Source organism: Choloepus didactylus, chromosome 7 (assembly GCF_015220235.1).
Source record: "Choloepus didactylus isolate mChoDid1 chromosome 7, mChoDid1.pri, whole genome shotgun sequence".
NCBI classification, from domain to species: Eukaryota; Metazoa; Chordata; class Mammalia; order Pilosa; family Megalonychidae; genus Choloepus; species Choloepus didactylus.
In genome coordinates, this window is record NC_051313.1 from 66,717,363 (window position 1) to 66,789,451 (window position 72,089).

Genomic DNA, 72,089 nt, shown 5'->3' on the forward strand with positions numbered 1-72,089 from the left:
CAGGGACACAAAGAAACTGAAAGTGAAAGGATGGAAAAAAATATTTCATGCAAGCTACAGCCAAAAGAAAGCAGGTGTAGCAATATTAATCTCAGATAAAATAGAATTTAAATGCAGGGATGTTTTGAGAGACAAAGAAGGCCACTACATACTAATAAAAGGGGCAATTCAGCAAGAAGAAATAACAATCGTAAATGTCTATGCACCCAATCAAGGTGCCACAAAATACATGAGAGAAACATTGGCAAAACTAAAGGAAGCAATTGATGTTTCCACAATAATTGTGGGAGACTTCAACACATCACTCTCTCCTATAGATAGATCAACCTGACAGAAGACCAATAAGGAAATTGAAAACCTAAACAATCTGATAAATGAATTAGATTTAACAGACATCTACAGGACATTACATCCCAAATCACCAGGATACACATACTTTTCTAGTGCTCACGGAACTTTCTCCAGAATAGATCATATGCTGGGACATAAAACAAGCCTCAATAAATTTAAAAAGATTGAAATTATTCAAAGCACATTCTCTGACCACAATGGAATACAATTAGAAGTCAATAACCATCAGAGACTTAGAAAATTCACAAATACCTGGAGGTTAAACAACACACTCCTAAACAATCAGTGGGTTAAAGAAGAAATAGCAAGAGAAATTGCTAAATATATAGAGACGAATGAAAATGAGAACACAACATACCAAAACCTATGGGATGCAGCAAAAGCAGTGCTAAGGGGGAAATTTATAGCACTAAACGCATATATTAAAAAGGAAGAAAGAGCCAAAATCAAAGAACTAATGGATCAACTGAAGAAGCTAGAAAATGAACAGCAAACCAATCCTAAACCAAGTACAAGAAAAGAAATAACAAGGATTAAAGCAGAAATAAATGACATAGAGAACAAAAAAACAATAGAAAGGATAAATATCACCAAAAGTTGGTTCTTTGAGAAGATCAACAAGATTGACAAGCCCCTAGCTAGACTGACAAAATCAAAAAGAGAGAAGACCCATATAAACAAAATAATGAATGAAAAAGGTGACATAACTGCAGATCCTGAAGAAATTAAAAAAATTATAAGAGGATATTATGAACAACTGTATGGCAACAAACTGGATAATGTAGAAGAAATGGACAATTTCCTGGAAACATATGAACAACCTAGACTGACCAGAGAAGAAACAGAAGACCTCAACCAACCCATCACAAGCAAAGAGATCCAATCAGTCATCAAAAATCTTCCCACAAATAAATGCCCAGGGCCAGATGGCTTCACAGGGGAATTCTACCAAACTTTCCAGAAAGAACTGACACCAATCTTACTCAAACTCTTTCAAAACATTGAAAAAAATGGAACACTACCTAACTCATTTTATGAAGCTAACATCAATCTAATACCAAAACCAGGCAAAGATGCTACAAAAAAGGAAAACTACCAGCCAATCTCCCTAATGAATATAGATGCAAAAATCCTCAACAAAATACTTGCAAATCGAATCCAAAGACACATTAAAAAAATCATACACCATGACCAAGTGGGGTTCATTCCAGGCATGCAAGGCTGGTTCAACATAAGAAAAACAATCAATGTATTACAACACATTAAAAACTCGAAAGGGAAAAATCAATTGATCATCTCAATAGATGCTGAAAAAGCATTTGACAAAATCCAACATCCGTTTTGATAAAACACTTCAAAAGGTAGGAATTGAAGGAAACTTCCTCAACATGATAAAGAGCATATATGAAAAACCCACAGCCAGCATAGTACTCAATGGTGAGAGACTGAAAGCCTTCCCTCTAAGATCAGGAACAAGACAAGGATGCCCGCTGTCACCACTGTTATTCAACATTGTGCTGGAAGTGCTAGCCAGGGCAATCCGGCAAGACAAAGAAATAAAAGGCATCCAAATTGGAAAAGAAGAAGTAAAACTGTCATTGTTTGCAGATGATATGATCTTATATCTAGAAAACCCTGAGAAATCAACGATACACCTACTAGAGCTAATAAACAAATTTAGCAAAGTAGCGGGATACAAGATTAATGCACATAAGTCAGTAATGTTTCTATATGCTAGAAATGAACAAACTGAAGAGACACTCAAGAAAAAGATACCATTTTCAATAGCAACTAAAAAAATCAAGTACCTAGGAATCAACTTAACCAAAGATGTAAAAGACCTATACAAAGAAAACTACATAACTCTACTAAAAGAAATAGAAGGGGACCTTAAAAGATGGAAAAATATTCCATGTTCATGGATAGGAAGGCTAAATGTCATTAAGATGTCAATTCTACCCAAACTCATCTACAGATTCAATGCAATCCCAATCAAAATTCCAACAACCTACTTTGCAGACTTGGAAAAGCTAGTTATCAAATTTATTTGGAAAGGGAAGATGCCTCGAATTGCTAAAGACACTCTAAAAAAGAAAAACGAAGTGGGAGGACTTACACTCCCTGACTTTGAAGCTTATTATAAAGCCACAGTTGCCAAAACAGCATGGTACTGGCACAAGGATAGACATATAGATCAATGGAATCGAATTGAGAATTCAGAGATAGACCCTCAGATCTATGGCCGACTGATCTTTGATAAGGCCCCCAAAGTCACCGAACTGAGCCATAATGGTCTTTTCAACAAATGGGGCTGGGAGAGTTGGATATCCATATCCAAAAGAATGAAAGAGGACCCCTACCTCACCCCCTACACAAAAATTAACTCAAAATGGACCAAAGATCTCAATATAAAAGAAAGTACCATAAAACTCCTAGAAGATAATGTAGGAAAACATCTTCAAGACCTTGTATTAGGAGGCCACTTCCTAGACTTTACACCCAAAGCACAAGCAACAAAAGAGAAAATAGATAAATGGGAACTCCTCAAGCTTAGAAGTTTCTGCACCTCAAAGGAATTTCTCAAAAAGGTAAAGAGGCAGCCAACTCAATGGGAAAAAATTTTTGGAAACCATGTATCTGACAAAAGACTGATATCTTGCATATACAAAGAAATCCTACAACTCAATGACAATAGTACAGACAGCCCAATTATAAAATGGGCAAAAGATATGAAAAGACAGTTCTCTGAAGAGGAAATACAAATGGCCAAGAAACACATGAAAAAATGTTCAGCTTCACTAGCTATTAGAGAGATGCAAATTAAGACCACAATGAGATACCATCTAACACCGGTTAGAATGGCTGCCATTAAACAAACAGGAAACTACAAATGCTGGAGGGGATGTGGAGAAATTGGAACTCTTATTCATTGTTGGTGGGACTGTATAATGGTTCAGCCACTCTGGAAGTCAGTCTGGCAGTTCCTTAGAAAACTAGATATAGAGCTACCATTCGATCCAGCGATTGCACTCCTCGGTATATACCCGGAAGATCGGAAAGCAGTGACACGAACAGATATCTGCACGCCAATGTTCATAGCAGCATTATTCACAATTGCCAAGAGATGGAAACAACCCAAATGTCCTTCAACAGATGAGTGGATAAATAAAATGTGGTATATACACACGATGGAATACTACGCGGCAGTAAGAAGGAACGATCTGGTGAAACATATGACAACATGGATGAACCTTGAAGACATAATGCTGAGCGAAATAAGCCAGGCACAAAAAGAGAAATATTATATGCTACCACTAATGTGAACTTTGAAAAATGTAAAACAAATGGTTTATAATGTAGAATGTAGGGGAACTAGCAGTAGAGAGCAATTAAGGAAGGGGGAACAATAATCCAAGAAGAACAGATAAGCTATTTAACGTTCTGGGGATGCCCAGAAATGACTATGGTCTGTTAATTTCTGATGGATGTAGTAGGAACAAGTTCACTGAAATGTTGCTATATTATGTAACTTTCTTGGGGTAAAGTAGGAACATGTTGGAAGTTAAGCAGTTATCTTAGGTTAGTTGTCTTTTTCTTACTCCCTTGCTATGGTCTCTTTGAAATGTTCTTTTATTGTATGTTTGTTTTCTTTTTAACTTTTTTTTTCATACAGGTGATTTGAAAAAAGAAGGGAAAGTTAAAAAAAAAAAAAAAAAGAAAGAAAAAAGACAAACAAGGGAAAAAAAAAAAAAAAAAATGATGTAGTGCCCCCTTGAGGAGCCTGTGGAGAATGCAGGGGTATTCGCCTACCCCACCTCCATGGTTGCTAACATGACCACAGACATAGGAGACTGGTGGTTTGATGGGTTGAGCCCTCTACCATAAGTTTTACCCTTGGGAAGACGGTTGCTGCAAAGGAGAGGCTAGGCCTCCCTGTATTTGTGCCTAAGAGTCTCCTCCTGAATGCCTCTTTGTTGCTCAGATGTGGCCCTCTCTCTCTGGCTAAGCCAACTTGAAAGGTGAAATCACTGCCCTCCCCCCTACGTGGGATCAGACACCCAGGGAAGTGAATCTCCCTGGCAACGTGGAATATGACTCCCGGGGAGGAATGTAGACCCGGCATCGTGGGATGGAGAACATCTTCTTGACCAAAAGGGGGATGTGAAAGGAAATGAAATAAGCTTCAGTGGCAGAGAGATTCCAAAACGAGCCGAGAGATCACTCTGGTGGGCACTCTTACGCACACTTTAGACAACCTTTTTTAGGTTCTAAAGAATTGGGGTAGCTGGTGGTGGATACCTGAAACTATTAAACTACAACCCAGAACCCATGAATCTCGAAGACAGTTGTATAAAAATGTAGCTTATGAGGGGTGACAGTGGGATTGGGAATGCCATAAGGACCAAACTCCACTTTGTCTAGTTTATGGATGGATCTGTAGAAAAGTAGGGGAAGCAAACAAACAGACAAAGGTACATAGTGTTCTTTTTTACTTCAATTGCTCTTTTTCACTCTAATTATTATTCTTGTTATTTTTGTGTGTGTGCTAATGAAGGTGTCAGGGATTGATTTAGGTGATGAATGTACAACTATGTAATGGTACTGTAAACAATCGAAAGTACAATTTGTTTTGTATGACTGCGTGGTATGTGAATATATCTCAATAAAATGATGATTAAAAAAAAAAAAAAGTTAAATCAACTATCTTAAATATGTACAATGAGCTAAAAGAACACATAAAAAGAATTAAAGGAAATTAAGAAAACATCTGAATAAAATAAAGAGATAAAAGCATAAAAAAGAACCAAACAGACTTTGGGGAAGATGGTGGATTAGGAGAGACAGGGAAAATTCTCCTCTGTTGAAAACACTAGATAAAGGACAGAAAGTTCTCCAAGACAGCAATTCTAGGGTTCCGCCAGCTGGGCAGGGACTTCTACACCCACAGTGAGTATGTACTTGGAGACGCCAAGAGACTGTGTTAAACACCAGTGAGTGTTCAGCCTGTAATGCCACTGGGGAATAGGTGGTTGGAGCCAGCTGGCATGCATGGAAAGGAGCAGCCTTCCATGCCCTGGGCTCCCTCCTCAGAACTTGACTTGGGTGATACCCCTTTGCAGACCCATGGCCAAGAGCCACCATGCCAGGGACTGATGGTTGGAGCAGGCAGACAAGCACAGAAAGGGATAGCTTTCCATGCCCCATGCAACCATCTTTGCAATTGGCTGGAGAGATGACCCTTCACAGCCCTGCAGCCAACAGCTTCCTTGAGGGAATTCAGTATTCAGTGGGCATGTGATGGCATCCACTCTTCCTCCATGGAAGCCCATGGTGTGCATAGCCTAGAGCCAAGAATGCTGCTCGGAAGTGCCAAGAGCTCTCCCTCAATCCCAAGGACCCACGAACACATGGCAGACAGGGACTATGGGGCATTTGAGCTGGATGTGAGATGTGCAGCTCTGCAGCCCCAGAGTACTCCATCCAGTCCCAGAAATGGCCAGTACCACTGTGTCCTAGAGTAGACTCCCTGCCAAACTGCTCAGGGCATGCTCCCTACCCACAAGGCCGGCAGTCCCCAGCACACACAGAAAATTGGTGTACTGATTGGACTTCCACATGGTTTGGACACACACTCAGTGCAAAGACGAAGTTGGGGAGAACTGGCTTGAGGGTAAGAGGTGGCTCAAGAGCACCACCTGCTGGTAGGTCAGGGAACCTGCACTCCACTAAACTGTATCTCTGCCAAATTATAGATAAATGTTCAAATAATCTTGCATATCCTATAAGAACCCTATCGAGATAAGCAAATGCCAACAGGCCAAAAACAACAGAAAATTATAAAACATATGAAGAAACCAGAAGATATGGATAAAAAAAGTCTGAATTAAAAAGCAGAAGTAGACACAGAACTTGGAAGAATTAAGCAAAGAAGTACACACAAACATCAGTGTCATGGCTCAGGATATAAAGGACATAAAGAAGACCATAGAAGAGCATAAAGAAGAATTTTCAAGAATAAATTTCAAAAATAGTGGATCTAAAAAAAAAAAAATAGTGGCTCTTATGGAAATAAAAGATACTGTTGATCAAATTAAAAATATTCTTGAGACACATAACAGCAAATATGGAGAGGTAGAGGAATGAATTAGCAATCTTGAGGACAGGACAATGGAATGTGAATACACAAAAGAATAAATGGTGAAAAAATTGAAAAATTATAAATGGATCTCAGGGAAATGATGGAAAACATGAAGTGCACAAATATGAGAATTATTGGTGTTCTAGAAGGTGAAGAGAAGAGTAAAGGACTAGGAAGAGTACTCAAGGACATTGTGGAAACTTCCCAACCCTTGTAAACAACATAATTATGCAAATCAAAGATGCCCCATGAACTCCAAATAGAACAAATCTGAATAAACCCACTCCAAGGCATATTCTGATCACATTGTCAAATGCTGAAGAGAAGGAGAAAGTTCTGAAAGCAGCAATGGAGAAGTGATTCACCACATACAAAGAAAACATCATAAGACTAAATACTGACTACCCAGCAGACACCATAGAGGTGAGAAGGCAGTGGTATGATATGTTTAAAATTCTGAAAGAGAAAAATTGCCAGCCAAGGATTCTATATCCACAGACTGTTTATCTGTCTACAGACAAACAAATGCCAAGAGAATTTGTTAACAAGAGACCTATCCTACAAGAAATACTAAAGAGAGATCTACAGCTGAGAAAAACAGCTGAGAAAAAGAGACAGGAGAGAGAGGCCTGGAAGAGGGCACAGAAACTGAAGAGTATTAGTAAGGGTGACATGAAGGAAATAAAGAGAGACAGGGAAAAAATACATCTGACAACTAAAAACCAAAGGATAAGATGGCTGATTCAAGAACTCCCTTCATGGTAATAACATTGAATGTTAATGGATTAAACTCCCCAATTAAAAGATATAGATTGGCAGAATAGATTTTAAAATATGAACCATCAATATGCTGTTTACAAGAGACTCATTTTAGACCCAGCAACACAAAGAGATTGAAAGTGAAAGGATGGAAAAAATATTCAAAGCAAGCTACAGCTGAAATAAAGGAGGGTTAGCAATACTAATTTCAGATAAAATAGACTTTAAATGCAAGAATGTCATAAGAAACAAAGGACACCATATACTAATAAAAGGGAAAATTCACCAAGAAGAAATAACAATCATAAATGTTTATGCACCCAATCAATGTGCCCCAATGTACATAAGACAAACATTGGCAAAACTGAAGGAAGCAATAGATGTTTCCACAATAATCATGAGACACTTCAATACACGAAATTCTCCTATAGATAGATCAATTAGACAAAGGACCAATAAGGAAATTGGGACCTTAAACAATGTGATAAATGAATTAGACTTAACAGACATATACAGAGCATTACATCCCAAATTACCAGGATATAAATTCTTCTCTAGTACTCATGGAACTTTCTCCAGGATAGATCATATGCTGGGCCATAAAACAAGCCTCAATAAGTTTAAAAAGATTGAAATGATTCAAAGCACATCCTCTGACCACAATGGAATGCAACTAGAAGTCAATAACCATCAAAGATCTAAAACATTAACAAATATCTGGAGATTAAACAACACACTCCTAAACAATAAGTGAGTCAAAGAAGAAATTGCAAGAGAAATTGCTAAATATCTAGAGAAGAATGAAAACTAGAACACAGCGTATCAAAATTTACAGGATGCAGTGAAGGCAGTTTTGAGGGGGAAATTTATAGTTCTAAATGCACACATTAAAAAAGAAGAAAGAGGGTGATGTCATCAACATGGCAATGTAAACAGCTACTGAAAACTTCTCTCCAGAGTTTCAATGAAAAAAAATGACTATTCTGAATTGTTTGAAACTTTGGAGGAGGATATAGACTGGAGAAAGATCCTGCAAATGCTGAATTGAAGAAAGAGAAGAAATATCAGGTAGGAATCTTCTGTCCCAGACTAGCTGGGCCTCTTCCCCACCCCCACCTCACTTGGTCTCAGAGGCACAGAATCAGCAGATGGGACCCCTCCCACCAGGGACACAGATTTTAACATCTCTCACAGCAGCAAAAAATACCCTTACTGTTTGAAGACCCAGTAGACAGGGGAGGACATTTCAAGACCCAGATCACTGAGGAACAAAGAGATTGAGAAAACATGGATAGAGAGTGTTTCCAACTCTGGGTTTTAAAGTGCTTGAGAAAAAGCAGCAACCAACAGTAATATGGTATATTCAAGATACTGAGAGAGAAAAACTGCCAACTAAGAATACTACACCCAGCAAAACTGCCCTTAAAAAATGAGGGAGAATTTAAATATTTACAAATAAACAGATGCTGAGAGAGTTCATAAATAGGAGTCTGCCTCTACAAGAAATACTGCAGGGAGTGCTACAGACAGATAGGAAAAGTCAGGAGAGTGAGGTTTGGAGAAGCATGTAGAAATGAAGATATCAGGAGATAGAAAGAGGGTGGAGATTGGGAATCTGATGTTGAAGCAGTATAGAATGTTATGGAGGATTGATTATATAGATCCAGAAGTGAATAGCACAATACTGTGAGATTGTAACACAGTATTGTAAGTACACTGAAAAAAGATGACTGTGAATATGATTGAAAGAGGAAGGTTAGCGATATGCATGTTCCAGTTTGCTAATGCTGCCATTAACAAAAATACCAGAAATGGATTAGTTTTTATAAATGGAGTGTATTTGGTTACAAAGTTACAGTCCTAAGACCATAAAAGTGTCCAACTAAGGCATGAACAGTAGGATAACTTCACTGAAGAATGGCCATTGGCATCCAGAAAACCTCTGTTAGCTAGGAAGACACATGGCTGGCACCTGCTGATCCTGGGCTGTGTTCCAGCTCCTCTCTCAGCTCATGTGCATTCTTTGTTCTTTCTCCCAGGATGTTTCTCTCTAAGTGCTTGGAGGTCCTATCTTAGCATATCCCAGGGCAAACTCCAGGCTTCATCTCTTAGCTAAACGTCCTTCTGTTAGCATCTCCAACCATGTCTAAGCCTCAGCATCAATAACCATCTGGGCCTGTGTGGCTCTTTTTAAAGGATTCCAGTAAATGAATCAAGACTCACACTGAATGGGTGGGGCCACACCTCCATGGAAATAATTCAATCAGATTATCACCTACAGTTTGGTTAGTCACATCTCCATGGAAACAACATAATCCACATATCCCACAAGCTAGGATTAAAAGATCATGACTTCTTCTTGGGGAACATAATATATCTAAACCAGCACAGTATGACACCAGAAGAAAAAACAGAAGATAAAGACTGGGACAGTATAACTTAGTGAAACCTAGAGTGGTCAATGAGTGTGGTTTTTTTTGTTGTTGTTGTTTTTGCCTTTGTTACATTTAATGGAAGCATATTACAATGTTACTGTTGGCCATAGACTCCAGTGAGTGTTTTTAAATGTACAACTGTAAGAGTATTTTTACATGAGGGAGCTGCAAGAAGGAATGAAGTTGTGAGGTATGCAACTAGGTGAATGGACTTTGAGTATAATAGGTTGAGTGAAATAAGCCAGAAATGAAAAGACAAACATTATAACACCTCATTAATATGGACTAATAATAATGGCAAATGCTGAGAATTGAATCTGGGAGCATGGGTTATCAGGGGAAGGCTTATTTAAAGGTTCCTAGATTGTAAGCTCTTACAGCAGTCACATCTATTCATCAGTTGTAACAGTTATTTCTAAATTTTGATATGCTGAGCTGTGTGACATGGACAGTCCCTGAAGATTTGGGCATCTGTGTGGCACTTGGGATTTGGAGCCAGAGTTTGGAAGCTCTGAGTGTCAGCATTTCCCCATGCAGCAACTGTTAAAGAGGCTGAAAAGGATATCTGATTTTGACTGGAGATATGAACGAAATGGACTTGTTTGAGATGGGGGTAGATCACACTAAAGAGTAGAGGATGATATTAACTGTGTTTTAAAACTTTGACTTCTGTGTGAGACCAAAGGAAGAGATGTTTATTTGCTGAAAAATCTATATTTTCTGTAGCACACTATATAATTTAGCTTGTATGATCAGGTTACTCAAATATCATAATTACATGGAACCTTGAAAGGGAGTGAGCTCTTGTTGCTTTGTACAGGTTAGCATGAAGCCTTGATACAACCCAGAGTAACTTGGGCGGAGAATAAAAAATCATTTGCAAGCCCCCTTGAGAGAATGGGGGAAAATGTGGCATTATTACTCTTCCCCACCTGGGGAATTCCTGATATTCTTGCAAGCACTGGGTACTCCCAGCTTAGTAGGCCAAGACCTTGATCTTGGGGCTTGCCCCTACGAAGCTTGTTACTGCAAAGGAGAGGCTGAGCCTATACATAATTGTGCCTGAGAGTCACCCCCAGAGAACTTGTTTTGTTGCTCAGATGCGGCCTCTCTCTCTAACCCAACTCAGCTGGTCAACTCATTGCCCTCCCCTCTATGTGGGACATGACTCCCAGGGTGTAAATCTCCCTGGCAATGTGGGACATGACTCCTGGTGATGAGCCTGGACCCTGTGTCATGTGATTGAGAAAGTCTTCTGGACCCAAAGGGGGAAGAGAAATGAAACAAAATAAAGTTTCAGTAGCTGGGAGAATTCAAATGGAATTCTGGAGGTAACTCTTATGCATTATGTAGAGATCCCTTTTTAGTTTTCAGTTTATTAGACTAGACAGAAGGAAATATCTAAAACTGTTGAATTGCAATCCAGTATCCTTTATTCTTGAAGATGAGCATATAACTATATAGCTTATATGCTGTGACCGTATGATTATGAAAACCTTATGGCTCATACCCAATGTATGAACAAATGAGTAGAAAAATGGGGGCAAAAAGTAAATGAATAATAGGGGGGAGGAGTAGCATGGGATGTTTTGGGTGTTCTTTTTTACTTTTAATTTTATTCATATTTTTATTTTTTGGAGTAATGAAAATGTTCAAAAATTGAGTGTGGTGATGAATGAACAACTATATGATGATACTGTGAAGAATTGTTTTACACTTTACATTATTGTATGGTATTTGAATATATTTCAATAAAATTTAAAAATAAACAAAAAAGGAAGAAACAGCTAAAATCCAAGAACTAATGGAATGACCAAAGAAGCTAGAAAATGATCAGTAAACTAATCCTAAAACAAGTAGAAGAAAAGAAATAACAAAGATTAAAACAGAAATAAATGATAAGGAGAACAAAAACACAATAGAGAGAATAAACAAAACCAAAAGTTGGTTCTTTGAGAATATGAACAACATTGACAAAGCCTTAGCTAGACTGACAAAATCAAAAAGAGAAAAGACCCAAATAAACAAAATAATAAATGAGAGGGGGGACATTACTGTGGATCCCAAAGAAATTTTTAAAATATCATAAGAGGATACTGTGAACAACTGTACACCAACAAACTAGAAAATTTAGAGGAAATGGATTATTTCCTGGAAACACATGAACAACCTAGACTGACCAGAGAAGAAATTAGAAGGCCTCAACAAACCAATCACAAGTAAGGGGATCCAATCAGTCAACAAAAAGCTTCCTACAAATAAAAGCCCAGGGCTACATGGATTCACAGGAGAATTCTACCAAACTTTCCTAAAATAACTGACACCATTCCTACTCAAAATCTTTTTTAAAAATTTGAAGAATATTGATCACTACCTAACTGATTTTATGAAACCAACATTTCTCTAATGCCAAATCCAGATAAAGATGCAAAGAGAAAGGAAAACTATAGGCCAATCTCCTTAATGAATATCAATGAAAAATTCTCAACAAAATACTTGCAAATGAAATCCAAAGATTCATTAAAAAAATCATGCACCATGACCAAATGGGGTTTATCCCAGGCATGAAAAGATGGTTCAACATAAGAAAATCAATGTAATACAATACATTAACAAATCAAAAGGTAAAAATCAAATCGTCATCTCAATAGATGCTGAAAAAGCATTCAACAAAGTTCAGCATCCTTTTTTGATGAAAATACTTCAAAAGGTAGAAATTGAAGGAAACTTCCTCAATATGATAAAGGGCATATATGAGAAACCCACAGCCTGCCTAATGCTCAATGGTGAGAGACTGAAAGCCTTCCCTATAAGATCAGGAATGAGACAAGGATGCCCACTGTCACTACTATTATTCAACATTGTGCTAGAAGTACTAGCCAGAGCAATCCAGCAAGGCAAAGAAACAAAATGCATCCAAATTGGAAAGGAAGAAGTAAAACTGTCATTATTTGCAGATGATATGATCTTATATTTGGAAAATCCTGAGAAATTGATGACCCAGCTACATGAGCTAATAAACAAATTCAGCAAATTGGCAGGATACAAGATTAATGCACATAAGTTAGTAATGTTCCTGTACACTAGAAATGACCTAACTGAAGGAGTCACTTAAGAAAAAGATTCCATTCTCAATAGCTTCTAAAAAAAAAAAAAAAAAAAAAAAATCAAGTACCTAGGAATAAACTTAAGCAAGGAAGTAAAAGACCTCTACACAGAAAATTACATAACATTACTAAAGGAAATAAAAGGGGACCTAAAGAGATGGAAAGGTATTCCATGTTCATGGATAGGAAGGCTAAACATCATTAAGATGTCAATCCTACCCAAACTGATCTACAGATTCAAAGCAATTCCAATCAAAATTCCAACAATCTACTTTGCAGACTTGGAAAAGCTAGTTGCCAAATTTATTTGGGAGGGAAAGGGGCCTTGAATTGCTAAAAACATCATAAAACAGAAAAATGAAGTGGGAGCTCTTAGATTTCTGGGCTTTGAAACCTACTATAAAGCACAGTAGTCAAAATAGCATGGTATTGGCACAAAAATATATACATATTCATTAATGGAATAAAATTGAGGTTTTGGAAATAGACCCCCAGATCTATGGTCAACTGATTTTTGATAAGGACCCCAAATCCAATAAACCAGGACAGAACAGTCTCTTCAACAAATGGGGCTGGGAGAACTGGATATTCATATCCAAAAGAATGAAAGAGAACCCCTACATCACACTCTATATGAAAATTAACTCAAAGGGGATCAGAGACCTCAATATAAGAGACAGCACCATAAAACTCCTAGGGGGTAATGTAGGGAAACATCTTCAAGACCTAGTATTAGGTCACTTCTTAGACCTTGTTCTGGTTTGCTAATGCTGCCATTTTGCAAAACACCAGAAATGGATTGGCTTTTATAAAGGGGGTTTATTTGGTTACAATGTTACAGTCTTAAGGCCGTAAAGTGTCCAAGATAAGGCATCAACAATCAGGTACCTCCCTGGAGTATGGCCAATGGCATCCAGAATACCTCTGTTAGCTGGGAATGCATGTGGCTGGTGTCTGCTCCAGAGTTCTGGTTTCACAATGGCTTTCTCCCAGGACATTCCTCTCTAGGCCACAGCTCCTCTTCAGAATGTCACTCTCAGTTGCTCTTGAGAAATTTCTCCTCTCTTAGCTTCTCCAGAGCAAAATGTTGCTTGCAAACGCCATCTCCAAATTGTCTCTGTAAGTTGCAGCTCCTCTCTCAGCTCCTGTGCATTCTTCAAAGTGTCCCTCTTGGCTGTAGTAAGCTCACTTCTGTCTGAGCTTATATAGTGCTCCAGTAAACTAATCAAGGCCCATGCTGAATGGGTGGGGCCACACCTCCATGGAAATTATCTAATCAGAGTTATTACCTACAGTTGGGTGGGTCACATCTCCATGGAAACAAAGAATTACAATCTAATCAACACTAATACATCTGCCCACACAATATTGCATCAAAGATAATGGCATTTTGGGGGACATAATACATTCAAACTGGCACAGACCTTATACCTAAAGCATAAGCAATGAAAGAAAATATAGATAAATGGGTACTTCTCAAAATCAAAAGCTTCCATACTTCAAAGGAATTTGTCAGAAAGGTGAAGAGGCAGCAATGCAATGTGAGAAAATATTTGGAAACCATGTATCTGATAAGAGACTGATATCTTGCATATATAAAGAAATCCTAAAACTCAATGACAATAGTGTAAAAAGTCCAATTATAAAATAGGCAAAAAATATGAAAAGACATTTCTCCACAGAGGAAACACAAATGGCTAAAAAACACATGAAAAAATGTTTATCTTCACTAGCTATTAGGGAGATGCAAATCAAGACCACAAAGAGATATCATCTCCCACCAATAAGAATGGCTGCCATTAAACAAATAGGAAACTACAAATGCTTGAGAGGATGTGGAGAAATTGGAACTCCCATTCATTGCTGGTGGGACTGCATAATGGTATACCCACTCTGGAAGACAGTTTGGCAGTTCCTCAGAAAACTAGATATTGAGTTACCCTATGATACAGCAATTTCACTTCTCAATATATACCCCTTTTCTGGTTTGCTAATGCTGCTATTATGCAAAATACCAGAAATGGATTGGCTTTTATAACTTTGGTTACAAAGTTACAATCTTAAGGCCATAAAGTGTCCAAGGTAAGGCATCAACAACAGGTACCTTCACTGGAGAAAGGCCACTGGCATCCAGAAACCTCTATTAGGTGGGAAGACACATGGCTGGCATCTGCTTGCTCCTATGTTACATTTCAAAATGGTGTTCTCCAAAACATCAATGTCAGCTTTCAACAGCTGTCTTCAAAATGTGTCCCTCAGCTGCAGCTCTGAGGTTCTTCTGTTTGTAAGCCCCTTTGTAAAACTCCAGTGAACTAATCAAGGCCCAGGCTGAATGGGCAGGGCCACACCTCCATGGAAGCATTCAACCAGAGGTCACACCCTAACCAAAGGTGTCACAGTTGTGTGGGTCACATCTCCATGGAAACAATCAGAAGGCTCCAACTTAATCAACACTAATACCTCTGCCCCTATAAGACTGCATTAAAGAATATGGCTTTTTTTCTGGGGGACATAATACGTACAAACCAGCACAACCCCCAAAATCTGAAAGCAGTGACATGAACAGATATTTGCACACTTATGTTCATAGCAGCATTGTTCACAATTGCCATGAGATGGAAACAATCCAAATGTCCTTCAGCAGATGAGAGGATAAACAAAATGTGGTATATACACATGATGGAATACTACACAGCAGTAAGAAGGAATGAGGTCATGAAACATATGACAACATGGATGAACTTTGAAGGCATAATGCTGACACAAAAGGAGAGGTATTACATGTTACTACTAATGTGAATTCCATGGTAAATATAAAATAAGTGTCTTAAAATGTAGAATATAGGGGCCTAGAGATAGACAGAAGCTAGTGAAGTGGGAAAGATAATCTAATATGTACAGATATGATAATGAAGTCTAACTTAATGGTTTTGGAATGGTCACTGTGATTATGGTACGTTAAGGGGATTATAAGTATCAGTGATTCATTGAAGGCAAACATGTTTCTAAAAGATTGTTTAAAGGCATGTAACCCACAGAGTAGCACCACCAACCTAAATAAGTGTTAGCATGATATCCTTATAAGGTATGACACTGTTGCAGAGGGTTAACAACAGAGTGGTATGGAAAAACTACCCATTACATATTATAGACTATATTTAATAGGAATATTTTACCAACACTACACTAATACTAGGGATGAATAGTTAGCAGCTGCTAAGAACTCTGGGGTGTTTAATGTTATGATAATTGTTTAAAGTTGAGAGTGATGATTGTACAACTAAGTGAAGATAATGTAAGGAACTGTTTATCTTGGAATAGAATATATATTAAGTAAGGTTAGGAACCCACTACCTAGTAAATCAAGCCCTCTACTTGAAGCTTATTCTTGTGTAATTTAGGTTTGTAAATGAGAGGCTGAGCCCTCCTATAATTATGACTAAGAGTCACCTCTAGGGAACCTCTTTTGTTCCTCACATGTGGCCTCTCTCTAAGCCTGACTTGACAAATAAATACATTAACCTCCCCACCATGAGACACACAACTCTCCCTTGCAGCATGGGACATGACTCCCAGGAATGAGCCTGGCCCTGGCAGCAAGGGACTGAAAATGCCTACTTAACCAAAAGTAGGAAAGAAAAATATAAACTGAGGTCACAGTGGCTGAGGGATCCCAAATAGAGTTGGGAGGCTATCCTGGGGGTTTCTCTTATGCAAGATCCAGATAAACATCCTAACTGGCCACAGTATGCCATGCCCTTACCAATAGTTGACCCCAAATACCTAAGTCCCTACCTAAGATTCTATAAAGATTCACTCACTAAGTTTTTTTTTTTTTTTTTTTTTTTTTTTTAAAAAAAAAAATGTTTATTGATAATAAAATAGAAGAGCTACCTTTTACAAAGTAAATACAAGTCCTGAACATAGTGGATGTTAAATAAATATTAAATTGACAATTGTATTATCCCATTTAATCCCCCAAACAATTAGATGAAGTAGGAATAATTATTTTGATTTTACAAATTAAAATAATTAGCAACTTGTGCAAGTCCATATAACCATAAAGTTTTTTTTTTTTTTTTTTTTTTTTTTTGACAGTGAATGGTTCTTTGGCTCTTTGCTGCCTTTATTTTTTTTTTTTAATCATCATTTTATTGAGATATATTCACATACCACGCAGTCATACAAAACAAATTGTACTTTCGATTGTTTACAGTACCATTACATAGTTGTACATTCATCACCTAAATCAATCCCTGACACCTTCATTAGCACACACACAAAAATAACAAGAATAATAATTAGAGTGAAAAAGAGCAATTGAAGTAAAAAAGAACACTAGGTACCTTTGTCTGTTTGTTTGCTTCCCCTACTTTTCTACACATCGATCCATAAACTAGACAAAGTGGAGTTTGGTCCTTATGGCATTCCCAATCCCACTGTCACCCCTCATAAGCTACATTTTTATACAACTGTCTTCGAGATTCATGGGTTCTGGGTTGTAGTTTAATAGTTTCAGGTATCTACCACCAGCTACCCCAATTCTTTAGAACCTAAAAAAGGTTGTCTAAAGTGTGCGTAAGAGTGCCCACCAGAGTGATCTCTCGGCTCGTTTTGGAATCTCTCTGCCACTGAAGCTTATTTCATTTCCTTTCACATCCCCCTTTTGGTCAAGAAGATGTTCTCCATCCCACGATGCCGGGTCTACATTCCTCCCCGGGAGTCATATTCCACGTTGCCAGGGAGATTCACTTCCCTGGGTGTCTGATCCCACGTAGGGGGGAGGGCAGTGATTTCACCTTTCAAGTTGGCTTAGCCAGAGAGAGAGGGCCACATCTGAGCAACAAAGAGGCATTCAGGAGGAGACTCTTAGGCACAAATACAGGGAGGCCTAGCCTCTCCTTTGCAGCAACCGTCTTCCCAAGGGTAAAACTTATGGTAGAGGGCTCAACCCATCAAACCACCAGTCCCCTATGTCTGTGGTCATGTTAGCAACCATGGAGGTGGGGTAGGCGAATACCCCTGCATTCTCCACAGGCTCCTCAAGGGGGCACTACATCGTTTTTTTTTTTTTTTTTTTTTTTTTCCTTGTTTGTCTTTTTTTTTTTTTTTTTTTTTAACTTTCCCTTCTTTTTTCAAATCAACTGTATGAATAAAAAAGTTAAAAAGAAAACAAACATACAATAAAAGAACATTTCAAAGAGACCATAGCAAGGGAGTAAGAAAAAGACAACTAACCTAAGATAACTGCTTAACTTCCAACATGTTCCTACTTTACCCCAAGAAAGTTACATACTATAGCAACATTTCAGTGAACTTGTTCCTACTACATCCATCAGAAATTAACAGACCATAGTCATTTCTGGGCATCCCCAGAACGTTAAATAGCTTATCTGTTCTTCTTGGATTATTGTTCCCCCTTCCTTAATTGCTCTCTACTGCTAGTTCCCCTACATTCTACATTATAAACCATTTGTTTTACATTTTTCAAAGTTCACATTAGTGGTAGCATATAATATTTCTCTTTTTGTGCCTGGCTTATTTCGCTCAGCATTATGTCTTCAAGGTTCATCCATGTTGTCATATGTTTCACCAGATCATTCCTTCTTACTGCCGCGTAGTATTCCATCGTGTGTATATACCACATTTTATTTATCCACTCATCTGTTGATGGACATTTGGGTTGTTTCCATCTCTTGGCAATTGTGAATAATGCTGCTATGAACATTGGCGTGCAGATATCTGTTCGTGTCACTGCTTTCCGATCTTCCGGGTATATCCCGAGAAGTGCAATCGCTGGATCGAATGGTAGCTCTATCTCTAGTTTTCTAAGGAACTGCCAGACTGACTTCCAGAGTGGCCGAACCATCACACAGTCCCACCAACAATGAACAAGAGTTCCAACCTCTCCACATCCCCTCCAGCACCCGCAGTTTCCCGCTTGTTTAATGGCAGCCATTCTAACCGGTGTTAGATGGTATCTCATTGTGGTCTTAATTTGCATCTCTCTAATAGCTAGTGAAGCTGAACATTTTTTCATGTGTTTCTTGGCCATTTGTATTTCCTCTTCAGAGAACTGTCTTTTCATATCTTTTGCCCATTTTATAATTGGGCTGTCTGTACTATTGTCATTGAGTTGTAGGATTTCTTTGTATATGCAAGATATCAGTCTTTTGTCAGATACATGGTTTCCAAAAATTTTTTCCCATTGAGTTGGCTGCCTCTTTACCTTTTTGAGAAATTCCTTTGAGGTGCAGAAACTTCTAAGCTTGAGGAGTTCCCATTTATCTATTTTCTCTTTTGTTGCTTGTGCTTTGGGTGTAAAGTCTAGGAAGTGGCCTCCTAATACAAGGTCTTGAAGATGTTTTCCTACATTATCTTCTAGGAGTTTAATGGTACTTTCTTTTATATTGAGATCTTTGGTCCATTTTGAGTTAATTTTTGTGTAGGGGGTGAGGTAGGGGTCCTCTTTCATTCTTTTGGATATGGATATCCAACTCTCCCAGCCCCATTTGTTGAAAAGACCATTATGGCTCAGTTCGGTGACTTTGGGGGCCTTATCAAAGATCAGTCGGCCATAGATCTGAGGGTCTATCTCTGAATTCTCAATTCGATTCCATTGATCTATATGTCTATCTTTGTGCCAGTACCATGCTGTTTTGGCAACTGTGGCTTTATAATAAGCTTCAAAGTCAGGGAGTGTAAGTCCTCCCACTTCGTTTTTCTTTTTTAGAGTGTCTTTAGCAATTCGAGGCATCTTCCCTTTCCAAATAAATTTGATAACTAGCTTTTCCAAGTCTGCAAAGTAGGTTGTTGGAATTTTGATTGGGATTGCATTGAATCTGTAGATGAGTTTGGGTAGAATTGACATCTTAATGACATTTAGCCTTCCTATCCATGAACATGGAATATTTTTCCATCTTTTAAGGTCCCCTTCTATTTCTTTTAGTAGAGTTATGTAGTTTTCTTTGTATAGGTCTTTTACATCTTTGGTTAAGTTTATTCCTAGGTACTTGATTTTTTTAGTTGCTATTGAAAATGGTATCTTTTTCTTGAGTGTCTCTTCAGTTTGTTCATTTCTAGCATATAGAAACATTACTGACTTATGTGCATTAATCTTGTGTCCCGCTACTTTGCTAAATTTGTTTACTAGCTCTAGTAGGTGTATCGTTGATTTCTCAGGGTTTTCTAGATATAAGATCATATCATCTGCAAACAATGACAGTTTTACTTCTTCTTTTCCAATTTGGATGCCTTTTATTTCTTTGTCTTGCCGGATTGCCCTGGCTAGCACTTCCAGCACAATGTTGAATAACAGTGGTGACAGCGGGCATCCTTGTCTTGTTCCTGATCTTAGAGGGAAGGCTTTCAGTCTCTCACCATTGAGTACTATGCTGGCTGTGGGTTTTTCATATATGCTCTTTATCATGTTGAGGAAGTTTCCTTCAATTCCTACCTTTTGAAGTGTTTTTATCAAAAACGGATGTTGGATTTTGTCAAATGCTTTTTCAGCATCTATTGAGATGATCAATTGATTTTTCCCTTTCGAGTTTTTAATGTGTTGTAATACATTGATTGTTTTTCTGATGTTGAACCATCCTTGCATGCCTGGAATGAACCCCACTTGGTCATGGTGTATGATTTTTTTAATGTGTCTTTGGATTCGATTTGCAAGTATTTTGTTGAGGATTTTTGCATCTATATTCATTAGGGAGATTGGCCGGTAGTTTTCCTTTTTTGTAGCATCTTTGCCTGGTTTTGGTATTAGATTGATGTTAGCTTCATAAAATGAATTAGGTAGTGTTCCATTTTTTTCAATGTTTTGAAAGAGTTTGAGTAAGATTGGTGTCAGTTCTTTCTGGAAAGTTTGGTAGAATTCCCCTGTGAAGCCATCTGGCCCTGGGCATTTATTTGTGGGAAGATTTTTGATGACTGATTGGATCTCTTTGCTTGTGATGGGTTGGTTGAGGTCTTCTATTTCTTCTCTGGTCAGTCTAGGTTGTTCATATGTTTCCAGGAAATTGTCCATTTCCTCCACATTATCCAGTTTCTTGCCATACAGTTGTTCATAGTATCCTCTTATAATTTTTTTAATTTCTTCAGGATCTGCAGTTATGTCACCTTTTTCATTCATTATTTTGTTTATATGGGTCTTCTCTCTTTTTGATTTTGTCAGTCTAGCTAGGGGCTTGTCAATCTTGTTGATCCTCTCAAAGAACCAACTTTTGGTGATATTTATCCTTTCTATTGTTTTTTTGTTCTCTATGTCATTTATTTCTGCTTTAATCCTTGTTATTTCTTTTCTTGTACTTGGTTTAGGATTGGTTTGCTGTTCATTTTCTAGCTTCTTCAGTTGATCCATTAGTTCTTTGATTTTGGCTCTTTCTTCCTTTTTAATATATGCGTTTAGTGCTATAAATTTCCCCCTTAGCACTGCTTTTGCTGCATCCCATAGGTTTTGGTATGTTGTGTTCTCATTTTCATTCGTCTCTATATATTTAGCAATTTCTCTTGCTATTTCTTCTTTAACCCACTGATTGTTTAGGAGTGTGTTGTTTAACCTCCAGGTATTTGTGAATTTTCTAAGTCTCTGATGGTTATTGACTTCTAATTGTATTCCATTGTGGTCAGAGAATGTGCTTTGAATAATTTCAATCTTTTTAAATTTATTGAGGCTTGTTTTATGTCCCAGCATATGATCTATTCTGGAGAAAGTTCCGTGAGCACTAGAAAAGTATGTGTATCCTGTTGATTTGGGATGTAATGTCCTGTAGATGTCTGTTAAATCTAATTCATTTATCAGATTGTTTAGGTTTTCAATTTCCTTATTGGTCTTCTGTCTGGTTGATCTATCTATAGGAGAGAGTGATGTGTTGAAGTCTCCCACAATTATTGTGGAAACATCAATTGCTTCCTTTAGTTTTGCCAATGTTTCTCTCATGTATTTTGTGGCACCTTGATTGGGTGCATAGACATTTACGATTGTTATTTCTTCTTGCTGAATTGCCCCTTTTATTAGTATGTAGTGGCCTTCTTTGTCTCTCAAAACATCCCTGCATTTGAAGTCTATTTTATCTGAGATTAATATTGCTACACCTGCTTTCTTTTGGCTGTAGCTTGCATGAAATATTTTTTTCCATCCTTTCACTTTCAGTTTATTTGTGTCCCTGTGTCTAAGATGAGTCTCTTGTATGCAACATATTGATGGTTCATTTTTTTGATCCATTCTGCGAATCTATATCTTTTAATTGGGGAGTTTAATCCATTTACATTCAACGTTAAAACCGTGAAGGCATTTCTTGAATCGGCCATCTTATCCTTTGGATTATGTTTGCCATATTTTTCCCTCTCTCTATTAATATCCTTTATTGTACCCATACCGAATCTCTTTAGTACTGAACCTTTCTCCAAGTCTCTCTGTCCTGTCTTTGTTTCTCTGTCTGTAGGGCTCCCTTTAGTATCTCCAGTAGGGCAGGTCTCTTGTTAGCAAATTCTCTCAGCGTTTCTTTGTCTGTGAAAAATTTAAGCTCTCCCTCAAATTTGAAGGAGAGCTTTGCTGGATAAAGTATTCTTGGCTGGAAATTCCTCTCACTCAGAATTTTAAATATATCGTGCCACTGCCTTCTCGCCTCCATGGTGGCTGCTGAGTAGTCACTACTTAGTCTTATGCTGTTTCCTTTGTATGTGGTGAATTGCTTTTCTCTTGCTGCTTTCAGAACTTGCTCCTTCTCTTCTATGTTTGACAGTGTGATCAGTATATGTCTCGGAGTGGGTTTTTTTGGATTTATTCTATTTGGAGTTCGCTGAGCATTTATGATTTGTGTATTTATGTTGTTTAGAAGATTTGGGAAGTTTTCCCCAACAATTTCTTTGAATACTCTTCCTAGACCTTTACCCTTTTCTTCCCCTTCTGGGACACCAATGAGTCTTATATTCGGACGTTTCATATTATCTATCATATCCCTGAGGTCCATTTCGAGTTTTTCAATTTTTTTCCCCATTCTTTCTTTTATGTTTTCATTTTCCATTCTGTCATCTTCCAGGTCACTGATTCGTTGTTCAACTTCCTCTAGTCTTGTACTATGAGTGTCCAGAATCTTTTTAATTTGGTCAACAGTTTCTTTAATTTCCATAAGATCATCCATTTTTTTATTTAGTCTTGCAATGTCTTCTTTATGCTCTTCTAGGGTCTTCTTGATTTCCTTCATATCCCGTACTAGGGTCTCATTGTTCATCTTTAGTTCTTTGAGTAGCTGCTCTAGGTGTGTCTCTTCTGGTCTTTTGATTTGGGTGCTTGGGCTTGGGTTATCCATATCGTCTGGTTTTTTCATATGCTTTATAATTTTCTGTTGTTTTTGGCCTCGTGGCATTTGCTGACCTTGATAGGGTTCTTTTAGGGTTTGTAGACCAGTTGAAGTCCTTATCTCTAATTTATCAGATCTACAGCTTCGTGGAGTACACTTTCTCTAACTAACCAGCAGGTGGCGTCCACGAGCCACCTGTTCTCCACAAGCCAGATCTCCCCTGCTTAGCCTTTTTGGTGAGTGGGGGAGTGAGTCTTGTGGGGCCCAATTGGTGTCCCAAGCTTGCGTGTGTAGTTGGTGTTGCCTGCCCTGTATGTGGGGCGTGTTTCTGGGCAGTCGGGGAGGGGGGGTGGCCCTAACAATCAAATCTCCCTGATGATCCTAGAGTTTTAAAGCTACTGCAATAGTCTAATCCTTCAGTTCAGTCCTGCCACAGTTTGTCTCTGCCACTGACCCACAAGTCTTTGGTATTGGCGTATGGCTCCTGAGACTTGCAAGTGGGCCCCTCTTCCAGGCTGTGCACCCCGGGTCCTCTGTTGAGGGATGACTGTGCTATGTCGCAGGTGAGTGCCGTCCCCCCAGGGCAGTTCTGGGCTGCTGGGCTGTGTTGGGAGGCTCCCAGTCTGCTCAAATGATGGCTGAATGGGGCTCTGTTAATTCACACTGCTCCCCCTTCCCAGCTCTGGGACATTCAGCTGAGGTTGCAGGGAAGGCTAATGTCCACGCCCAGTTTTGTGGTGTGTGCCTGTTATTTGAAGCACTTCCGTCACACTGGGTTGTCTGGGGCAGCTCTGGGCTATGGGGCTGGCGATGGGCAGGAGTGTTTCCTGTCCACCAGGATGGTGGCTGTGAGCGGACACCCCCCTTTTCTTGGGAAGTTGTGTTGTTTAGTGAATTTTCTCAGCCACTGGATTATTGCCTTTTGTCTCAGAGCTCTCTTAGTTCTGCTCTTGACTTGACGTGCCCAAATTTCAATTCTTTGAAGCTTTCTGTTTTGAGCTTCTTAGAGTAATTGTTTTAGAAAAAGCAAAAAGGATTTAAAAAAAAAAAAAAAAAAAAAACGGCCCTCCTCAGAGATCTAATGGGTTATTGAAATGCTAATAGACAAAGCAACCAGGGCCATTAAGGAAAAGTGCCCAGGGCAGAGAGATCAGCCTTGCTTCGGGATTTGCATATGCGCCTCAAGGCCTGATCTCCGCCCTTCCCCTTTCTGTGTTCACCAGAACTCCAAAAATCCTCTGCTTTTATTTTGGAGTTTTTCGTGTTGTTTTTTTTCTATGCCTGTCTCCTCTCTGCTGGGCTGGCTGCTCTCAGAGTCTCTGGTGTGTGGCCTCAGTCTATCTATGGTTGGAGTTTGAATCAGTAGAATGAGTTTCCGGTAAGAGCAGCCACTGCAATTCTCCCTTCTCCTTCCTGGAGCTGACAGCCCCTCCTCCCCCGGGACTGAGCCTGGCAGGGAGGGGCGCGGGTCCCCTGGCCGCAAAAACTTACAGATTTCGCTGGTCTCAGCAGTTCCACGTTTTCATGAGTGTTGTATGAAGTATGCCCAAAGACAGATTGCTCTGTGGTGTCCAGTCCACGCAGTTCCTGGCTTTTTTTCCACTCACTAAGTTTTATCTTTCAGAAACTTAAATCCACCAGTGTGTTCCTATGCTGGGCAAGTCCTAAAATCTAGAGGCAACAGCCTCTCTAAGAACAACAATCATATGCAGCCCCCTTCCTCTTCCTCATACTGTTGACATCCCCATTCAATATGAAAAAGTTAGGTGGTCACTGCCTGGACATCCCTGAAGATGGAGAAAGAGATTAAGTGAGAGGAAGAAGTAGCGACTGACAAGATAAGATTTAAATAAGGTGATGAATACTGAAACTATAGATAGATAGATAGATAGATAGATAGACAGATAGATAGATAGATAGACAGATAGATGCTGGGGTGTTGGAATAGCTGGAAGGAGGTAAATGATATGGTGGAACTTTAACCTATAGCATTGTTTGAAATTTACTTTACAGTGACTCATTGAATTGTGCTTCGAAAGTCTTCACCTTTCTCTATATACCCTGTATTTCATAATAAGGAAAGAACTGCAGCTGTGGAACTGTAACCAATAACAATTTTTGAAATTACCTATATAACTGCTTGTTCAGCTGTACATCAAAAGTTAACACCTTTCTGTATGTGTGTTATATTTTACAACAATGAAAATAACAGATGTTGTGGAACTGTGACCCATGACATTCTTTGAAATTTTCTAACTACTTGTTAAATTGTAGTCTGATAGTTATCACTGTTATGTATATATGTTAAAGTTCACAATAAGAAATGCATTAAAAAAAGAACCAAACAGAAATGCTGGAACTGAAAGTTACACTACCTGAAATGAAAATGTCACAAGTGTGATGTAACAACAGATTTGAGCAGTCAGAAGAAAAGATTAGAGAACTTGAAGACAAGCCTATTGAAATTATCCATTGTGAGGAGCAGAAAGAAAAAATAATGAAAAAAAATGAACAGAGCCTGAGGGATTCATAGGGTACCATTAACTGTACCAACATATGCATCATTGGAGTCCCAGAAGGACAAGAAGGACAGAGAAAGGGGAAGAAGGAGTATTTAAGGAAATAATGGCCCCAAACTTCCCAATTATGATAAAAGGCATGAATATACACATCCAGGATGCTCAAGAAACTAAAAAAAAAAAAAAAATAGATCCATACTGCACCATGTTGTAATCAAACATCCAAATGACAAAGCTAAAGAGAGAATTCTGAAAGCTGCAAGAGAGAAGCAAAGTGACATGTACAGGGGAACTTCAATAAGATTAGGTGTTGATTTCTCACCAGAAACCATGGGAGTCAAGAAGGCAGTTGGAAGACATACTTAAAGTGCTGAAAACAAAAATTGCCAACCAAGAATTCTGTATCTGGCAAAACTACTTTTCATAAATGAGGGAGGAATTAAGACATTCTCAGATAAATAAAAACTGAGGGTCTCTGTCTCCACTAGACCAGCCCTACAACACATGCTAAAGGGAGTACTGCATGTTGATAGAGGAGAATGCTAGACAATGACTGAAGCCACATAAGAAACAAAGAACTCTAGTAAAGATAATGACAGGGGTAAATAAAGTACAAATACTATTATATTATTTTTATTTGTAACTCTACTTTCTACTTCCTACAGGATCTAAAATGCACATGCAAAAAATATAATGACAAATCAATGGTTCGGGACTAATAATGTATACATATGTAATTTGTGACATGAACTACATGAAGGTGATACCCCATAAAGGGGATACCCCATAAAGGGATGTAGTGTTACAAGAATTTAGTTTATGTATGCTTTTGAAATTAAGTTGGTACCAAAGCAAACAAGATTGTTATATATTTAAGATGTTAAATTTAAGCCCCATATTAACCACAAAGGAAATTTCTGAGAATACGCAAATTCATAGAGCCAGAAAGTAGAGTACAAGTTACCAGGAGTGGAGGAGAGGGGCAATTGGGACTTAATGCAAAATGAATATAGGGTTTCTATTTGGAGTGAAGGGAAAATTCTAGGAATGGATGGTGGTAAGGATACTGAAATATTATGAATGTGATTAATTCCACTTAATGTTATGCTTGGGAGGAGTTGGAATGGGAATATCTTTCTTGTATATATGTTTCCACAATTTAAAAAGAGAGAGAGAAAAAGAGAAATTAAAGAGATAATAACAATGAAATGCAGTGCATGATACCAGAGAGAATCTAAGAATGGCAGGAAAAAGGTTCAAAATTTAATTCCTAGGACATAAAAAAAATGGAATATATAATGTAAACTTTTTATGTGTTAAATTTTTTGAACTTGATATCTGCACTCTGTAGGAAATGTCCATGGAAGTATTATGTGTTCAAGGAGTATGATATGAGCAACCTGCTCTCAAATATTCAGAATATATATATACATATATAGAGAGAGAGCATGATATGGCAAAGGTGGCAAAATTTAAAAATTGGTGGATCTGGATACCTGAGCAGGGTGGGGTATATTGGAGTTTTCTATATGGAGTTTGTATTTTTATTGCAACTGTTCTGTAATTTAGAAATTATTTCAAAATATAAAGTTTTCTTAAAAGACATGATCCAACTATTTGCCGTATATATATGAAATTAGCCTTAAATTCAAAAGACACAAGGAGATTGATGAAAGAATGGAGAAAAATATACCATGCAAACAGTAACCAAAAGAGTTCAGGGATAGCTATACTGATATCAGATAAAATAGACTTTGTCTGAAAAACTGCTACAAGGGACAAAGAAGATCATTATATATAATGATAAAGGGGTCAATTCAACAAGAAGACATAACAATTGTAAATACATATGCACCTAGCAGTAGAGCCTCAAAATATGTAAAACAAATACAGATTTGAAGGGAGAAATAGAAAGTTCTACATTGATAGTAGGAGACTTTGATACACCACTTTCAAAAATGGATAGAATTTCTCACACAAGGTCAATGAGGAAATGGAAGATTGAATGACACTATAAACCAAACAGACCTAATAGACATATATAGAATATTTCATCCAACAACATCAAAATACACATTCTGTGTGGCGCGGCTGCCCCGGAGTCGGGTAGGAACGGTGCCCCCTTCCCCGCTTTGGGGCTGGCCCGCCGGGAGGTGGCGGGGTTGCGCTGTGCCCTGCGCCTGGGCGCGGCGGAGGGGCGGGTGGGCCTCAGGGTGGCGGCGCCTCTGTGACTGGGACGTTGGGGTGGGATAGGTGAGGCGGTCGGTCTGGTGAGCAGGATGCGTGGAGGTCGCATTCGTCCGTGCTTTGCGCTGTTCTACCGTCGGGAGATCAGAGGGTGCAGTGAGGCCCCCGCCCTCGGGCATGTGGACCACAGAATGTCACACCCAGGCTATCCCCCCACTGGCTACCCACCTTTCCCTGGATATCCTCCTGCAGGTCAGGAGTCATCTTTCCCCCCTCCGGGTCAGTATCCTTATCCTAGTGGCTTTCCTCCTCTGGGAGGAGGTGCCTACCCATCAGCACCAAGTAGCAGCTACCCAGGAGCTGGAGGCTACCCTGCCCCTGGAGGTTATCCAGCCCCGGGGAGCTATCATGGTGCTCCACAGCCAGGAGGGGCCCCATCCTATCCTGGAGGCCAGGGATTTGGAGCCCCAGGTGGAGCAGGCTTTTCTGGCTACCCACAGCCACTAGCACAGTCGTACGGCAGTGGCCCGGCACAGATCCCCATACCAGGTGGCTTTCCTGGAGGGCAGATGCCTTCTCAGTATCCTGGAGGACAGGTCTCCTACCCTAATCAGCCTGCTGCAATGATTCAGGGCACTCAAGGAACAATCTGACCAGCTGCTAACTTTGACGCCTTGAAAGATGCAGAAATTCTCCGAAAAGCGATGAAGGGTTTTGGGACAGACGAATAGGCAATTATAGATGTTGTAGCCAACCGTTCCAACGATCAAAGGCAAAAAATTAAAGCAGCTTTTAAGACCATGTATGGCAAGGATTTAATCAAAGATCTCAAATCCGAGTTAAGTGGAAATATGGAAGAACTGATCCTTGCTGTTTATGCCATCTACGTATTATGATGCCTGGAGTTTACGGAATGCAATGAAGGGAGCAGGAACTCAGGAATGTGTCTTGATTGAAATTTTGTGCTCGAGAACAAATCAGGAAATCCGAGAAATTGTTAGGTGTTATCAATCAGAATTCGGACGAGACCTCGAAAAGGACATTAGGTCAGATACATCAGGGCATTTTGAACGTTTACTTGTATCCATGTGCCAGGGAAACCGTGATGAGAACCAGAATGTGAACCATCAGATGGCTCAGGAAGATGCTCAGCGACTCTATCAAGCTGGAGAGGGGAGGCTTGGGATGGATGAATCTTCCTTTAATATGATTCTTGCCACAAGAAGCTTTCCTCAGCTGAGAGCTACTATGGAGGCTTATTCCAGGATGGCTAATCGAGATTTGTTCAGCAGTGTTAGCCGCGAGTTTTCGGGATATGTTGAAAGTGGTTTGAAGGCCATCTTGCAGTGTGCCCTGAACCGCCCTGCCTTCTTTGCTGAGAGACTGTACTACTCCATGAAAGGCGCCGGCACCGACGACTCCACCCTGGTCAGGATTGTGGTCACTCGCAGTGAGATTGATCTTGTACAAATAAAACAGATGTTCTATCAGATGTTTCAGAAGACCCTGGGCACAATGATTGCAAGTGATACCAGTGGAGATTACCGAAGGCTTCTTATGGCCATCGTGGGCCAGTAGAAGGGATTTAAAAAAAAAAAATGGAGCTTTTCATAGCTTATTCTTCAAAGCACTGACTGATCTGCATGCAGCAATATCAACCGTCACCTAACCAAAAAAGCTTCTTACTAAGGACAGTGTCAGGGTAGTGTGTTCAGTTTGCACATATTGTTATTGCCTTAATTCTAAAGTTATTTTTTTCTCTACATACAATCAATGTAAAGCCACATCACAATGATGTAGTAATAATGCAGTGTTTGTAAAGCATAATTCTTAATCAAGATGTCAAATTGAACAAAAATCATGCCAATATCTAATTCTGTGTAATAATATTGAATTGAAGAAAAAAAGGTCACTGAAAGCTCTGCCTTGCATAGTCCTGTTCCGTCTGTTGGACAGTATAGTTGGTAGTGTGCCAAAATTATTATTATTTTTTTAAATTTAACTCTTTTGACCTAGGAGAATACTTTGCATCTCATTTTGCATAAGTTGGTGTTCGGTATTCTTAAATACTTAACTTTCCTTGGAGAAACTAGATTAGTGTTACCTATAGCAACTTTTAAAAAGGGGATTAAAATGTCCTTATATGCATAAAATATGTGGCCTACTTTTATGCCTATTAAAACTCTAAAGGTCTTTTTTGGCCCTTGAGTTTTTAAAATGTGTATTTTTAAATGTATCTTTTAAAATATATATTTTAAATGTGTATTTTTAGACTGTAAAATTAGTCATTTAATCACAATCTAAGGAAGTGAAACTTGATACATAATAGGTGGTGCTCAATTAGTGACAAAGTGATTGAGTATTAAAGCATCTCCCTGGAATAATTGAATGCTGGCTCTTTGGAGGAGTAGTCTAGGAGCCCAGTTAGTGGCAGGTACTGCAGGGGGATTTCTAAACCCATTGGTTTATCTTCAGTGCCGAGGAATTCTTTATTGAGTATTTGGAGCATTACACAGTGTAGTTAGGGGAATTCCAAAGGAAGGAGGTTTGTAATCTAGTGGGGATTCTAAATAAAAATTAGGATACAAAGTTAGATTATAAATTCTGCCAAGGATAGGAATCTTATCTATTGTAGCACAGGGCTTCCTAGCACAAAGCAGATACTTAATAAAAATTTAGCGACTGCTTGTACTAAAAATTGAGGGGAAGATTAGTAAATATCAGTAGTAATTCAGTAAATACTTGTTTTATATAAGTACTGAGGGGTATGTAAAGTGGTATAAGATACAACCTTGTCCTTAGGAAGAGAGAGCTGTAGTGCAAGGCAAAAGCAAGATAAATGAGTAGAAGGAAGATGTGCTAAGGATAGATGCTATAAATTTTTAAAAACTTCCATTGAAAAAGTTAAGCTTTGATCTGTGTTTTGAAAAAGTAAATGATGGGATTTGGTAAAGACGAGAAGAGCGTAAAATACTAAGGGAAAAGGAAAGATGATCATTACATTTTTTAAAAACTATATTTAATTTTTTAAACTTCAAAAAAATTTTTAATTAAGATATTCGTATACCATAAAATTCACCCTTTAAAAAGTACGTAATTCAGTAGTTTTTAGTTTATTCACAAAGCTGTGCCCCACTGTCTAATTCCATAATGTTTTCATCCTCCTAAAAGGAAACCCCATACCCATTAGCAGTTGATCCCTATTTCTCCATGCCCCCAGGCCCTGGCAACTACAAATCTGTGTTCCAGCTCTATGGATTTGCCTATTCTGGACTTGTCATATGAATGGAATCATACAATATGTGGCCCTTGGTATCTGAATTCTTTCAGTTAGCATAAAGTTATGGAGGTTTGTCCATGTCATTGCAGGAATCAGTACTACAGTCCTTTTATTGTAAATTTCACATAGCCTAAAATTCACCATTTTAACCATTTTAAAGTGTAACAATTCAGTGGCATTTAGTACTCTCAAAATGTTGTGTCACCATCACCAGTATCCAGTTCCAGAGCATTTTCATCACCCTAAAAGGAAACCCTGTGCCTTTTAAGAAGGCAATCCCCATTCCCACCTTCCCTCAGCCCTTGACAACTGCTAACTGTGTTATGTATGTCTCTATGGGTTTGCCTCTTCTGTATATTTCATGTAAGTGGAATCATGCAATATGTGGTCTTTTGTATCTGACTTAATTCACTTAACAAAATGTTTTCTAGGTCATCCATGCTGTACCATGTATCAGCACTTCATTCCTTTTTGTGGTTGAATAATCTTCCATTGTATGGCTATACCAAATTTTGCTTATCTGTTCATCATTTAATGGACATCTGGATTGTTTCCACTTTTTAGCTATTGTGAATAATGCCGCTATGTACATTTGTGCACAAAATTTTGCATGGAGATATTTTTAGTTCTCTTTGAAATATAGATGTAGGAGTGGAGTTGCTGGATCATATGGTAACTTGATGTTTCAAGTTTCAAGAAACAGCCAAAGTAGCTGCACCATTTTATAATGCCACCAGCAATGGATGAGGTTTCCATTTTTCCTCATCCTCATCAGCACTTATTATTGTCTGTCTTTGATTAGAGTTATTCTAGTGGACGTGAAACAGCATCTGATTGTGGTATTGATTTGTATTTCTCTAATGACTATTGAAATTGAGCATCTTTTCATGTGCTATTGTCTATTTTCATATTTTCTTTGGATAAAGGTATATTTAAATCCTTTTCCATTTTTTTATTGTTATTTGTTGAGTTGTAAGAGTTCTTTATATATTTTGGATACTAGATCATTATAAGCTATGTAGTTTATAAATAATTTCTCCCATTTTATAGGTTGTCTTTTCACTTTCTTGATGATGTCTTTTGACATGCAAAAGTTTTTAATTTTGATGAAGTCTAATTTATCTATTATTTCTTTGGTTGCTTGTGCTTTTGTTGCTGTATCTAGGAAACCATGGCCTGATATAAACTCATGAAGATTTAGGCCTGTTTTCCTCTCTTTTTTTGTTTTTTTAAGTGCAATTTTATTGAGATATATTTACATACCAGATACAATTAGTGGTTCATAGTATCATCGTATAGTTGTACATTCATCACCACAATCAATTTTTGAACATTGTCATTAATACCCCCAAAATAAAAATAAGAATAAAAATAAAAACAGAACACCTAAAAAAAAAAAAAAAAAATACACATTCTTCACTAGTGTACACAGATCAATCTCCAGAATAGACCATACATTAGGTCACCAACAAATCTCAATAAATTAAAATATTTTTAAATCATACAATGTATTTTCTCCAACCACAATGGAATGAAGCTAGAAGTCAATAATGAGGGAGAAATGAAAAATTCACAAATATGTGGAAATTAAACAACATTCTCTTAAACAACCAATGAGTTAAACACGAAATCAGATGCAAAATTCTTGAGGCAAATGAAAACAAAAATGCAGCATACCAAAACTTATGGGATGTAGGAAAGGCTGCCTGAAAGGGAAATTAATAGCCCTAAATGGTTACATTAAAAAAGAAGAAATATCTCAAATCATAAATTTAACCTCAGAACCAGAGAATCTGGAAAAATGAAAGCAAATTAAACCCAATGTGAGCAGAACGATGGAAATAAAAAAGATTATAGCAGACATAATGAAATTGAGAATGAAAACACAATAAAGAAAATCAACAAAACCAAAAGTTGGTTTTTAAAAAGGATCAATAAAATCAACAAACTTTTAGGTGGAATGACAAGGAAAAAAAAAGAGGACACAAATAACTAAAATCATAAATAAAAGGGGGGACACTACTACCAACCCCACAGAAATAGGAAAGATTGTAAGAGGATGCTATAAAACACAGAACACCAACAAATTAGATAATCCAGATAAAATGGATAAATTTCTTAGAACACACAAACTACTTACACTGACTCAAGAAAAAATAGAGGTCTTAACAGACAAATAACAAGTAAAAGAATTGAATCAGTCATCAAAAAATCTCCCAAAAAAGAAATTGTACAGAGTTCCTATTTGGGATGTGGGAAAGTTTTGGTAATTGATGGTGGTGATGGTAGCACAACATTGTGAATACAATTAACTGCCCAGAACCAGACGGCTTTATTGGTAAACTTTATCAAACATTCCAAGAAGAAATAACACCAATCCTTGCTCAAATTCTTCCAAAAAAATTGAAGAGGAGGAACACTTCATAACTTATTATGCAAGGTGAGCATCACCCTAATACTAAAGCCAGATAAATATACAACAGGAAAAGAAAATTATAGTATCCCTTATGAATATAGATGCAAAAATCCTCAAAAAAAAATTGCTAGCAAACCAAATCCAACAGCAAATTAGAATAATTATACACCATGACCAAGTGGGATTTGCAGGGTGGTTTAATCAATCAATTAATGTAATATACCACTTTAAAAGCATGAAGGAAAAACCATGTGATTATCTTGATTGTTACAGAAAATGCATTTGACAAAATCCAGGACCTCTTCTTGATAAAAACACTTAGAAAACTGGGAACAGAAGGAAACTTCCTCAACATGAGAAAGGTTGTATATGGCTGGTTCACAGCACTGTGAACTGAAAATGGCTGAGGCTTTCTACACTGAGCCAAAAAAGAAACAGAAAGTCCCCTTCAGAGCTAGTCCTAGGTGACCTCCGGCTTTCCAAGAGAAATGATGGCATCAAAACAAAAAGAGAAATCATTTTGAATAGGAAAAAGCAAACAGGCCCAATCCAGGAATATGAGCTGCTTCTTTGGGTGTCCTATAGAGATTCCAATGAGGAAAAGAATTTGAAGAATTTTCTGAATCTCTTGAAGCCTCAATCATTATGGCTGCCTGGGCCAATGAAGATTATCAGAACAAAGGCTACCACATACTGTGGCAGCATGAATGGTGTCCTTCAGTGTGCTTATGAAGACGGCTACACCTAGTTTCCTCCCACATGCCTTGATCCCCAGAAATGCCAGCTTCACACATCAGGATCCTCCCAGAACTGACTGTCAACTCAGCAGCCTCAGCCAGAGTGTCAATTTCCAGGAAAGAACAAAAGTTTGGGGCATTTTCAAAATTAATGAAAAATTTACAAGAGATCTTTTGAATTCATCCTCTGCTATTTACTCCAGATATAAAACCAGAATTGAAATTCACCTTAAAGAAGCATACAAAAGAATTCAAGGTTTTGAGTCAGTTTGAGTCACTCAATTTCAGGTTGGAAGCATCATTGCTGGGTATGAAGTTTTTGGTTCCGGCAGCACATCTGAGCTGCTGTCAGCCATTGATCAGGTGGCTGAGAAGGCTCAGGCAGCCATTCAAAAGTTATTTCTACTAGAAGATGGCTCTTTCAGAATGTTTGCAAAAGCTCAGTGTAACAACATTGTCTTTGGATTTGGGTCCAAGGATGATGAGTACACCTTGCCCTGCAGTAGTGTCTACACTGGAAACATCACAGCCAGGTGCCAGGCCTCTGGGCGGCAGGTTGTCAGAGAGACCTGTGTGCTCTCTCAGATGGAGGAACTGAAGAAGGATATCAGTGCAATCACAGGCAATGCCACAGAAGCATCAGTATCATCCTTGGTGAGAAATCTTTCAGTCAGTGTTTAGCAAAGCCCATCAACAACATCTGGGAATCTGGCTTCAGTAATGTCAATTCTGGAAAATATTTCAACCCTGTTACTGGCAAGCCATTTCACAGTGTCTCATTCAACAATGGAGGATGTCATCAATAAAGCTGACCATGTACTTAATACAGCATCAGTAACCAATTGGACAGTATTACTGCAGGAAGAAAAGCATGTCAGCTCACGGTTACTGGAGACACTGGAAAACATCAGCATTCTGGTACCTCTGAAAGCTCTGCCTCTGAATTTTTCTTGGGAATTTATTAACTGGAAAGGGATTCCAGTGACCAAAAGCCAACTCAAGAAGTGTTACAGCTATCAAATAGAAACGTTCCCAAAAAATACCACTGTTCCCATCAGAGGCCTTGTTGTTAATTGGATCAGACCAATTCCAGAAGTTTCTCCCAGAAACTATTGTTAGCATGGCCTCATTGACCCTGAGGAACATTCTACCCATCAACAAAAATGGAAATGCTCAGATCAATAGGCCTGTGGTATTCGTGGTTATCCAAAACTATTCCATAAATGAAATTTTCCTGATTTTTTCCAATATAGAGTAAACCTGAGCCAACCTCAATGCGTGTTTTGGGATTTCAGTCAATTCCAGTGGAACAATGCTGGCTGCACCTAGTGAATGAAACTCCAGACACAGTGATGTGTCGATGTACTCACCTAACCTTCTCCACGCTGATGTCACTCTTTGTCCCCCGTGAGTTCATCCCCATTGTGAAATGGATCACCTATGTAGGGCTGGGTGTTTCTATTGCAAGTCTCATCTTATGCCTGATTATTGAGGCTCTGTTTTGGAAGCAGATTGAGAAAAACCAAACCTCTCATACATGCCATATTTGCATGGTGAACATAGCCCTGTCCCTTCTGATTGCTGATGTTTGATTTATTGTTGCTTCCACTGTGGACAACACTACAAACCCTTCTGGAGTCTGCATAGCAGCAGTGTTCTTTATGCACTTTTTCTACCTCTCTGTTTTTTTGCATGCTTGTACTTGGAATCCTACTGGCCTATCAGATCATCTTCATGTTCTATCACATGGCCATGACTTTGATGATGGCTGTTGGGTTCTGCCTGGGCTATGGGTGCCCTCTCATTATATCCGTCATCACCATTGCAGTCACACAACCTAGCAATGGCTATAAAGGAAAGATGCATGTTGGTTTAACTGGTCCAATACAAGCAAACCTCTCTTGGCATTCACTGTTCCCATGCTAATTATTGTGGCTATGAATTTGGTTGTGGTGCTGTTAGTACTAACAAAGCGCTGGAGGCCAGCTGTTGGAGAAAGACTGGACCAGGACAACAAGGCCACTGTCATCAGCACAGGGAAGAGCCTGCTTATTCTGACCCCTCTGCTGGGGCTCACTTGGGGGTTTGGCGTGGGAACAATGGTGGACAACCAGAGTCTGGCTTGGCATGTTATTTTTTCTTTATTTAATGCATTTCAGAGGTTTTTTTATCTTATGTTTTGGAATCCTCTTGGATAGTAAGCTGTGACAATTTCTGTCCAACAGTTGTTTCCATTAAGCTCTTGGATGCAACCATCTAAGCAAAACTCATCAGAGTTATCTACCAAACCCAAATTCTCAAAGACTTCCAACCCACTGCAACACAAAAGGCACTTACGTGCTTTCTTATCCTGGAGAATCCTCAAACAACGTCATATTAACTCAGTTTTTATCAAATGAATAAGGCTGGGAACCATAAAATCAAGGAAAATTTTTTGGAACAACTTCATATTTAAAGCCAACTGTTGGTGAAGAAATTATGCTTGGTATTAGATGGGATTTTTCTGATTTAGGAGGCTGAGAATAAAATGGAGAGTTCTCAGAGGCTTATCACTGCCCCCTTTATCTAAATTTAAATGGAGAGAAGATGGATTTTTCATGTGGTTTGATTCAGAGAATTGCTCCATAAATGCAAAAGAGGGTGTTTTGTTGGAGTTTATGTTAATTGCACCTGCCTCTCACTGACACAAAATACAGTGTCCTTTAAAAAAGCATTAGTCATGTAGCATTTCCAATTGTCTGGATTGGAGTGAGAAAACTTCATGAAATAGCCTTAGATAAACCGATGGGCTATTTTCACTTTCTTGTAAAAAAAAAAGTCACTGGTGAAAGTTTCCTGGAGAAAATGTGTTTCCCTCCCAAATTTTCTGGCTGGATTTTATGCTTGTTTTTGTAGTTTGCTTCTGTAATTTAACTTTAAAAGTTCATCAGAAGTAAAATGAAAAATTCCATTTCAAAAAAAAGAAAAGAAAAGAAAAGGTGTATATGAAAAACTTCCAGCTAACATCATACTCAATGGTGAAAGAATGAAAGCTTTCCTTCTATGATCAGGACAAGAAAGGGATGCCCACTGTTACCCTTGGGGTGACATTTAATACTTAAATGTACAGAGTTTCTATTTGGGGTGATGGAAAAGTTTTGGTAATGGATGGTGGTCATGGTAGCACAACACTGTGAAAAAATTAACAGCACTGAATTATGTATTTGCATGTGGTTAAAAGGGGAAATTTTAGGTTGCATATATAAAAAAATAACTTTTGGAGGGGAGGGGGCAAGATGATGGCATAGAGAGGAGTGGAATTTAGTTAGTTCTCTGGAACAACTAATGAACAACCAGGAACAACTAGTAAATAATTTGGAATAACTGCTTGGGAACAACTGTGACTGTCCACACATCATGCACCAACCTGGATTGGGAGGAGTGCCTGAGATCACAGCATGAAGTCTGTAACTAAAAGCTATGGACCCACACTGGGAGCCCTCTACCCCAATGGCAGGCTGACTTGCAGGACCTTGCTGTGGTAGAGAGTAGCACTCTCCCAGCAAGGGAATATAGCTTAACCAAGTTCCTACTGGGGTTTTAATTAAAAAATGTGAACTGCTGAATGCAAGCTGCAAACCCCAAGCAAGCAGACAGAGGCTTTTGGTGATGACTGACCTTAAGGAACCAAAGGACTCATCTGTCCTGGGAGGGGGAGCCCAGAAGACCAGGTGTTGCCTCTGGCCAATTAATGAGACTGGGGGTCCATGTGCTGGCTCTAGAAGGGGGCTTTCTGTCCTTTTTTCTCTCTCTCAACCTGGGGGGCTCAACAATTTTCAGTTCACAGCGCTCTGACCCTGACAGAGGTGGAGATAACAGAGTCAGAGAGACCACAATTCAAATGCAGATGTTAACTCCCTATGGGGTGTAACTTCCCTAAGAGTATGGAAGTGGGGCCCAGCTTTCCCTTCAGAACCAGACCCCAGAGCCTGGGGGAAAGCAGCAAAAACAGAAACTAAGGAGGCCACACCTCCTTACACCAGTCGAAATGACAGGCTGAGAGGTGCTGCCTGCTGGGCAGGTTAGGAAAGGCACAGGAGAGAGACCTCACGGGAAAGTCTGTCAAAATCTAAGACACACCCACGGGGAGATGTGAAACTGAATATAACCCCACTCTGAGATCTGAACCCATTCTGGTCTGGGAAAATCTGCTTACGGTAACCAAGGAAACCAGAAGCCTAGGCAACAGAAAACTACAATCTACACTGGGAAGAACAAAGATATGGCCCAAAGGAACAAACTTACACCCCAATCAAGATACAGTTGTTTACTGTTTCACTTTAATGAAACAATCTATTGAAGATTTTCAAAGAAATATATTAAATCAAATCAAAAACCAAATCAACAAGTTCAGGGAAGATATGGCAAAAGAGATAAAGGCTAAAAAGAAAAAACTGGGAGAACATAAGGTAGAAATCAAAAGTTTGAAAAAACACTGGCAGAAACTATGGAAATGAAAGGCACAACACAAGATATGAAAAACACAATAGAGACATACAACAGCAGATCTCAAGAAGCAGAAGAAAACACTCAGGAACTGGAGAACAAGACACCTGAAATCCTACACCCAAAACAACAAATAGGGAAAAGAATGGAAAAATATGAGCAACATCTCAGGGAATTTAATGACAACAAAGCACTTGAATGTACATGTCATGGGTGTCCCAGAAGCAGAAGAGAAGGGAAAGGGAAAAGAAGGAATAATTGAGGAAATAAGCAATGAAAATTTCCCATCTTTTATGAGGGACATAAAATTACAGATCCAAGAAGTGCAGCACACCCCAAACAGAATAGATATGAATAGGCCTATGCCAAGACACTTAATAATCAGATTGTCAAACATCAAAGACAGAGAGAATCCTGAAAGCATCAAGAGAAAAGTGATCCATCACATAGAGAGGAAGCTTGATAAGACTATGTGCAGATTTTTCAGTAGAAACCACAGAGGTAAGAAAGAAGTGGTGTGATATATTCAAGATACTGAAAGAGAAAAACCACCAAACAAGAATCCTATATCTGGCACAACTGTCCTTCAAATATGAGGGAGAGCTTAAAATATTCTCTGCACTACAAGAAATTTTAAAGGGAACACTACAGGCAAATAGGAAAAGAAGGCATGAGAGGTTTGGAACACAATTTTGAATGATGGTAGCAAAGCAATGTAAGTACACTGAACAAAGATGACTGTGAGGATGGTTGAAAGAGGAAGGTTAGGAGCATGTGGGACACCAGGAGGAAAGGGGAAAGATAAAGACTGGGACTGTATAACTCAGTGAAACCTAGGGTGCTCAACAATTGTGACAAAATGTACAAATATGTTTTTATACAAAGGAGAACAAATGAATGTCAGCCTTTCAAAGTGTCAAAAATAGGGTGGTGGTTCTGGTTTGCTAATGCTGCCAGAATGCAAAACACCAGAGATGGATTGCTTTTATAAAAAGGGGGTTTATTTGGCTACACAGTTACAGTCTTAAGGCCATAACGTGTCCAAGGTAACACATCAGTAATTGGGTACCTTCACTGGAGGATGGCCAATGGTGTCCGGAAGACCTCTGTTAGCTGGGAAGGCACACGGCTGGGGTCTGCTCCAAAGTTCTGGTTTCAAAATGGCTTTCTCCCAGGACATTCCTCTCTAGCAAGCTTGCTCCTCTTCAAAACATCACTCACAGCTGCACTGAGTTCCTTCTGTTACGTCAGCTCATTTATATGGCTCCACTGATCAACTTAGACCCACCCCAAATGGGCAGAGCAACAGCTCCTTGGAAGTTATCCAGAGTCATCACCCACAGCTGGGTGGGGCGCATTACAAAGAAACACTCAAGGAATTACAGTCTAATCAACACTGATAATGTCTGCCCACACAGGATTACATCAAAGATAATGGCATTTGGGGGACACAATATATTCCCACTGGCACGTTCCACCCCCTGGACCCCAAAATGACATTATGTTTCCAAGTACAAAATACACCCATCCCATCACAATATCACAAAAACTTAAATCATTTCAGTAACAATAAGATCCCATCAAAATCAATTATAGGTGTGGTCAGTCCTAAGGCATAATTCTCCTTTAGCTGTGGATCTGTTCACTTAGAACAAGTTATCTGCTTCCAATATACAAAGGAGGGACATTCATAGGATAAACATTCCCATTGACATAAGAAGAAACTGTAAAGAAAACAGGGTTAACAGGACAAAACAGTTCCTAAAACCCGCAGGACAAACTCGATTAGATTTCAGAGTCTGAGAGTCATTTACAGAATGACATTGCATCCTTGGGGCTTGAGAGAGCAGGAGTCTAACCCTTCCTAAGGGCCTCTGCAGCAGTCCTTTCCTCTCCAAACTCTGGGTTGAGTGCACCAACATATCACACATTGGGGAGACCACCTTCTCGGCCCCACCCTCCTCAAACATAGGGGCAGCTCCCGGATTCCCTTCCATCTCCAGGGCACATGCTCAACCCCTTCAGAACAGTGTGGTGGCAGCCAGGCTCTCCCCAATTCCCTGGGAATATGCTCCACCCTCTTTGGGGCTTGGGGTGGCAAAAAATTTCCTGAGCATTGAGGTGGAAGGCCTGCTATCAACCCCCAGGGCAAACTCACCCTTTCCATGCATGTGGGCTGCTCTGCTCTCCCAGCCCAAGACCTCTTGACACCAGACCTCAACCTCTATGGCTCTGTCTTTGAAGAAATTTTTCCTTCAGTTTGTTCCTTGTCTGTCTTCTCCAGTCCAGACTGGCAATGGCTCTGTCTGTAAAGATCTCACAAAAATTCTGTTGGCTTCGCATGAAGCATGCAGGAGTCAAAGCCATCAGACAATAGGACTTTCCACAAATCTTTTCTGGATAATTCCATCTCCAATCTTGGCTTGTACTGAAATGGTGGCTGGGTTCCATGTTTGGTTACATCCTCATGTTGGGCTGTAGCTTCTGGGATTCCACCCCCTGGAAGCTTGTAATTTTCCAAGCCATAAGCTTCTGGTTTCTTTGAACCCAAGAGTTCAGTTCTAAATTTTTCTCTCTCTGCTCGCATTTTACTATAAGCTGCAAGAAGAAGCCAGGGTACATCCTCCACATGTAGTCTGGAGATCTCCTCAGCTAAGTATTCCAGGTTGTCACTTTCAAATCCTTCCTTCCGTCTGACACCAGGACTCAATTTTGCCAAATTCTCTGCCATTGTAAAACAAGGATCGCCTTTCTTCCAGTTTGCAACAACATATTGATCATTTCTGCTCAAGTCCTCATCAGAAGTATCTTTAGAGTCCAAGCTCCTCACAATTCTTCCAGAATCTTCCCCTTATCCATTTAAAAAGCCATTCCAACATGTTTGGCATTTGCAAACTCAGCAGCACCAGCACCCCACTCTTGGTACCAAGTTGTATTAGTTAGGGTTCTCTAGGGAAACAGAATCAATGAGAGGTGTCTCTGATTCTCAAATTGTAAAAGTGACTCACACAACTGTGGGTATGCACAAGTCCAAATTCTGTAGAGCTGTCAACAAACTGTCAACTCCAAGGAAGATGTCCGATGAGCTCCTCAGGAAACGGAACCAGCAACTTTGACGAACTCCTCAGGAAATGAACTGGGATCTTCAACGAATGTGTTCGATGAACTCCTCAGGAAATGAACTGGCAACTTCAACGAACTCCTCAGGAAATGCTTCACTGGGTAGTGGAAGAAGGTCATGATAAATATGAACTATGGCATGTGACCAGTTACAGAAACAAGGACTATGATGACATGAATATTTCCTCCTCGTTTTGTTATGATTATGTTTGTATTTGTCTGTAAAGCAAATATCTTTGCTTTCTTCTCTGTCTTATCCCCTTATCATATGGCATAAGCTGTAATGTTCATTTTGAAGGTATGGTTTTAGGTGATGTGTATAACTGCCAAGTTGACAAGGGGTGGACTCTGATGGTTAGGTTCCTGTGTCAACTTGGCCAGGTGACCCAGCTGTCTGGTAAAGCAAACACTGGCCTAACAATTGCTGTGAGGATGTTTGAGGCTGGTTGATAAACCAACAGGCTGGTTTATTGGATCATCAGTCAATTGACTGCAGCTGTGACTGATGACTCACCAAAGGGCGTGCCTTCCACAATGAGAGAATGCAATTGGCTGGATTTAATCCAATTAATCAGTTGAAGACTTATAAGCAAGGCAGATAGAGGACCTTCACTTCTTCTTTGGCTGCCCAGTGAAGCATTTCCTGAGGAGTTCGTCAAAGTTGCCAGTGAAGCATTTCCTGAGGAGTTCGTCGAAGTTGCCAGTTCATTTCCTGAGGCGTTCATTGGACATCTTCCTTGGAGTTGACAGTTTGTTGACAGCTCTACAGAATTTGGACTCATGCATACCCACAGTTGCGTGAGTCACTTTTACAATTTGATAATCAGAGACACCTCTCATTGATTCTGTTTCCCTAGATAACCCTAACTAATAAAGTGGTATTGGGGAAAAATACAATCAATGCAAACTAGAGACTATAGTTAGCAGAAACATTGCATTATGATTCCTTTAATGTAACAAAGGCAGTATACGAAAGCTAAATGCCTGTAAAAGGGGGACATGAGGGAGAGATACAGGATTCTTGGCATTGGTGATGTTGTCTGACTTTTATTCCACTTTAGTTTAATGCTATCTTTCCTTTTATTGCTTTTTAGCTGGCATGTTTTTTTTTCTTTCTTTTTCTTATGTCTCTCTACCTTTTGACTCTTCCTCTTTCTTTGTGGAAGAAATGAAGATGTCCTTGTATAGATAGTGTTGATGGTGGTGAATACATAAATATATGACTATACAGGGAACCATCAATTGTTTACTTAGGACAGAATTTATGGTGGGTGAACAAAACCATCTTTTAAAAAAATGGATTGATGAAGAAACCTTGAGGGCACTACATTGAGTGAAATAAGTCAGACACACAAGGACAAATATTGCATAGCTTCACTGATATGAACTAATTATAATATGTAAACTCATAGACATGAAATATAAGTTACCAGGATATAGAACAAGGTTAAAAAATGGGGAGCAGTTGCTTATTATGAGCAGAATGTTCAACTAGGTTGAACTAAAATATTTGGAAAGCGACAGAGGTGATGGTAGTAAGCTATTGTGAGAATAACTAACAGTGCTGAATGATATGTGAATGTGGTGGAAAGGGAAAGCTTAGAGTCATGTATGTCACCAGAAGGAAAGTTGTAGGTTAAAAGATGGGAATGTATAAAACAGTGAATCTTGTAATGGACAATCTCTGTGATTAACTGTATAAATATTAGAAATCTCTTTCATGAACTAGAACAAGTGTATGACACTATAACTAGAAGTTAATAATGGAGGGGAATATTGGTAAAAAATATACCTATTGCAAATTATATACTACAGTTAGTAGTGTTTTAATATTCTTTCATCAACAGTAACAAATGTACTATACAAATACTATGAGTCAATAATGAAGTCGGGGTGGTTAGGGGTATGGGAGGATTTGAGTTTTCTTTTTTTGTCTTTATTTCTTTTCTGGAGTAATGAAAATGTTCTAGAAATTGAAAAAAATTGTGGTGATGGATGCATAGCTGTATGATGGTACCATGGGCAATTGATTGTGCACTTTGGATCTTTTGGATAATTGTATGGTATGTGAACAAATCTCAATAAAATTAAATTTAAAAAATAGGTGTTGGAGAGGATGAGGAGAAATAGGAATACTCATTCCTTGTTGGTTGGAATGCAAATGGTGTAGCGACTGTGGAAAACTGTTTGGTATATGACCCAGCAATCCCACTTCTAAGTATGTACCCTAAAGAATTGAAAGCAGAGACATGAACAGATATTTGAACACCAATGTTCATAGCAACACAAGTGTCATTAATCACTGATGGATTAGCAAAATATTATACACACACACACACACACACACAATGGAATATTATTCATTCATTCAGGAATGAAGTTGTGATGCATGCAACAATACGAAGACATCATGTTGAGTACAAGACCACACACAAAAGGACAAATATTGTATGATCTCACTGTTATGAAATAATTGGAATAAGCAAATTCATGAAGTCAGAAACAAAAATATAGGTTACTTGTGACTGGAGTAGGGGTAGGGATTTGGGAGTTAATGCTTAATTGGTACAGAGTTTCTCTTTGAGGTGATGGAAATGTTTTGGTAATATATGGTGGAGATGGTAGTAGAACATATTGAATGTCGTTAACACCACTAATTATATATTTGAATGTGGTTGAAAGGGGAAATTTTTGGTTGTATATATGTTACTAGAGTAAAGAACTTTTTAGAAACCATCAGACTTACAAAAACAGTGAGCCCTAATGTTAGCTATGGACTATAGTTAACAGTTTAACTATAGTAGTATTGTTCCATCAATTCTAACAAAGTTACCACACTTACAAATTGTAAATAAGGAAAACTGTGTTGTGCTCTGTTTTTTTGCTTTTCTGTGAACCTACAACATCTCTAATTAAAAAGTGAAAAAAGAAACTATACTCGATGAAGGTGAAAGCTTTCTCCCCATGATCAGGACCAAGACAAAAATACCCACTGTCAACACTGTTATTCAACATTATTTTGGAAGATGCTTGAGCAGTAAGAGATTGTGAACACTTTTGCTATGCTCACTTTGGGGTATATATTGGCACAGTGAGACAGAAAGCATCATGACTGTGAATCTGAACTTTTTTCTGTTATATTTTATTATTAGGTTTGCTGGTATCTGGGAAAGCTAACGGTGTTAGTAATTGCTTTTTTTATCTGATAACTTTATTGACCTTTCATATTTGTTATAAATGTACACAACCATGTCATCTGTAAATTATGACAAGTTTATTTACTTCTTTCCATAGTTATGCTTCTTATTTGTTTCACATCTTATTTTAATTGCTAGAATTTCCAAAAATATGTTAAATAATGGTGATGAGGGCAGTTTCCCTTTTGTATTCCATACTTTAATGGAAACACTAATATTTTAATATTAAGTATGATATTGCTTGGATTTCATAAAGGTAGTTTTTTTTTATTTTAAGGAAGTTTTATTCAGTTACTACTACCAGTTTTAAAACCCAAAAGTTGATATTTATTTTTATTATTTGCTATTCCAGCATCTAAATAAATTAACACATAATTTTCCCCCTTTGACCTATCATTTTGGTATATTAGACTACTTATTTTGGAAAGAGCTACTTTTTTTAACGAATTGTAGAATTGAATTTATAAGTATTTATTATATTTAGGATTTTTACATTTTTTCGTATATGAAATTTGTCTGATTTTGTTTCCATGTCCTCTGTTTTTTAGGGTTTTTTAAACCATGTTTTTTTAATTAGAGAAGTTTTAGGTTTAAAGAAAAACCAAGTAGAATATACAGAGTTCCCAAATACATGCCCCCTATTATTAACACTATGCATTAGTGCATTAGTGGGGTACATTTTTTACAATGAATGAGACAATATTATTATAATTGTACTATTAATTATAGTCCATAGTTTACTTAGGTTTCACTGTTTGTATCATACAGTCCAATGTTTTTTTTAATTTTTATCCCAGTAATATATATACAGCCTAAATTTTCCTCTTTTAATCAGATTCAAATATATATTCCAGTAGTGTTAATTATATGCACAATGTTGTGCTACCTTCACCACACCTGGCACCATTCATGCCAAAACTTTTCCATCACTCCAAAGAGAAACTATACCAATTAAACATTAACTCCTAAATTCCTACCACCAGCCTGGCCCCTGATAACCTGTATTCTAGTTCCTGACTCTATGACTGTGTTTTTTCTAATTATTTCCTAACAAACAGTGAAATACTACAATATTTGTCCTTTGGTGTCTGGTTTATTTCACTCAACATGATGTCTTGAAGTTCATCCATGTTTTTGCATGTATCCAAACTTCATTCCTTTTTACACCTGAATAATATTCCATTGTATACATATGACACATTTTGTTTATCCATTCATCTGTTGATGCACACTTTTGGTCAAGAAGATGTTCTCAATCCCACAATGCTGGGTCCAGATTCATCTCCGGGAGTCATATCCTGTGTTGCCAGTGAGATTTACACCCCTGGGAGTCAGGTCCCACATAGGTGGGAGGGCAGTGAGTTCACCTACCAAGGTGGCTCAGCTAGAGAGAGAGGGGGCCACATCTAAACAACAAAGGGGTACTCAGGAGGAGACTCTTAGGCACAATTATATACAAATTTAGCCTCTCTTTTGCAGTAAGGAACTTCATAAGGGCAAGTCCCATGATAGAGGGCTCAGTACATCAAACCACCCATCCTAATGTTTGTGACATCAACATCAGTCCAGGTAAGGAAGTCCAACACTTCTGCACTTTCCCCCAACTCCTCAGGGGGCCCCTGTAAATATATTTTTATTCTCTGCCCAAATTACTTTGCAATGTATCACTATTTCACTCTAACCTATACTAACCTACCATATCTCACTTCCTATTCAAAGTTCCATGTAATTGTGGTATTTGAACAAATTGACTGTAGAGTTACGCTATTTAGAAAATAGAGATCCTGCACCAAATAGACATCTTTTCCCTTGGTCTCACATGGAAGTTGAAGTTTTAAAACACAGTCAGTTTCAACCTTTACCCCTTGGCCTGGTTTGCCCTAGTATTAGCCATATCTGCTTCATTCATATTGCTAATTGAAGTCTGGGCTTTTTTTTCACCTTTTTTTTTTTTTAACAGTTGCTGTATGCACTAATACTGACATTCACATCTGCTGAGCTCTAGCTCTGAGTTTCAGGTGTCACAGAGATACCCATTGTTCCAGAGACCAATCAGGTTATACACCAAGGATTCAACATCTCAAAGTTTGGAGATAGCCATTACAATTCAGGAATAGATTTGACTGCTATAAGAGCTTACAATCTAGGGACCATTACAATAATTGTTTCCCTCTTAGACTGTGTTCTAAGATTCAATTCTGAGTTTACACATTGTAGTTAGTCCATATTGGTGAGGACTAATGTTTTCCTTTATTTCTGGCATACTTCACTCAAATGCTGTGTACAGGATCCATTCACCTCATTGCATGTCTCACAGCTTCACTCCTTCTCATAGTTGCTCAATATTCCATTAGATGCATACATCACAGTTCACCATTCTGTTCCTCAGTCTATGAACCCTTAGGCCACCTCCACCCATTGCAAATCATGAATACTGCCTCCATGAACACCAGTGTGCAAATGTCCATTCATGTCTCTGCTCTCAGATCTTCCAATGACATACCCCATAATGAGGTTGCAGGATCTTATGGTCCCCACATACTTAGCTTTTTGTGGAACCACCACACTGGCCTTCAGAAAGGCTACACCATTCTGCCTGCTCATCAACAATAGATAGGTACATCCCTCTCTCCATGTTTTGTCCAACACTTTTACTACCATATATATTTTTTTCCTACAATTTTATGGACTTATATTCACATACCATACATTCATCCACAGTGTATAGTCAGTCAGTCATGGTGTCATCATAAAGTTGTATATTTATCACCACAATCAGCACTTGAACATATTGATTACTACCAAAAAAAACCACACTTTTTTTTAGCAAATAATAAAAAAGATGATAAAAAGAAAAATAACATTATACAATGCAATGTATAGTAAGGACAGAAAACAACACTATTACCAAGAATCCCATATCCCTCCCCTCTATCTCCCTCTCATACACACTTAGCATTGGTGTATTGCCTTTGTTACATTTAATGGAAGAATATTACAATTTTACTGTTGACCATAATGGAAGAATATTACAATTTTACTGTTATTTGTTTTTTTCCCAAATACCATCCCTTTTTCAACACTCTGAATGGTTGACATTCATTTGCTCTCCTGCATGCAAAAACATTTTTATATTTGTATATTTAGTAACAGTCATTGGCCACTCCAGTTTTTGCCAAGTTATACAGTCCCAGTCTTTATCATCTCTCTTTACCTCTGGTGTCATACATTCTCCTATCCCACCTCTTTCAGCTTTACTCACAGACATCTTTGTTCAGTGTACTTACAATACTGTTCTACCATCACACAGTATTATGCTATCTATTTCTGGATCTATACAATCAATACTGTTGAACATTCTGTAGTCCTTCAGCATCAAATGCCTGATCTCTACCGTCTTTCTATCTCCTGGTAGCCTGTGTTATCAGCTTTTAACTCTCAAAGTTTGTTCATTAATGTTGGTTCATATTAGTGAGACAATACAGTATCTGTCCTTTTGTTTCTGGCTAACTTCACTCAACATAATGTCCTCAAGGTTCATCCATCTTATTGTATTATCCATGTCTTTGTTCTGTCTTACAGCTGCATAATATTCCATCATGTGTATACACCACAGTTTGTCTATCCATTTGTCCACTGATGGACATTTGGGCTGTTTCCATCTCCTGACAATAGTGAATAATGCTGCAATAAACCTCGGCTTACAAATGAACATTTGTGTCTTAAGTTTCAGTTCCTCTGAGTATATACCTAGCAATGGAATAACTGGGTCATATGGCAAATCTATACTTAGCTTCCTGAGGAAACTCCACACTGTCTTCCAGAGTGTTTGCACTATTCTACATTCCCACCAACAATGAATAAGTGTGCCTCTTTCTCCACATCCTCTCCAGCACTTGTAATTTTCTATTTTTTTGGATAATGGCCATTCTGGTAGGTGTGAGATGACATCTCATTGTGGTTTTGATTTGCGTTTCCCTAATAGCCAGTGAAGTTGAGCATTTTTTCATGTTTTTGAGCCATTTGTATTTCCTCTTCAGAAAAGTGTCTCTCTATGTCTTTTGCCCATTTTTTAATCCATTTTTTAATTGGATTGTTTGTCTTTCTGTTATTGAGTTGTATGATTCAGGATATGTGGTTTCCAAATACCACCTCCCATTGTGTAGGTTGCCTTTTTACTTTCCTGACAAAGTCCTTTGATGTGCAAAAGTGTTTAATTTTGAGGAGATCCCATTTGTCTATTTGTTCTTTGGTTGCTTGTGTCTTGGGTGTGAGGTTTAGGAAATCACCTCCTATCACAAGATCTTTAAGATATTGCCCTACATTTTCTTCTAAGAGTCTTATAGTCTTGGTGCTAATGTTTAGGTCTTTGATCCATTTGGAGTCAAGTTTTGTATAAGGTGTGAGATAGGCATCCTCCTTCATTCTTTTGGAAATGGATATCCAGTTCTCCAAACAACATTTATTGAAGAGGCTGCTCTGTCCCAGTTGCTACGGCTTAACTGCCTTATCAAAGATCAATTGTCCATAGATGTGAGGGTGACACCTTGGTTTTTAAGGGAGCATTATTTCCATAAATTTGTGAATTTTCCAGTTCTCTCTGTTATTTGTTTCTAGCTTCATTCCATTGTGATCAGAAAAATATACTGTATGATTTCAATGTTTTTTAATTTATTGAGACTTCTTTTGTGACCTAACATATGATCTATACTGGAGAATGATCCATGTGCACTAGAAAGGAATATGTATTCTGCTTCTGTGAGTGGAGTGTTCTATATATGCTGGTGTATTTGGTTTAGAGTATCATGTAAGTCTTCTATTCCTTGTTGATCTTCTGTCTAGATAGTCTATCCATTATTGAAAGTGGTGGAGAGGATCCCAGATGATGGATTAGGAGAGACAGAGCAAAATATTCCTCCATGAAAAACACTAGATAAAAGGCAGAAAATGCTCCAGAATAGCAGTTCCAGTGTTTTATTGGCTGGGCAAGGTCCACTACCTCCACAGTGACTGTGACTTGGTGACACCAAGAGACTATATTTGGAATCAAGTGAGTGTTTAAGACTTCTGGGGAAATGGCAGCTGAGCTTGTCATGGTGGGTAGAAACCTGGGGTCAGTGTTTGGAGGCAGGTTAATTTAAAAATGCAGAAAGCAACTGCAGATCCAACAACAGTTAGAGATGCAAAGTCAAGCATGGTGGGGACTACCTTCCATGCCCCGTGCATACACCACAGTATCTGGCATGAGTGAGTGCCTTCTGCACACCTGCAGCTAATTGTCCTGGATCCAGGAATGGGCCACTGCAGCAGGTGGAGGACCATAGAAGTGGGAATTTACCATGCCCTGTACAGCCGTCTTTTCAGTGGGCTGGGAGATGCCTCTTGGCAGTGCCATGGCTGAGAGCTTCCCTTGTGGATTCCATTCACCTGTGACATTGCACAGTCTTCCTCTGTGTAGGCTCATGGAGTGCACAGCTTAGAGGCAGGGTCCTGCATGGAAGTTCCAAGACCCCTGCACCAATCCCAGGGACTTGTGGGTCCATAGCAGAGAGGGACTGTGGGGAATCTGAGCTCAAGGATTGGACTCAGGCCACAGCCCCAGGGTATTCTAGTCACAGCCCCAGGAATGGCTGTGTGTTCTGAGTCTTAAAGCCATCTTCCCTTCCTAACTGCACAGGATATACCCTCAACACTCAGGGCCAGTGGTCCCAACTGCACATGGAAAATTGATGCACTGATTGAACCGCCACAAGGTTTGGGCCTCCAATCACTGCATAAACAAAGTTGGGGAGAACTGGCTTGAGGGTAATAGGTGGCTCAAGGGCACCATCTGCTGGTAGGTCAGAGAAAATGCACTTCACCAAGCTGTAGCTCTGTCAAATTATAGACAATTGTTCAAATAAGCCTGCATATTCTAAAAGAACCCTATCAAGATAAGCAAATGCCAAGAGGCCAAAAACAACAGAAAATTTTAATCATATGAGGAAACCAGAAGATATGGATAACCCATACATCCAAATTGAAAAACCAGAGGAGCCCAACCCAGAAGTAGCAGTCTTTGGCTCTTTCTCCAATCTCTAGTTTGGCCTGCCTGCCACTTCTTCAGCCTCTACCATGTCCATCAGGGTCACCCAGAAATCCTATAAGGTGTTCTCCTCCAGCCTCCAAACCTTCAGCAGCCGCTCTTACATGAGCAGGCCTGGCACCCGTGTCACCTCCTACTCTCGGGTGGGCAGTGATGGCAGCAGCTTCCAGGGTGTGCCAGTTTGAATGTATTGTGTCCCCCAAATGCCATTATCTTTGATGTAGTCTTGTGGGGCAGACGTTTTGGTGCTGATTAGATTTGCTTGGAATGTGCCCCACCCAACTGTGGGTGATGACTCTGATGAGATATTCCCATGGAGGCATGGCTCCACCCATTCAGGGTGGCCTTGATCAGTGGAACCATATAAATGAGCTTACTCAAAGAGAAGGAACTCAGTGCATCTGTGAGTGATGTTTTGAAGAGGAGTTACAGCCAAGAGAGACACTTGAAGAAAGCACAGGAGCTGCAGATGAGAGACATTTTGCAGATGGCCGTTGAAAGCAGACTCTAGCTCCAGAGAAGCTACAAGAGGACAAATATCCCAAGTGCAACTAAGAGTGACATTTTTGAGGAACTGCAGCCTAAAGAGGAACATCCTGGGAGAAAGCCATTTTGAAACCAGAACTTGGAGCAGATGCCAGCCACATGCCTTCCCAGCTAACAGAGGTTATCCGGACACCATTGGCCATCCTCCAGTGAAGGTACCTGATTGTTGATGTGTTACCTTGGACACTTTATGGCCTTAAGACTGTAACTCTGTAACAAATAAACCCCCTTTATAAAAGCCAATCCATTTCTGGTTTTTCGCATTCCAGCAGCACTAGCAAACTAGAACACAGGGCAACCTGAGCACTGGCATGGGTCTAACTGGGGGCTATGGAGGGGCATGGAGTGCAGGGGGCATCACAGCCATCATGTTGAACCAGAGCCTGCTGAGCTCCCTTAAGCTGGAAGTGGACCCCAACATCCAGGCTATGTAGATGCAGGAGAAGGAGAAGATCAAGAGCCTCAACAACAAGTTTGCTTCCTTCATCAACAAGGTGTGGTTCCTGGAGCAGCAAAACAAGATGCTGGAGACCAAGTGGAGCCTCTTGCAGCAGCAGAAGACTGCTGGGAGCAAAATGGACAACTTGTTTGAGAGCTACATCAACAACCTTCAGCAGCAGCATAAGGCTCTGAGCCAGGAGAAGCTGAAGCTGGAGGAAGAGCTTGGCAGTGTGCAGGGGCTGGTGGAAGACTTTAACAATAAGTACAAGGATGAGATCAATAAGCAAACAGAGATGGAGAATGAATTTGTTCTCATCAAGAAGGATGTGGATGAAGCTTACATGAACAAAGTAGACCTGGAGTCCTGCCTGGAAGGGCTGACCAATGAGATTAGCTTCCTCAGGCAGCTATAAGAAGTGGAGCTCTGTGAGCTGCAGGCCCAGATCTCAGACATGTCCACGGTCCTCTCTATGGACAACAGCCACTCCCTGGACCTGGATGGCATCATCGTCAAGGTCAATGCTCAGTATGAGGAGATCACCAACCACAGCCAGGCCAAGGCTGAGAGCATGTACCAGATCAAATATGAGGAGTTGCAGATGTTGACCAGGAAGCATGGGGATGACCTCCGCCACATGAAGATGAAGATCTCTGAGATGAACTAGACCATCAGCTGGCTCCAGGCTGAGATCGAGGGCCTGAAGGGCCAGAGGACTTCCCTGGAGGCCACCATTGCTGATGCCAAGCAGCATGGGGAGCTGACCATTAAGGACGCCAATGCCAAGTTGGCCCAGCTGGAGGCCACCCTGCACCAGGCCAAGCAGGACATGGTGTGACAGCTGCGTGGGTACCAGGAGCTGATGAACATCAAGCTGGCCCTGGACATCTAGATTGCCACCTACTGCAAGCTGCTGGAGGGCAAGGAGAGCCGGCTGGAATCTGGGATGCAGAACATGAGTATTCATACAAAGACTTCCAGTGGCTACTACTCAGGTCCACTGAGCCCCATCTTCAGGGGCCTCTCAGGCTCTAGCAACAACTAATCCTTCAGCTCCAGTGCGAGCCGCACTAGCTCCACCAAGGCTGTGGTTGTGAAGAAGATTGAGACCCGTGATGGGAAGCTGGTGTCCAAGTCATCTGATGCCCTGACTAAGTGAACTGCCACTGCAGCCCATCCCAGGCCACCCCACTGCTGTGCTGCCCCAGAGCCTGAAGACAAGGAGCTGTGCAGGGGGCATAGGGAATAGGAGACCTGGGGTAATTCTTCTTGCCCATGCCCCCAACTAGAAGCCAGTTTTGTCTTTTCCAAAATAAAGCCTCAGTTGGCTCTGCCAACCAAAAACAAAAACAAAAACAAAAACAAAAAACAAAAAACAGAGGAGACACAGAACTTGGAGCAATTAATCAAAGAAGTAATCACAAACAACATGATCATGGCTTAGGATATAAAGGACAGCAAGAAGACCCTAGAAGAGCATAAAGAAGAAAATTGCAAGAGTAAATTAAAAAAATAGAGGAGCTTATGAAAAAAAGAGAAACTGTTAATCAAATTAAAAAGATCCTGAAAACACATAGCAACAGATTAGATGAACTCAAAGAATGAGTAAGCAAACTCAAAGAAAATGTTTTGAAGAGTGAAAGTACAAAAGAACAAATGGAGAAAAAAATCAGAAAATTTGAAATGGAACTCAGGGATACGATGGACAACATGAAGTGCACAAATATAAGAATCATTGGTGTTCCAGAAGGGGAAGAGAAGGGTAAAGGTCTAGGAAGAGTATTCAAAGAAATTGTTGGGGAAAACTTCCCAACCCTTCTAAATGACATAAATATGCAAATCATAGATGCCTAATGAACTCCAAACAGAATAAACACAAATAAACCCACTCCAAGACATATTCTGACCAGATTGTCAAATGCTGAAGAGAAGCAGCAAGTTCTGAAAGCAGCAAAAGAGAGGCGTTTCATCACATACAAGGGAAACAACATAAGACTAAGTAGTGACTACTCAGTGGCCACCATGGAGGTGAGAAGGCAGTGGTATGACATATTCAAAATTCTGAAAGAGTAAAATTTCCAACCAAGAATTCTTAATCCAGCAAAGCTCTCCTTCAAAATTGAAGGGGAGCTTAAAATCTTCACAGACTAACAAATGCTGAGAGAATTTGCTAACAACAGACCTGCCCTACAAGGACTAAAGGGAGCCCTATCAGCTGAGAAAAAAAGAAAGGAGAGAGAGTTATGGCGAAGGGCTCAGAACTAAAGAGTTCTAGTAAGGGTATTGTTCTTGTTTGCCAATGCTGCCAGGATGCAAAACACTGGAAATGGATTGGCTTTTATAAAGGGGATTTATTTGGTTACACAATTACAGTCTTAAGGCCATGAAATATCCAAGGTAATGCATCAACAAACGGGTACCTTCACGGGAGGATGACCAATGGCATCTGGAAAATCTCTGTTAGCTGGAAAGGCATGTGGCTGGCATCTTCTCCAAGTTCTGATTTCAAAATGGCTTTCTCTCAGGACATTCCTCTCTAGGCCACAGTTCCTCTTCAGAATGTCACTCTCAGTTGCTCTTGGGGTGTTTGTCCTCTCTTAGGTTCTCCGGAGCAAGAGTCTGCTTTCAACAGCCATCTTCAAACCGTTTCTCATCTGCAGCTTCTCTCTCACCTCCTGTGCATTCTTCAACATGTCCCTCTTGGCTGTAGCAAATTTGCTCCTTCTGTCTGGGCTTATATAGTGCTCTAGTATACTAATCAAGGCCCACACTGAATGGGTGGGGCCACACATCCATGGAAATTATCCAATCAGAGTTATCACCTACAGTTGGATGTTTCACATCTCCATGGAAATGCTCAAAGAATTACAGTCTAATCAACACTAAATACCTCTGCCCACACAAGATTACCTCAAAGATAATGACATTTTGGGGGTACATAATACATTCAAACTGGCACATGTATGTTAAAGGAAATAAAGAGAGGGAAAAATATATCCAACAACAACAAAAAAAACCTAAAAGACAGGATGGCTGATTCAAGAAATGCCTTCACAGTAATACCATTGAATGTGAATGGATTAAAACTACCCAATTAAAAGATATAGATTGGCAAATAGATTAAAAAATATGAGCCAGCAATATGTTGCTTACAAGAGACTCATCTTAGACCAAACACACAAAGAAATTGAAAATGAAAAGATGGAAAAGAACATTCCATGCAAGCTACAGCCGAAAGAAAGCAGGAGTAGCATTATTATCTCAGATAAAATAGACTTTAAATGCAAGGATGTTATGAGACAAAAAGAAGGTCACTATATACTAATAAGAGGGACAAGTCAACAAGAAGAAATAACAATCATAAATGTCTATGCACTCAATCAAGGTGCACCAATGTACATGAGACAAACATTAAAACAACTGAAGGAAGAAATAGATGTTTCCACAGTAATTCTGGGAGACTTCAATACATCACTGTCTCCTATAGATAGATCAGCCAGAGGACCAATAAGGAAATTGAAAACCTCAACAATGTGATAAATGAATTTGACTTAACAGACTTATAGAGAACCTTATATTCCAAATCATGAGGATACACATTCTTCTCTAGTGCCCATGGAACATTCTCCAGAATAGATCATATGCTGGGCCATAAAACAAGCCTCAATAAATTTTAAAAGATTGAAATTACTCAAAGTACATTCTCTTATCACAATGGAATACAATTAGAAGTCAATAACAATCAAAGATCTAGAACATTCACAAACATCTGGAGGTTAAACAACATACTCCTAAATAATCAGTGGGTTAAAGGAGAAATAGTATGAGAAATTGCTAAACATCTAGAGAAAAACAAAAATGAGAGCACAACATATCAAAACTTATGGGATTCAGCAAAGTCAGTATTGAGGGGGAAATTTATAGCTTTAAGTGCATACATTAAAAAGGAAGAAAGAGCTAAAATTAAATAACAAATGGAACAACTGAAGGAGCTAGAAAATGAAAATCAAAATAATCCTAAACCAAGTAGAAGAAAAGAAATAACAAGGAATAAAGCAGAAATAAACAACATAGAGAACAACAAAACAATAGAGAGAATAAATAAAACCAAAAGTTGGTTCCTTGAGAAGATCAACAAGATTGACAAGCCCCTAGCTAGACTGACAAAATCACAAAGAGAGAAGATCCAAATAAGCAAAATAATAAATGAGAGAGGCAACATTACTGTGGCTCCCCCCCAAATTTTAAAAATTATGAGAGGATACTATGAATAACTGTATGCAAACAAACTCAATAATGTAGAGGATGGACAATTTCCTGGAAACACATGAACAACCTAGACTAACCAGAGAAGAAATAGAAGACCTCAGCAAACCAATCACAAGCAAAGAGATCCAATCAGTCATCAAAAAGCTTCCCACAAATAAATGCCCAGGGTCAGATGGCTGCACAGGGGAATTCTACCAAACTTTCCAAAAAGAACTGACACCAATCTTACTTAAACTCTTTCAAAACTTAGAAGAAAATGGAGTACTACCTAACTCATTTTATGAAGCTAACATCTCTCTAATACCAAAACCAGGTAAAGATGATACAAGAAAGGAAAACTACTGGCCAATCCCCCTCATGAGTAAAGATGCAAAAATTCTCAACAAAATACTTGCAAATCAAATCCAAAGACACCTTAAAAATAAATAATATACCATGACCAAGTGGGGTTGATTCCAGACATGAAAGAATGGTTCAACATAAGAAAATCAATCAATGTAATACAAAACATTAACAAATCAAAAGGGAAAAATCAAATGATCATCTCAATAGATGCTGAAAAAGCATTTGACAAAATCCAGCATTCTTTTTTGATAAAAACACTTCAAAAGGTAGGACTTGAAGGAAACTTCCTTAATATGATAAAGAGCATATATGAAAAGCCCACAGCCAGCATAGTACTCAATGGCAAGAGACTGAAATCTTTCCAAGATCAGGAATGAGACAGGGATGCCCGCTGTCACCAATGTTATTCAAGATTGTGTCAGAAGTGCTAGCCACAGCAATCCGCCAAGACAAAGAAATAAAAGGCATCCAAATTGGAAAGGAAGAAGTAAAGCTGTCATTATTTACAGATGATATGATCTTATATCTGGAAAACCCTGAGAAATCAATGATACATCTACTTGAGCTAATAAGCAAATTTGGCAAAGTAGCAGGACACAAGATTAATGCACATAATCAGTAATGTTCCTGTACACCAGAAACGACCTTACTGAAGAGATACTCAAGGAAAAGATTCCATTTTCAATAGCAACTAAAAAAAAATCAAGTGCCTAGGAATAAACTTAACCAAGAATGTAAAAGACCTATACATAGAAAACTACATAACTTTACTAAAATAAATAGAAGGGGACCTAAAAAGGTGATCAGTGTTCATGGATAGGAAGGCTAAATGTTGTTAAGTTGTCAATTCTACCCAAACTCATCTAAAGATTCAATGCAATCCCAATCAAAATTCCAACAATCTGCATTGCCAACTTGGAGAAGCTAGTTATCAAACTTATTTGGAAGGGAAAGAGGCCTTGAATTGTTAAAAACATTCTGAAAAAGAAAAATGAAGCTGGAAGACTTACACTCCCTGACTTTGCAGCTTATTATAAAGCCACAGTAGTCAAAACAGCATGGTACTGTCACAAAGATAGACATATTGATCAATGGAATTGAATTGAGAATTTGGAGATAGACCCCCAGATCTACAGTCAACTGATCTTTGATAAGGCCCCCAAATCCACTGAACTAGGACATAACAGTCTATTCAAAAAAACAGACTGGGATAGTTGGATATCCATATCCAAAAGAATGAAAGAGGACCCCTACCTCACAACCTACACAAAAATCAACTCAAAATGCTTTAAAGACCTCAATATAAGAGACAGTACCATAAAACTCCTAGAAGATAATGTAGGCAAACATCTTCAAGACCTTGTATTGGGAGATTACTTCTTAGACCTCACACCCAAAGCACAAGCAACAAAAGAAAAAATAGATAAATGGGAATTCCTCAAAGTTAAAGCTTCTTTACCTCAAAGGAACTTGTCAAAAAGGTGAAGAGGCAGGCAACTCAAAAGGAAAAATCATTTGGAAACCATGTATCTGAGAAAAGACTGATATTTTGCATATATAAAGAAATCCTACAACTTTGTGACAATAGTACAGACAGCCCAATTATAAAATGAGCAAAAGATAGAAAAGACCATTGTGCCGGTTTGAGTGTATTGTGTCCCCCAAATGCCATTATCTTTGTAGTCTTGTGTGGGGCAGAAGTTTTGGTGCTGGTTGGATTTGCTTGGAGTGTGCCCCACCCAGCTGTCGGTGATAATTTTGATGAGATGTTCCCATGGAGGCGTGGCCCCACCCATTCGGGGTGGGCCTTGGTCGGTGGAGCTATATAAATGAGCTGACTCAAAGAGAGGAGAGTGCAGCTGGGAGTGATGTTTTGAAGAGGAGCAAGCTTGCTAGAGAGGAACGTCCTGGGAGAAAGCCGTTTTGAGGCCGGAGCTTTGGAGCAGATGCCAGCTGCCTTCCTAGCTAGCAGAGGTTTTCCGGAGGCCATTGGCCATCCTCCGGTAAGGGTACACGATTGCTGATGTGTTGCCTTGGACGCTTTGTGGCCTTAAGACTGTAACTGTGTAGCGAAATAAATCCCCGTTTTATAAAAGCCAATCCATCTCTGGTGTTTTGCATTCTCCAGCATTAGCAAACTAGGACAGATTTTGGTACCAGAGAAGTGGGGTGCTTTTGCTGCTGAGTTTGCAAATACCAAACATGTTGGAACGGCTTTTTAAATGGATAAGGGGGAATTTCTGGAAGAGTTGTGAGGAGCTTGACAGAAAAGGCCAAAACTGCTTTAAAGAGACTGTTTGTGGAAATATGGACTCTAAAGATACTTCTGATGAGGACTTGAACAGAAATGATGAATGTGTTGTAAACTGGAAGAAAGGCGATCCTTGTTTTAAAGTGGCAGAGAATTTGGCAAAATTGAGTCCTGGTGTCAGATGGAAGGAAGAATCTGGAAACAACAACTTGGAATACTTAGCTGAGGAGATCTCCAGACTACGTGTGGAGGACGTATCCTGGCTTCTCCTTGCAGCTTATAGTAAAATGCGAGCAGAGAGAGAGAAACTTAGAACTGAACTCTTGGGTTCAAAGAAACCAGAAGTTGATGGCTTAGAAAATTACGGGCTTCCAGTGGGTAGAATCCCAGAAGCTACAGCCCAACCTGAGGACAAGCCAAGATTGGATAAGGAGTTAAGCAGAAAGGATTTGTGGAAACTCCTATTGTCTGATGGCTTTGACCCCTGCATGCAGCCAACAGAATTTTTGCGAGATCTTTATAGACGGAGCCATTGCCGGTCTGGACTGGAGGAGACAGACAAGGAAAAAATTAAAGGAAAAATCTCTTCAAAGACAGAGCCATGGAGGTTGAGGTCTGGAGTCAAGAGGTTTAGGGCTGGGAGAGCAGAGCAGCCCACATGCATGGAAAGGGTGAGTTTGCCCTGGAGGTCGAGGGCGGGCTTTCCGCCTCGATGCTCTGGAAGAGTTTTGCCACCTCAGGTCCCAAAGAGGGTGGAGCACATTTCCAGGGAATTGGGGAGAGCCTGGCTGCCACCACACTGTTCTGAAGGGGTTGAGCGTGTGACCCGGAGATGGAAGGGAATCCGGGAGCTGCCCCGATGTTTGAGGAGGGTGGGGCCGAGAAGGTGGTCTCCCCAATGTGTGGAAATGTTGGAGCACTCACCTAAGTGTTTGGAGAGGAAGGGGCTGCAGAAAAGGCCCTTGGGAAGGGTTAGGCTCCCACTCTCTCAAGCCCCAAGGATGCAACATTGTTCTGTAAATGACTCTCGGACTTTGAAATCTAATGGACTTTGTCCTGTGGGTTTTAGGAACTGTTTTGCTCCTGTTAACCCTGTTTTCCTTACTGTTTCTCCTTATGGCAATGGAAATGTTTATCCTATGAATGTCTCTCCTTTATATATTGGAAGCACATAACTTGTTCTAGGTTCACAGATCCACAGCTAAAGGAAAATTATGCCTTAGGACTGACCACGTCTAAATTGATTTTGATGGGATTTTGTACTTAACTTTTGTTACTGAAATGATTTAAGTTTTTGTGATGTTGTGATGAAATGAATGTATATTGTATTTGGAAAGATAATGTCATTTTGGGTTCCAGGGGGTGGAATGTGCCGGTTTGAGTGTATTGTGTCCCCCAAATGCCATTATCTTTGTAGTCTTGTGTGGGGCAGAAGTTTTGGTGCTGGTTGGATTTGCTTGGAGTGTGCCCCACCCAGCTGTCGGTGATAATTTTGATGAGATGTTCCCATGGAGGCGTGGCCCCACCCATTCGGGGTGGGCCTTGGTCGGTGGAGCTATATAAATGAGCTGACTCAAAGAGAGGAGAGTGCAGCTGGGAGTGATGTTTTGAAGAGGAGCAAGCTTGCTAGAGAGGAACGTCCTGGGAGAAAGCCGTTTTGAGGCCGGAGCTTTGGAGCAGATGCCAGCTGCCTTCCTAGCTAGCAGAGGTTTTCCGGAGGCCATTGGCCATCCTCCGGTAAGGGTACACGATTGCTGATGTGTTGCCTTGGACGCTTTGTGGCCTTAAGACTGTAACTGTGTAGCGAAATAAATCCCCGTTTTATAAAAGCCAATCCATCTCTGGTGTTTTGCATTCTCCAGCATTAGCAGACTAGGACAACCATTCTCTGAAGATGAAATACAAATGGCCAAAAGACACATGAAAAAATGTTCCTCTTCACTAGCTTTTAGGGGGATGCAAGTTAACACCACAATGAGAGATCATCTCACACCAATTAGACAAACAGGAAACTACAAATGCTGGAGAGGATGTGGAGAAAGTGGATCTCTTATTCATTGCTGGTGGGACTGTATAATGGTACAGCCAGTCTGGAGACAGTCTGGTGTTTCCTTAGAAAACTAGATATAGAGTTAGTCTTCGATCCAGCAATTTCACTTTTCATTATCTACCCAGAAGATCTGAAAGCAGTGAACATGAACAGATATCTGCACACCAATGTTCATAGCAGCATTATTCACAATTGCCAAGAGATGGAAACAACCCAAATGTCCTTCAACAGATGAGTAGATAAGTAAAATGTGGTATATACACATGATGGAATACTATGTGGCAGTAAGAAGGAATGAGGTTGTGAAACCTATGACAACATGGATGAACCTTGAAGACATAATGCTGAGCAAAATAAGCCAGGCACAAAAAGAGAGATATTGTATGTTACCACTAATGTGAACTCCGTGAAAAATGTAAAATAGATGGTTTGTTAAAAAAAAAGAAAGTGATGCATTGAAGTCTGCTATTCTTAATGTAGAACCATCTATTTGTTTCTTAAAATCTGTCAATTTTAGCTTCATGTATTTTGGGGATCTGCCATTATATATTTATAATTGTTATGTCTTCTTGTTGAATTGATCCCCTTGAAAATACATACTGACCTTCATAGTCCCTCTGAGCAGTTTTTGACTTAAAGCCTATTTTACCTGATATTAGTATAGCTACCCCAGCTCTCTTTTGCTTACTATTTGCATGTTATACTTTTTTCCATCCTTTCACTCAGCCTACTTTTGTCTTTGAATTTAAAATGAATCTCTTCTAAACAACATATGGTTGAGTCATGCTTTTTAATCCATTCTGCCAATTTCTGCCTTTGACTGGAGAATTTAAGCCATCTACATATAAAGTAACTACTGATAACACAGAAATTTCTTCTGCCATTTTGATATTTTTGTCTTTGTAATTCATATACATTTTCTGTCTCTCATTTCTTCTGTTAATGCCTATTTTAATTTTTTAAATTTTTGTATTGTACCATTTTGAGTCCCTTTTCATTTGTTTCTGTATGTTTTCCTTATATTTTCTTTGTAGTTACCATGGGCTTAAATTTAACATCCAAAATATATATCAATCTTAGTTGGTTTGGTATGAACTCAAATTCAATAGCACACCTGTAATGGTTTGAAACTGTATGTATCCCAGAAAAACATGTTATTAAAATTAATCCATGGTGTAAATCCATTGTAAGTAGGAGCTTAACTTCAATTAAGTTGTGACTCACTTCAATCTGGATGGATTTTACTCCTATTACTGGAGTACTTTATAAGAGAATGAAATTCCAATGCAGAGAGAGAAAGCCACAGGAGATAAGAAGCTGAAACCCACAAAACCCATAAGAGAGGCCAGGATATGCCACCACATGCCTTGTCACATGAGAAACTAAGGCTAAAGATTGCTGGCAGCCCATACCAGAATGCCACAGTCTTCAGGAAGAAAGCACTTCCTTGATGAAGTTTTGATTTGGACTTTCTTTTTTTTTTTTTTTAATCTTCATTTTATTGAGATATATTCACATACCACGCAGTCATACAAAACAAATCGTACTTTCGATTGTTTACAGTACCATTACATAGTTGTACATTCATCACCTAAATCAATCCCTGACACCTTCATTAGCACACACACAAAAATAACAAGAATAATAATTAGAGTGAAAAAGAGCAATTGAAGTAAAAAAGAACACTAGGTACCTTTGTCTGTTTGTTTGCTTCCCCTACTTTTCTACACATCCATCCATAAACTAGACAAAGTGGAGTTTGGTCCTTATGGCATTCCCAATCCCACTGTCACCCCTCATAAGCTACATTTTTATACAACTGTCTTCGAGATTCATGGGTTCTGGGTTGTAGTTTAATAGTTTCAGGTATCCACCACCAGCTACCCCAATTCTTTAGAACCTAAAAAGGGTTGTCTAATGTGTGCATAAGAGTGCCCACCAGAGTGACCTCTCGGCTCCTTTTGGAATCTCTCTGCCACTGAAGCTTATTTCATTTCCTTTCACATCCCCCTTTTGGTCAAGAAGATGTTCTCCGGATTTGGACTTTCTTTTAGCCTCAAAAGCATCAGCAAACAAATTCCCATTGCTTAATACAATCCATTGCATTGGTATTTGCTTGAGTAGCCCAGAAAACTAAGACAATGCCCATACATTGTTCCTATATCCCACTGCTTCAACCATAGATTTTTATTACTTTTTATGCATTTACATTTTTAGAACCTATAAGAAGTAAAAAGTGGAGTTATATACCAAAATATACAATACGATAGTGTTGATAATCATAAGTACCTGTATGGTTACCACTATCAGAGATCTTTATTTCTTTAAGCTACTTTAATCCATTGTTCTTTCTTTGCAGTGTGAAGTACTCCCCTTAACATTATTTCTAGATCAGTTGTAGTGGTGATGAGCTCCCTTAACTTTTGTTTATTTGGGAATGTCTTAATCTCCCCATTTTTGAAAGACAGTTTCACCAGGTATAGAATTCTTGGTTGGTCATTGTTTTCTTTCAACACTTTAAATATTTTGTCCCACTTCCTTCTTGCCACCATGGTTTCTGATAACAAATCAATACTTCATCCTGTTGGGACTCCCTTGTATGTAACATATTACTTTTCTGTTGTGGCTTTCAGAACTCTTTCTTTGTCCTTGGAATTCAACAGTTTGTCAACTGTGTACCTGGGTATGTTTCTCTTGGCATTTATCCTGTTTGGTGTTCATTGGACTTCTGGAATGTGTATATTCCTGACTTCCATTAAATTTGATAAGTTTTCTGCCATTATTTCTTCAACTACTCCTTCTTCCCCTTTCTCTCTTTCCTCTCCTTCTGGGACTCCCATAATGCATGTATTGGTACTCTTGATGGTATCCCACAGGTCTCTTGGTTTTGTTCAATTTTTACATGGTTTTGTCTTTCTGCTCCTCAGCCATAATCATTTCATTTGCCTTATCTTTAAGTTTACTGAGTCTTCTGCCAGCTCTGATATTCTGTTGAAACCCAGGGAATTTTTCATTTCAGTTATTGTCATCTTGAACTCCAGTATTTCTGTTTGTTTCATTTTTAAAATTTCTACCTCTTTATTGAAATTCTTATATTGTTCATTCATTTTTTTCCATTATCCCTTAGTTCTTTCTGTCTCTTTTCCTTTATCTCCTTGAGAATAAAAAAAAAAATCTTTATCTGGCATATGCAAAGTGAGTTTTTATTTGCTGATTATTTCTGAATTTTTATCCCATTCCTTAGGTTTTGTCATCATTTCCTGATTCTTTGTTTATACTATAATCTTTTTTGCATTGTACATTTAATGTTTTGCAGTGTTAATTATGAGGATTCATCCTCAAGTTTTATGTTCCTTAGCTTTGTATCCAACTAGTAATATAACAGATTTCTTTGATTGTCAGAAGTTAACAAAAACAATCAATACAAAAAATGCCTTTCACAGGGTTTGCAAATTGGCTCTGTGTTGGTGGTGCTCTCCTTCAGGGTTTAGCCCACCTGTCAAGAAGATCAGCCCAAGGTGAATGTAAAGCATAGGGTAATCTCCATCTTCTCTGAGCCTGTGTCTTGTCCTCATCTTGTGCTTGCTGTGGCCATGGTGATTCTTCCCATTACATAAATTTGAAGGCCCCTGTACTTCTTAGGAAATATTTTCTTCCTTGCCCAGGTGCTCTATTATATGACTTAAAGCCAGTAATCCTTTGCCTTGGCTGCTTTGACTTAATTATTTCTTACAGTGCTTTATCTGTCTGCAAGCTGCATCTGCCTATAGGGCTAGTTTTTTGAGGGTGAGCCTGATTCCAGTTTCCTGGTTCAGTTGTTCATGCTGCCACCCTATTGATTAGTACTGACATAAATGCATCCCATTATGTGCATGGGGGTTACTCTGCTCCTGTTGGAAGAGGGCCAGGGCCCCACAATGGGAGTGCTGGCTGGCTCCCCATCATTCCAGGAGGGTGTGGGAAGGGACCGACAAGTGCACCCTGAGCTATTTCTACTGTTTTTAAAGCTGTGTTTTCTTGATTTAGCATGTATCCAGTTATTGCAACCCTTTAACTATTTTCCAGAGTTTTGAGGAAGAATGGATTTGCCAGTTTTTCCTAGTCGTTCAAGGATTCTGAGTGGGAACAGCACCCTACAAATCTTACAATGCCATCTTTGTCAATTGGACTCTGTCAGATTTTGGTATCAAAGTTTATGCTGATTTTGTAAAATGTAATATGAAATTTCCATCTTTTTCTTTTCTGTGTAACGGTTTACATAACATTATAATTGTATTTTCCATGAAAGAATCCACCCTTCAAACTTCTTGATGAAAAACATTTTGGAGAGTTAATTCTTTTACAACTTTTTCAATTTCTCTTATAGTTTTTGGTGTATTCCTATTTTCTACTGTATTTAACTTCAACAACTTTTTCCATAAAATTGCCAATTTTATCAACATTTCCCAAATTTTTGATCCAGGCATTATTATCATGCTTTAAAAACCAAAACAAAAGCAATCTTTGTACCTGTTATTATAATATTATTTTCAGTTTTCTGGATATATGTTTTACCATTTTTTTATCCCAAATAATTGTCTGACTTTTGTCTGTGCTACCATTTATTTAAAGAGAAAATTAGTTGTGGAGTATATAAATGAATTGTATTCTCCTATTTTTCAATTAATTACTTTCTATTTTCTATTTTTTCACCATTTTTCTTATCTTTCATTTACCTCATGTTCTTTCATAGTTCTTTATTTCCAACTGGAAAGTAATTCTTAGTTAATTTATTTTTATTATATATTTTTCCACAATGGAAAATTGTAAGATATGAATTTGCCTCTAAGTGCAGCTTTGGCTGCAGTCTATATGTTTTGTTTTAAATATTACACTGAAATTTGACTTTGACCTTGGAATTAAGCTATACTCTGCTGTTAGTCTTTATACTTCATTTTCAGCCTTAAGAAGATTGAATTGTCAGATGTTGACATCAAAAGCATTCCTAGTTTCTCTGAACTTATGTGCAACCAATAACCATGTGATTGTGTAGGTTACCATCATATAATAAGGGTAAGTACATCAGTAATATGAACAAGTCTGGTCATTTAATATTTGAATGTAGGATAAAACATTCTAGATGTATCTATAGTAAAAAGAAAACACAACTTTTTATATATTCTATATTTTGAAATTCTATCAGTCATTTGAAGGATGAGATGCTGTTTATTATTGCAGGAGTAAAATATTGCAATAATTAATGATGATTGGGAATGCTGTTAAATGCTTTTATGAGAAAACAATTATTAAGAACTATGAAATAGTTATAATAGGACCACATACTGAAGTTATAGCAATTATTAAAGGGACTGCATTAGCCAGATAATTTTGGGAAGAATGTTGTATTTTTTGAGTCAAAAAATGTTATTAAAATTTAAACAATAATATGATGTATCATAATTGAAATGACATTATACATGCTTCTATTATTTTTATGTACTATCATTCATAACAGTAAACAAAATAACCTTTAAGAATTATGTTTAATTAAATTTCACTTAGCCCTTGAGTCTTTTTAAAAAGAGAGCTATTTGGGAACTCTTCACAAACTCTGAGAATAATTTAAAAGCTGAATATCAATTTGGCACATACCAAATTTTACTGGTAGGAAAAATTCCAAAATTATGGTACAGTCTAAAGAGTATGAAGAAAAGAAAAAAGTTTTAGAGTACTCAGAAAATATCTAGCTTCTCCATAGACAGCAATAGAAAGTGAACCTATTTAGTATGGCAAATATGCAGCAGAGTGACTGTAGGAGTAATTTAGTGTTGAAGGTACTGAGAAATTTTTGTTCCTATAGATCAGTATCAAATGTTAAAAATTTAATGAGACAAGTGTAATAATAATTAAATTTTTTAAGTAAGTATCAAGTTTATTCTTGTATCCCAGAAGTTCATTCTAAAATTATGATACTCAGTTTTAGCCTTGATTTGGACTGAACACTGAGTTTAATACTCAGCTATTTGGTATTCGGTTAAAATGTGTGTTCATTGCAATTCTATTTTGTACTTTGATTTCTTTCTCAATCCAAAATATATTTAGAAGAAGTTGTTTTAATTTTAAAAAAAAAATGACATATTTTAACTTGGGCACTACTTTTTTTTTAAACTAAATTCTTGTTATTAATTTGTAGTGGTATTTGCTTCTCAGAATGTATCAAAAGGGCTTTTTTTGTGGCCTAGAGTATGACTGATTTTTGTTTGTGCATTGTAAATGCTTGAAAAGATGTTGTCTCTGTGAGATACCAAGTCTGACATCCATATAAAACACTACTTTAAACAGATAATATTATAGTGGATTTTGAGCATTTTTAGAGTTTGGGGTTCATATTTATATTCTTTTCACTAATCAACATTAACAGAAAGTAAGCACACACATTAACTCAGTTTAGCAATTGATTTAATACTGCAAAAGTCTTATTCTACATTTATTTACAGCAATTGCCCTATATAAAATTGCTAATTTACCAATAAATTAGGATGATTATCCCATTCAAGTAAAAGAGGTCTTTAACATGGAATACATTTTTTCAACCGAAATACTCAAGGATTGTCATTGCAAAATTGTATTTAATGATAGAGAATTCAAACAATCCAAATATCCAACAGTGATAGATGGGTTATATAAATTATATAACATCCATACAATGAAATTCTATATAGATATTTAAAGTAATGAAGTATTCTGACATGAAAAGGTGTTCAAAATATAAACTTTATGTGAAAAAAGCAAGTTATATTAATAAAATGATATATATGATATTAATTTATATTTTAAAATATATAAATATAATATGATACCTGGAGAGATAAAAACTGGAAGAAATTTATGTTTTTATATAGTGGACATGAGATTATAGGATATTTTACTTCTATTTTATATATTTCTATAAGATTTGAATTTTTTTGTAATCCAAAAATAAAATCAATGAAATATATTTAAAGTGAAAACAGGACTGCAAATATACAAGTTAGGAGTCTGATAAAGTACATGATTTTTTTTCTCTTCTTGAAGGATTCTGTGGTCTAGTTATCTGGGACTTTCATTTGTTCATACTTTTCTTTCCTGTTTTTCAACCAGTTTAGTAATCACTATGCATGTACAGGGTGACAAGAACCTTTCAGTTATGTCACCTTTTATCAGTTATGATTTAAAAAAAAAACAATACAATTAATTTATACAAATGGTTAAATCTCATATAGATATGTTCTAATTGGGACTTTTTTGTGCTAGATTAAGTATGAAGTGAAGGATTAATTTTCCCCAAAGAGAAGTTTGGCCTTTGTCCCCACTCCTCTAAAAGTTGGAACTTCTCAAGTGATAGGAAGGTCTTTGTTATTTATAGTGTGCCCCTCAAACCATACCTGATGGGTAATGCTAAAAAGGTGATTCCTGGTCAGAGCACTAACAATATGACTCAGGATGGAGAGTAGCTGAACCAGAAAGACCATGTCATTAGAAGGTTAGGGCTACGAGCCACATCTCCTCTGGGAGAATGAGTTCAGTCATAGGGCCAATCATGCCTTGCCTATGTGATGAAATCTCAGTAAAAACTTTGGATACCTAAGCTTAGGTAAACTTCACTGGTTGGCAATATTCTTTGAGTATTGTCATACATTTTGGCTAGGAGGGTGATACGTCCTGACTCCACAGAGAGACGACAACAGAAGCTTTGCATTTGAGACCCTCCCAGACTTTTTCCTATGTGTCTCTTCATTTGGCTGGTCCCGATTTGTATCCCTTTGCTATAATAAAATTGTAATTGTAAGTAAAGTACTTTCCTGAGTTCTGTAAATCATTCTAGCAAATTCCCAAACCTGAGAGCTTAGGTGCCCCTGAACTTTTAGCTGGTTGTTCAGAAGTGAGGGTGACCCTGGGAACCCCTGTACTTGCAGTTGGTGTCTGAAGTAAGAGTAGTCTTATGCAGAACTGTGCCCTTAACCTGGGAAGTTTGGTCTAATTCCAGATTGTTAATGTCAAAAGTTATTATATCAAGGAACTTGATCTAGTCAAATACAGGGAGTGTTACTTTAGAGACACATGGGGGTCATTATAGAGGACTGGGGAATCTGAGATCTGAACGATCAAATGATCATCCAGTCAGTAGTCACAGGAACTGGAACCAGGGAGATAGCAGGACCTAGGAACTTCAAGGGACTGATAATTTTGTGTCTCCTCTCTTGCTGTGTGTGGTTGTTCTCAAAGTATCTTTGCCCCTTTCTGACTATTCATTCACTCTTTTTTCCTACTGCTTTCGGTTGGTCTAGTTTCTTCTTCTATTTATATCTATTCTCTTCATTCTTGTCTTCTCAAAAACCACACCCCTTTGTTTACCCTTCTCTCTTATATCATCAACCCTTTTATTTTCTTTTGAAAAAAATGCAGATACAGGAATACAGATATGCTTTGGCATCTCCCATCTTAAAAACCAAAACAAGGAAACAAAACAAAACAAAACTCTCTTGACACTGCATCTCCTTTCAGTGACTACCCATTTCTCCGATCCCTTTCTCAGAGATCTTCAAAGAGCCCTCCATCTATGCTGCCTCCACCTCACCTCTCATTCATCCCTTACCCCATTCTAATCTGCCTCTCACCCTCATGCCACTATTGAAACTGATATTCTTGAGATCACTTTTCTGTTTCTGTATTACCCCAAATTTTTAACCTCATTCATTCAACAAGCTGATAATTTCCTCCTTGAATACCCTCCTCTCTTTTCTGAAACATCACCCTCTCTAGACTTTTCCCCTACTCCTCTAACCATTTCATCTCACACTTCTTTTCAGGCATATTCTCATTTACCCATCCTCTATAAATTGAGCTTTGCCAGGGCTTAGTCCTTGGACTTGTCTTTATTCTCTTTCTACTCTTCTACCTCAGTGATTGTATTTATTCTCATGACCTTAAATACCTTTTCTAACAAGGCAATTGAACACATGAGGGGGTTGTTCTAGATAAGTGCTGTCAGATAGAACTTTCTGTAATGATAAGTTCTATATTGGTGCTGTCCAGTACTGTAGTCACTAGTCATAGGGCTAGTGTGGCTGAGGAACTGAATTTTAGATTTTATTTCATTGTAATTGCTTTAAGTAGCCAAATGTGGCTAGGGGCTATGGTATTGGATAGCATGGTTCTAGATGAAGAGAAATAAATACAAAAAAAACCATAACAGCAAAACACAAAATGTGAAGTTGGTTAAATGTGACAGATGCAGATGTGCTGGTGTTTCAGCTTGACCTCTCTCTCCCCTGCTTTGTTTCTAGTTCTCCCCAACTTTTGACCCAGCTGATCAATGCAACCCCAGACCCACCTCCAGCCACAGAATAGCCTTCTGTATTCTTCAAGAGTTCTCCTTCATAGTCCCATTCCAGCAACTGGATGAGCCTGACTTCCCAGATTCCCCTGCAAGCTCTCTCTTGTACACCCAGTCATCAGGAGGGCTGTTTGATGACCATCTCTCATTCTCCAACTTCTCTTTTTGAACCATTACTTCTCAGATTCTCCCATCTAATAAAAATTATTATTCCTATAATAAACTCCTTATTCCACAGTACTCTTAGGGTTCTGCTTCCCCAACTGTTTCCTAACTGAAACACCCTTGAAATCTGTTACTCTTTCAGTCTTCCCCATATCAATAAATGTCACTAACATCCATTCAGTTGCTCCCTTACTCACTATTTTCAGTCCATCACCAAGTCCTTGCTAAATATGTCCAAAATACATTTTGAATATGTCTTCTTCTTTTTCTTCTGCAACTACCTTAGTCCAAGTAGCTACCATTTCTCACCTGGTCCACCATCAAATTCCCAATATTTATTCTGTTTCTAAATACTAATTTTAAACATGTAAAATGTTTTCAATGGCTCCTGCCAACTTTCTATAAATACCTGCCACTCTCTCCCTCACCAAATATCCTCCAGCCACAAGCTTTTTCAGCTCTCTCAGGGTTTTCACATGTGTTATTCATTCTGCCTAGAAGTTTCTTTCTTCCCCTTCCCTCCTCACTTTCCTTGGCTTACTCCTTCAGGACTTGGCAGAAACCTCACTTCGTCAGAAAGGCTTTCCCTGGCCAGCCTAAGTTGATCCTCACCTGTTATTCTATAACACTTCGTCATGTTAACTTCTTGTTTGTACTAATCACACTGTAATTATTTTATTTGTTTACTTATTTATTCTCTGTTTTTTTCACTTAGCTGTGATCTCCATGGGTAAAGAGACATTTTTGCTTTTTTCATCTGGTGCTTAGTTCAGTGCTTGCACATTATTGGTACTCAAAATATATTTGTGGAATGACTGATAAAGTGAACAGATTTCTCCTAACTTCTACTTATATACAGTTTCCGTTTCCTTATAACTTCAGCTTAACGTGACCTCTCATAGCCCCAGTTCTAACTCCCTCTTCATGACACTGAACCTGCATTTGGTTTTTCTCTAGGAATCTTCTAAGCCTCAGCTCTTACTGTTAAACTCTATGATTCTCTCTAGCTCTTAATTCAAAATCAAGAAAAAGGGGGAGAGGGAGAGGGAGAGGCAGAGGGAATCTCAATCTGTTCCAATTGGCGGCTCTTAGGTCTGGTGCCTGATGGCCTAATTAGCTGTGGCAAGGCAAAGGTGAGTGGGTGTTACAGAGTAAAAATGTGACAGTCTAGGCTGATCCCTTTGCACACACGGGCTGTGGGTAAAGCAGTTTCCCTTGGAAAGAGCTTTGAGACACACAATGATAGACGTGTTCAGAGATAGAATTATCATTATATTTTCCTTTCTTGTACCATGATTCATCTTGAAAATTTGAGCAACCAAAGAATTTTTTGTATTTTGAGACTCCATTCAGATTAGAATGGGAATGCATTTGATGAAACCATTGTTTGGGTTTATATTTACATAATCCCTGATCTTTTTGTAGTCATTGTATAAAGGTTTGTGGCTTCTTGCAATTTAATCCATCATCTTCAATTGTAAAAGTTAAAAAGTAAACAGCTAAAATGAGACTGAACTCATTTTTAAAAAGAGGCTTAAACCATAGAAA

General features: G+C 38.6%; 3 pseudogenes; all 3 read left to right on the forward strand.

Moving 5' to 3' along the window:
• Positions 1-27,703: 27,703 nt before the first annotated feature.
• LOC119539538 lies at positions 27,704-29,424 on the forward strand (annotated as a pseudogene).
• A 1,315-nt stretch (positions 29,425-30,739) lies between these two features.
• On the forward strand, positions 30,740-37,207 carry LOC119540596 (annotated as a pseudogene).
• A 13,916-nt stretch (positions 37,208-51,123) lies between these two features.
• Positions 51,124-53,265, forward strand: LOC119540252 (annotated as a pseudogene).
• Positions 53,266-72,089: the final 18,824 nt, after the last annotated feature.